General features: G+C 30.5%; 5 protein-coding genes and 1 pseudogene across 11 annotated transcripts; 3 read left to right on the plus strand and 3 right to left on the minus strand.

The window, feature by feature from the left end:
• Positions 1-6,546: 6,546 nt before the first annotated feature.
• LOC114196258 (large ribosomal subunit protein eL33y) lies at positions 6,547-8,224 on the minus strand. The gene is made up of 4 exons (XM_028086845.2): positions 7,986-8,224; positions 7,252-7,287; positions 6,939-7,167; positions 6,547-6,857 (listed from the first exon to the last, which is right to left on the minus strand). Exons 1-4 carry the CDS (start codon positions 8,015-8,017, stop codon positions 6,816-6,818), a joined length of 339 nt encoding a protein of 112 aa, XP_027942646.1. The 5' UTR covers positions 8,018-8,224; the 3' UTR covers positions 6,547-6,815.
• Positions 8,225-12,373: 4,149 nt separating this feature from the next.
• Positions 12,374-16,341, minus strand: YSL3 (YELLOW STRIPE like 3). 2 transcript variants are annotated; one of them, XM_028086843.2, is made up of 8 exons: positions 15,795-16,341; positions 15,040-15,434; positions 14,773-14,945; positions 14,494-14,591; positions 14,276-14,410; positions 13,994-14,183; positions 13,762-13,876; positions 12,374-13,569 (listed from the first exon to the last, which is right to left on the minus strand). In XM_028086843.2, exons 2-8 carry the CDS (start codon positions 15,419-15,421, stop codon positions 12,632-12,634), a joined length of 2,031 nt encoding a protein of 676 aa, XP_027942644.1. In that variant the 5' UTR covers positions 15,422-15,434; positions 15,795-16,341; the 3' UTR covers positions 12,374-12,631. The 2 variants fall into 2 exon arrangements, with proteins under 2 accessions (XP_027942644.1, XP_085522568.1); XM_085666442.1 differs by lacking the exon at positions 15,795-16,341 and having other exon boundaries at positions 15,040-15,726.
• Positions 16,342-36,531: 20,190 nt separating this feature from the next.
• LOC114164067 (P-loop containing nucleoside triphosphate hydrolases superfamily protein) lies at positions 36,532-44,464 on the plus strand. Of its 5 annotated transcripts, none has more exons than XR_014984657.1 (7): positions 36,532-36,908; positions 37,991-38,291; positions 41,562-41,720; positions 41,862-42,157; positions 42,936-43,068; positions 43,491-43,584; positions 43,789-44,464. XR_014984657.1 is itself a non-coding variant. In XM_028048550.2 (6 exons), exons 1-6 carry the CDS (start codon positions 36,711-36,713, stop codon positions 43,791-43,793), a joined length of 1,092 nt encoding a protein of 363 aa, XP_027904351.1. In that variant the 5' UTR covers positions 36,532-36,710; the 3' UTR covers positions 43,794-44,464. The 5 variants fall into 5 exon arrangements, 3 of the variants coding, with proteins under 3 accessions (XP_027904351.1, XP_085523149.1, XP_027904347.1); XR_014984658.1 differs by having other exon boundaries at positions 42,936-43,059; XM_028048550.2 differs by lacking the exon at positions 43,491-43,584.
• Positions 44,465-47,778: 3,314 nt separating this feature from the next.
• On the plus strand, positions 47,779-49,614 carry LOC114195912 (AAA-ATPase At2g46620 pseudogene; annotated as a pseudogene).
• A 14,606-nt stretch (positions 49,615-64,220) lies between these two features.
• On the plus strand, positions 64,221-66,562 carry LOC114164508 (uncharacterized). 2 transcript variants are annotated; one of them, XM_028049206.2, is made up of 5 exons: positions 64,221-64,635; positions 64,723-65,133; positions 65,299-65,370; positions 65,569-65,799; positions 66,232-66,562. In XM_028049206.2, exons 1-4 carry the CDS (start codon positions 64,282-64,284, stop codon positions 65,791-65,793), a joined length of 1,062 nt encoding a protein of 353 aa, XP_027905007.1. In that variant the 5' UTR covers positions 64,221-64,281; the 3' UTR covers positions 65,794-65,799; positions 66,232-66,562. The 2 variants fall into 2 exon arrangements, with proteins under 2 accessions (XP_027905007.1, XP_027905008.1); XM_028049207.2 differs by having other exon boundaries at positions 64,243-64,594.
• LOC114164509 (Rhodanese/Cell cycle control phosphatase superfamily protein) lies at positions 65,968-68,258 on the minus strand. Its single transcript, XM_028049209.2, has 6 exons — positions 67,916-68,258; positions 67,744-67,790; positions 67,324-67,416; positions 67,096-67,234; positions 66,908-67,010; positions 65,968-66,322 (listed from the first exon to the last, which is right to left on the minus strand). Exons 1-6 carry the CDS (start codon positions 68,121-68,123, stop codon positions 66,208-66,210), a joined length of 705 nt encoding a protein of 234 aa, XP_027905010.1. The 5' UTR covers positions 68,124-68,258; the 3' UTR covers positions 65,968-66,207.
• Between the last annotated feature and the right edge of the window lie 815 nt (positions 68,259-69,073).

The following is a 69,073-nucleotide window of genomic DNA, read 5'->3' on the forward strand; positions in this document are numbered from 1 at the left end:
TTTATTTTGGGATAAAACATAAATATGATTTGAATAAAATATTTTTGAATTTTGATAAACTTAAATGCAAAATGCTATAAAGCAATCAACATATTAGATAAATTAAAATAAAATTATTTATGGAAACTTGTTCCACGCATTTATATTTAATATCTTATTGGTCAACTACAACTAGCATATATAATAAAATTGGTGAACGCATTTTTAAATAACCCAAAAAATATTTTACATGTCAGACTGAATGTGACCATCACAGTAATTATTTATACAAATAATATATTATCTAGACCACCCTTTTTCATATCTGATACTTTTATGCATCTACGTTTTATACATATCGTATATGAATGAACGTAGTCTTACTGATTAAAATAAACCCGTCCAAAAAATGTTACATCGGAAAAAACAGCTTTAGATCTTAAAAAAACAAAGTCTGAATTTTTTTTCTAATACTAATATTTTCATTTTAAATTAATTATAAAATTATATTTAAAAAAATCATTTTAAAATAATTTTTTTAAATTAATTATAAGCTTATGATCGAGAATAAAATTAAGTTAAATTATTATTAGTATTTGTTATTTTTATTAGTATTAAAATGATATTTAATGAATTATAACTTTTTTAATAAATTATAATTTTGTTTTGAGAAAATAATGGTTATTTATTTTTATTTTTTATAATCAATTTTAGTATATTTTATTTCTTTTATCTCTTACTTATTTTTATTATCTTTCTTTCTTATATTCAAGAGTTAGAGTTATTTTATGAAGATTTTGAAAGATTTTATTTCTTGAATGTGTATTAATATTTTTATCCTTATTTTTTGCTGGTATTTTTTTTTTCCTTTTTGTGGTGATGATGTTTCTATTTATTTGTTGGATTTGTATTAGAATTATAAATGTGTTTCTTTTTTAGTTTTGCTTTTCGATCTTTTATGATTTATGATTTTCAAGATTTTTTCTGCATATATTTGGATGATAAATCGTTTTTTTTTTTAAATAACTATTAGTTAGGTTAGGGTTTAACATTTGGATGAATGATAGATAAGTTAAAGAATATATAAGAATTAATAAATCAGAAATGTGACACAAAAATAATTTGTTAGATATGAATAAATTTAACTTACTTTCAAAATTAAATATCTTAAGAAAAATTATAGGTTTAGAAAATGATAAACTAATTAACACTTTTAATTATGTAAAATGAAATATTTTTTAAATACATGTATAGTTTATAGAATAATATTAACAATTTCAATATCATCCTATAAAATATATTATTTTCCCATATTGTTTAATTTTAAATAAATTTTTCAAAACTAAAGATAATAAAAACTTATTTAAATCAATAATATCTTAGAGAAAATAAAAGGGTTTGAATTATTATTTATTATCAATATATGTAAAATTAGATTAATTATGATAATTTAATAAATAAGTTTACATAAAAAAACTCATTTTTAAAATTTATTTTAAATTTCCGAAACTCTTTCGCCGGCTCTCTCTTTATATATATATATATATATATATATATATATATATATATATATATATATATATATATATATATATATATATATAAAAGTTTTAAAAAGTAAACATTTTAATTATGTGTTTATATATAATCATATACATCACAAAAAATTAAATCAAAATATATAATACAAAAGTTAAATTCATTTTATGTATTAGTTCATCTATGAAGACTTATAAGATTTTTTTTCGATATAAGAATACGATTCAAACACAAATTGGACCATAAAAGGTAAATTATTAATTCAAAAACGTATATTATACTAAAATAATAAGTCATTACATATTTAAATCTATATATTTTCGTGTAGGGTTTCACAGAATTATTGGCAAAAGTAGAAAATGTGAAATAAATCGAAGATGAAGGAATTTTTTTTCTATCTTGATTGATGTTACCATGAAGAGAAATTAACAAATAAAGCAAAAATTCACCACTTTAAATTGAAAATTCAAAAATAATGACAAAATTCTAACGAGGACACCAAAAGATAATTTTCACTTCATGAAAGTTATTTAAAATCCAAAATGACCATAGAGTCGATCATGGATTGAATTTTTATCCACATTCATTTAATATCCAAATATAAGACTCAATACACAAAAATAGAAAAAAAAACATTTATAAACCAAAGCAAAAAATTACACAGAAATATAAAATTTTTATTATAGCTTCGATACTACTCCACAATCTTTAAGGTGTCATAAATGACGTCATCACGTTTAATGTTCACTTAATATATATACACCAAAAACATCTTCATCCGTGAATCTAATAAATAGTAAAGTCAGAAGAATATATTTACAATAATTCCAAATTCATTACATTTTATCACTATGCAACACATAACATAATATTATCTTCTCATTAAACACTATATCCACATCAAATCGTCAATATCACATTTCAAAATTCATCATTCACAACATTTTCTATTAATTTAAAAAAAAAATATGAGAAAACCAATTCACTTATATTATCTATAATCACACACACACACAAGATACATTCAATTAAAGAAACACATATTTATAACCTTTAGTTATTTTTTATCTTCAGCTAAAATTATCTTTGTTCGAACGAAATATAAATAAAAAACAAGTCTATTTTAGTATTTAATTTTCATTTGAGCCATACATATGTTACTTTAGTAAAAGTTAGACTTTGTTTGAGAGAGAAAATTTTCACTTGAATGGCAACTTCCACACAAATGGCTTATATAGTGCATACCAATCCACTTAATAATTTCAAATATACACTTTCAACATGTTAAATATGCTTAGAAGATAACTTTTCATCTATTCATTTCTATATTTCATGTTATATATATATATATATATATATATATTTCAAACTAATTTGATCAAACAAAGTTTAACCAATAATTCAAAACAAAACCTATGTAAATAAAAAAAGAAAAATTAAAATAGGTTATCAAGATTCAAAATTTTGACTTGTATTAACAACATGCACAACATGTATAACTCTTCAACCAACATTACAATAACATTATTCAACATTTTCTAAACAACTTTCATAATACGAAATTACAATTAAAATGTCAATTTTTTTATAATCATACACTTTTACATTTTGAATGTAAGTTAATTCGTAGTTTTCATCCATCATAATTCATTATAGAAAACTAATCTAAGTTAGGATTTAAGATTCTCAGATCATACAACATAATATGATATTAACTTTGATTCACGAGAGATCTAATGAGTATGCATTATTCAATTTCTCTATTCTTCAACTCCTTTTCTCACTCTATCTTTTAGCCTTTTTTTTCTTCTCACACGTTTTTGATAGGTTATTGCGAAAGAACCTTATGATAAGATACAAATACCTAATCCCCTTTTATAAATCAAAGTCTATCAAATCAATTTTATTTTATTTTATTATAACTTATTGCAATAACCAATAAATCATCATATTTTATTAAATCACATTTGGATCTATCGTAACATTTCAAATGAATCCTATAATATAATTAAGTTGTGATTCTAACATTGAAAACATCATCCAACAATTCAAATAACTAAAAATATCAAACAAAAGTACATTTAATTCTATTAAATATTCAAATCAAAACCAATCCCATTGAATTACTACAACAAACTTGATATAATTTATCAAATTTTCAAATAACTTCTAAATTATCAAAATCACTATTATAATCTCTAAACCTTTCTAACAAATTTGCAAAATGTACAGCATGCCAACATAAAACATCACTATGATAAGGTCGCTTTCACAAGTTTGGATCATCTACACTAAGGTGCTAAACTTTAACTAATTTCACTTAACTAAAAATTACAACCATTCCAACCAAAGCTCTTATAGGTCATCTTTTAACATAATTCATTTTTACCCATCAAACCCCACATGTAAGCATAAAGTTGTATCTTTTATTAACGTTGACCAAACATAATATTCAAAACAATAGAGATCTCATATTCTTTGGATATATAATTGAGATGATAATATATATTCATGTATCCTATATTAGTTTTATAAAGTTAGTTATCCATTTTCTTTCAAACCTACATGCAACTTCTTAAGTTAACACACCTAAATTCATTTAATGAGTTTGATTAATTTAAAATTAGGTTAATGGTCACTAATTTATTTTTGTTGTCCTTATACAAATGTTTTTCATGAAGTTTATTATGCTTCTATCTTCATATTTTCTTTTTTGAGCTTGAGTAGTATTTTATTTAATTGGACTCGTGTAGTTTATTGCAAACAATGATTGGAAAATCAAGTTTTTTTTTTAAAATCTTTAAGCCTTTTTTTTGTGATTGTTATTATTATTTGTAAGTTATAAATTGAATCACTTTATTAACTTTTTTTAGGTATTTTACAAATCATTAACGTTTTTGTTGAGTTGCCAATTTTCTCAACAACTAACTAATTAAGGCCAATTTTTTCCTCTGTCTATATGTATATATTGCAATTCTCCTTTTATTTCACACAAAAATATATGATTCATGCTTTAAGCATTTAATATTCAATGAATAGAAATACATTTCATGGATTAAACATTTAAGATTTACTGAATCCAAGGTTAATTTAACTTAAGGTCATGTAGTGACGCATGCATGTTGAAGTTAAAATGTATAGTTGTGTTGATCACGTATGCATGTGAGAGGAGTTGATTATGACGTTATAAATGCTTATTGTAAATATAATGTTGTGTGAACACAGTTGCAGCAGAATTAAGGTACGAGAAAACGATGAAAGAGAGTGAAGTGATGGATTTAGCTGAATTGATGGACGTAAAAGATATACAAACAAATGTGAAATGTTGTTATGACAACAAGGTACGAAATTGCAACCCAGGAACAAATGACGATAAACATTATAATTCCCTTTGCCAAAAGCATCCATGTGGGAAAGGTGGTCATTGCAAAGCTTTTGGTCGTAAACACCCAAAACAAGTTTGCCATTGTTTGTGCTAAACATATGCAAACCCTAAACCCCAAATGCAAGAAATATGTAAAATATATATTTTTTCATTGTTCTTACCGAGTTTGGCCAAGCAATTTTGGAGGTGGGTTGCATGATTGCTGACTTGTGAATGATGACCAAATCACAAGGAAGAAAAATGGACCCATGAAGACTTTTTGGCACTCAAAGCAGTAAGAACCTTATAAATAATTATAGCGAGTATAAGTGATAATGAGATGGATCCAACTTTATGTTATTTAGACATATAACTATTAGGCCTATGAATATCAAGTGTGTATCAACATATGTAAATTAACATATTATGTTTTAGGTTGAAAATCATATATCATATACATACTATATCTTTCCTATTTTGCGATGGTTGAAATATATTTTTTATCTCTTATTTGGATACTTAGATAATGTGTCTATTTCGGACTGAGTTAACATACAAAATTAATTATAACAATAAGCTGCCTAGGTACATAAGCCCTTAGCGCTTAGAATTTTAATGACTAAATGCAAGTACATCCTATAATGACATGAACGAGTTTATATGTTATGCAAAACTAATTACCAGTTCTTAGTCAGTTTGACAACATATTTAACGAATTTAATGTATATATATATATATATATATATATATATATATATATTAATAGTTTATATTATTTTTAAAATATGTATTAAGAAAAATAATAAATTTTTAAAAAAATAGACCATAAAAAGAGTAAATAATAAATAAAATAAATAAACTAAAGAAAAAAATAATTAGAATTGAAAAAATTAACCTTTAAATAAAATTTAGAACAAAATATATATAGTTATATATTTTTTTGAAACTCAAAATTAAAATATGTAGTTATATTTTTTTAATTTAATTAATATATACTATAAAAATAAATATAAATAAAATTAAAAAAATCTAAAAACATTAAAATTAACATTGATAAAAACGAAAAAAAAATAAAGAAAAATTTATATATATATATATGTATATATATATTTTTCTTAATCGATGGATATAAATCCGGTGATTTTTCATCTGAATTTCGAAATCAAATAACTTTCTGAACATGCTTTTTTGTTTTTTTGAAATCCATTTTAAAGTGCAGATTAGATACAAGTTTAAAAGTTATTTTAGAGTTCATGAAAATTTTGAGATGCAAAGAAATCCTTCAGTGAGGAAAAAGAAGTGCCCCAACTCTATTCGTGAGAAGGTTTATCATTAATATTGGAGAAAAGGTTAAAGCTTTCTTCCTGTATCACGTTTAAGGTACAGATGTCAATCCTACCAAAAGTAATATAATGGAAACATAATCCACTACGAAATAATTATTTTCCTTAACATTATTACGATTATTATACTTTCAAATACAATTTAATTTTGAAAATAATAAATAAAACTACAAGGCCTATAATCTAAGCCAACTAAAATTTAAGAACAATTATTCATAAACGCAATAAAATATTTGCTTTGCTATGAAGAACCACAACTATATAGGTTAGAGTATATAGTTAATCCGTTGTTCTACCTAAATAGTTAAAGGGAAAATAATATTTTCATCAATCAATCATACTTCTCTCCCTTGCACCAATAAAAATTAAACTACACTGCAACGAAATTAAGCTATGCAGCTCAGTCAAAATTAAATTCACTTAACAAACACTTAAAATCTGATAAATCTAATACTCAGTAAAGAACCACATCTGAGATTTAAAGGTGAAGTCCACCCAATTACATAACCATCAATTACAAAACCATGAAAATATAAAAAGAAATGTTTCGAAATATCAAGCAAAAAGACAAAAATGACAACCTAATTACCTCAGATGTTACTTGGATACATGAACACTCTAACCCGTGCTCCCTGCAATGCATCAAAAACTCAAAAACTTCAAATACCAATAAAATAAGCGACTTGATAGTAACAACGTTGTCAAATAATTACCATTGATCTGGGAGGAAGGTTTGACTTGAATTTAGCACGAACAACACCACTGTTACCGTGAGGCCTTGTAACCTTACCCCAAATGCAACGGTAGTGGCTTCCATTCTTCTTCACCTTAGCCTTATAAATATAGGCCATTCTCTTGCCAGCATACCATCCTACTTCTTCTTTGGTGTTCACTCCCTCAATTTGGATCAGGGATGTGTTGGGATACTGGTTTGACTTGGACCTAAAAGATATTAAGTGTGAGGCAACTAATAAGGCAATGGCAAAGCAAAATGAAAATAAAATTAACAGGGCAAGAAGCATTTACCTTTTGTATCCAAGGACTGTACCTCTCACATAGAGCCTAAAACAAAAGGAAAAAAGTAGCGGTGTTAATTTCAACTAAAAGTCATGCAGTGATTGAGGAATGAGGAATGGATGTATATGAAAATAACTATATACGCAGCAAATAACATCTGAATCAATACAAAAGCAAAACATGTATTCAAATCATTTTATCAAATCGTTTTGTTTCTAATGAAAAGGAAAGTGAAACATGCTATCTTTGTCAGGCTTAAGGTAATGCATCGGGGATCCCTTGGTAGTAGGAGCATGGAAAGGGAAGACAGACCACGGACTAAGAGATAGAAATTCAGTGACAGCAGATGTGTGACAAGGGCAATATTTCGCTATTTAAAGAAAAAAAAGGATATCTCTGACAAGGGCAACGGCTGGGAAAGAAAAATCCCTTATCTATCTTTCTCTTATTGTCTCAAAGAAATCCATTCCATAAAACCCGTTAAATCTGTAGCACCAACAACATTCCAATTCTAACAACCATCAATAACCCAAAATCCCTTCAACTTCCAAGAACCCTAGTGGGTAAAATAACAATCAACGATGCAGACAATGAACAAAAACAGGAACATCCGGTTTTAGAACTAGGATAAACGAATTCGAGATTGTGATTGGAGTTTCAAAAGAAAAAGAAAAATTAAGTGTTGAAGATAGAAGGTAAACTTTAGCGATGGGCACAAGCCTGTGTGAATGAAAGAAGCATACCTGACGCGCTCTCCTTGACGTCCCTTCACCATCTTCGCAGCTGCAGCTAACACACGAAACAACAGCAACACTGCGGTGCGGTGCGGCGTAACCCTACTTTCAGAGAATTGGGTTTTTAGGGATTTTATAAGAATCTCTAGAAACCCTCCGAAACCTGCGAATTTGGATTTTATTTAGGCCCAATAACAACTGTTTATTGGCACTGCCGCTGTTAGCCCACATTAACTGATTCATTGTGTTATGGAAAAAAAAAAGTATTTATATATGAAGAATGAAACATACGGAGAAGTTGTGGGTACGTATAAATTAAATATACTTGAATGAAAATATATTTTATTAAAAGTAATGTAAAGGAAATTCTAGGAGCTTAAATGGAAAATCGTTCATGTTCAATATCATCATCGAAAATTAAATATCTTATTTTTTTTATAGTAATGTTGAGATCAAATCTTATTCTTTTTATAATAATGTTGAAATCAAGAATATAGAAAAAGGAAGGAGGAAGAGAAATAATAATAATAATAATAAGACATTTGTTTATAATTTAATAAGAGAGAAAATATTATATTTAATGGGTCACAAAATTTAATTTTTATTAATGAGAAACCTTTTCTCTTTAATTTTACAAAAATATTAGAATTGATAATAAAATCTTATCTTGCTAGGTTTTATTTTTATATGAACTAAAAAGTTTTTTAACAATAGTTGACAGCTTTGTTTCTCTTAATATATTTATCGTCAACATTTAATTTTACCTCTTTTATATATAATTATATTTATTCATTTTTCAGATGTATAAATAATTTAAATTAACATTATATATTTTTTAGCATAAAAAAAGAAAAATTAGTTTAGAAATTAAAAATAAATTAAAATTTCAAAATCAACTTAAAAATTTCTTTTTAATAAAATATATGCTCATTCCTTTAAAATAATAGTTAAAACATCTTTTTAATAAAGCTCTTTTAAGTAATTTTTTTTCAACACTTATCTTATTAACCCTTTGGGCTCTCCTAAAATAATAATAATAATAATAATAATAATAATAATAATAATATTATTATTATTATTATTATTATTATTAATAACTACAATTTTCAAGTTTTAATATCATGTAGAGTAGTTTTATTTATAATTGAATTAAGAATGTAGGAAAACTCAAACTTACATCACCATCGTGAATGTGTTGGCAAAGGAGGAAGATTTAAGTTCAAAAGGTTTTGATAATGACAAGGAATTTCAAGCAAATTGTAGACAAACATTTTTAACTTCACCTTATAATTTATCTACTTCAACCCATAACGTATATTTTGAAGACAAGTTAATTGATTCTTAAAGCTTTCTTGTAATAAGTTAATTATGTTTTGAATAGTTTAAATTAGTTTAGAAACAGCAGTCAGCTCTAAATCTATCTAGGATCCTTTTATTTTTTGTAAAATTCATTGTACTAATTGATTATCACACAGGATAATTGATTATCTTAAGTCGTGTTCAATTTTAGAAAACTCACTAGAATAATCTAAGTTGTGTTCAATTTTAGAAAACTCACTCGAATAATCGATTATCTTTATGGATAATCGATTATCATAAGTGATAATCGATTATCTTTTGGCAGTTTTGAATTTGTCTTTCCAGCTTCTTGACCTAGTTTTCATACCTCTTTAAATATAACTATTTTCCTCTTCTAAAATCACCTTTTTAAGAATTAGAGTTCAAGTGTTGTGACTGCAAAGTGTTTCTTTGAGCATTCTTAAAAATTGCTTTGAAAATCCTAGTGTGGGTAGAGGGATAATTTTTCCTAAGTGGGTTATTGGGAGATTGCGTGTTACTATTGTTACTAGAAAAGTTGATCATCCTTTATGTGATTCAAAAGGAGTGTTTCTTCATCTCTAGTGTTTTCAAGTAAGGGTGAGCAAAATTATTCAATTTGCCCGAAACCGAGAAACCCGAAAGAAAAAATAAGGATTCGAGTGACGATGTTTTTTATTCGAATTAATTGAATAAAATTATACGAGTAGATACGGATATAAATGGGCGTGTACGGGTATCAAATTAAATTTTCGTGGATACCCAACCCAACCCACATTAAAAGAAATTTTTTCTTAACCTTAATTTGTAGTCGCCTCATCTCCTCAATCTTCTACACCTGCCATCTTCCAACATCATAGAACACAAGCGCAACACAAATGTCTCTTTGTTTTTTGTGATTCTTTCTTCAATCCAAACCTTCAAACACCTCCCCAGTTTGAGAAATGATTTTACCTTTGAAGAAGGAGTGTCATAGAAGACAGTGAAATTGCCTACGAAACTTGCGACGTCTCATGCATGTGAACCATCTCCTTTGATTCCTCCAATCTCCTTCGATCTTAAGCGTTCTCCTTCGAATTGTTCTGATTTCCTTTTATCTGTTCATATCTCCTTTCATCTCCTTCTATTTCTTCGGCTTTTTTGTAAAAAGGGGTCACTTTGACCAAGAATTTGTAAAAAAGGGTAGTTTGAATTTTTTTTTGCAAAATAGGATCAAGTCGTCGTGGTGGAGGACGACATTAAAGGTGAAGTCGTTCTCCACCGTACCGGTTTCTTTTTTTTTTTTTTCCAAAAAGCGAAACCGTGCTCTCAGAAGCCGGTTTCTATATATTTTAAAAGTGAAGTCGTCCTTGGGCCTGACGACTTCACTTTTTGGTTTGTTTGTTTTTTTTTTTTTTTTTTTACACATTCAGCTTTATATATATATATATATATTTAATTATATATTATTTAGTTTTTGTTAAATATTTATTTAAGTAAAAATATGAAAAATAGTTTTTAAAAAATTTTAAAATACTTAATCGTTAAACCTTAATACAAAATTAAGAAGATAAAATGATACAAATTAAAAAAATATTAAAAAATCCTTCGATAATTATATTTGAATATTTAATTTGTTAATGTTTATTTTATTTGTGGTTTAGTTAGTCTACTAACTATCAAGTATCATTTAATAAAATACTAAATTTATAAAATCAAACGAAGAAGTAGAGAACGTTTTGACCAAATCAGAAGAAACTGTCGAAAAAATTGCCATTGAGGATGTCACTTTATTTTTCTACTGTAAACAAATATTTAAAAAAAAAATAAATAATATATAATAAAATATATATATATATATATATATATATATATATATATATATATATATATATATATATATATATAAAGCTGAATGTGTAAAAAAAAAAAAAAAAAAAAAAAACCAAAAAGTGAAGTCGTCAGGCCTAAGGACGACTTCACTTTCAAAATATATAGAAACCGGCTTCTGAGAGCACGGTTTCACTTTTTGAAAAAAAAAAAAAAGAAACCGGCACGGTGGAGGACGACTTCACCTTTAATGTCGTCCTCCACTAGTCGTCCTCCACCAAGACGACTTGACCCTATTTTGCAAAAAAATTTCAACGGACTCATTTTTACAAATTCTTGGTCAAAGTGACCCCCTTTTACAAAAAAGCCTATTTCTTCCAATCTGCTCTGATCTCCTTCGATATGCTTCGATACCCAGTCAAAATTAAATACACTTAGCAAACACTTAAAATCCGATACTCAGACTTACTTAAAATCCGATACTCAGACTTACTTTGGAATTAAATAATTACCATTGATCTGGGAGGAAGGTTTGACTTGAATTTAGCACGAACAACACCATTGTTACCGTGAGGCCTTGTAACCTTACCCCAAATGCAACGGTAGTGGCTTCCATTCTTCTTCACCTTAGCCTTGTAAATATAGGACATTCTCTTGCCAACATACCATCATACTTCTTCTTTAGTGTTCACTCCCTCAATTTGGATCAAGGATGTGTTGGGATACTGGTTCTACTTGGACCTAAAAGATATTTTCAAGTGTAAGGCAACTAATAAGGCAATGGCAAAGCAAGATGAAAAAAAGTACATGGACTTGTTTTATGCTTTGCGACATAAATTAAAAAACGATAATTAAATTTAGTGTTTGTTTAAACTCTGATTATTTGACCATGTATTTAAGGTACACGTGTGTGTGTGCCTGTAATAATGTATGAGTTTGAGTTAGTTTTGGATGGAGTACAAGACTTGTAGTTGAGAGGTGAAAATGTATATTCTGGGTAGTTCGTATAGCAAAAAAAGTAGGCCCTTTCTTTGTTAAGCTGAAATAGAAAACAAACTAACAATGGGGGCGAACTCAAACGTTTTAGGAGGTGCAATTAGTAACACTATTTATCCTTTTTCCAATAAAAAAAACTATCATTTTTATCTTATTTTTTATTCATTTTCTATTTTAAGTATTTGCGCAGAAAGAAAAAAAAACCATAATTTCCTATACGAATGCTTAAATATAAAAAAACATATTAGAAATACTATGACAGCAGTTTTCAGACGTTGTTCCAAAAGCCGACAGCTTAAAAGATTCAAAATTTGACATACTTGCGTAGAGTTATATGCTTAAATTTTGAAGATGTTCACTCTTACACATTTGTGCTGAGAGATTGAAGTGTGTCAAAATATTTACATGGCTCAAGATCTAAGAGCTGAATTTTATGAATGTAATTGATAATAATCATGGTAGCAACTACTAAGCTTGATTGCATCTGTTTCATGGTATCTATTCTAGATATATTTGAATGGTATTGTGAAGTTCTAACTGGCACTGGATGCCAGAAAGCTCATGCAGATTGGTGGACGAACTTTTAACAAAGCTAGAATCGATGAAGGAAGAATCCACAATCCATCTCCACAAATCAAACCAGAAGCAACAGCAGGAACCATCAAACTTGCTTCACTTCTGTGTAGTTTGTGCCACAAAAACACAACCAAACTACCCATGCACATGTCAATGGCAAAGTAACCACCAACTAGGAAAGGAACAGCCATGGCCATTGGAAGTGGAATCCAATTCCTAACCCTTTTGGGGCCAAGATCTCTGACCAAGTTGGCTGCTATGGCAAATGCAAAAAATCCATAGCAGAGTTGGAGACAGTGCAGAGGAAGGGCAGAAAAGCCTTCCACACCAAGAATTGCCATGTTTCTATAAATGATTGCATACGGTGCCTTGTAATCCCCATTTGGGTTTCCTACATCAAAAGCCTTGTAGAAAAGGAAGAATGTGAGAGGAGCAACAACACAGCCTATTGCTGTCCCAATTGCTTGGCTTAGAAGCATTGAACGAGGGGAAGTGAAAGTGAGATGGCCAGTCTTGAAATCATGCATCAGATCAGATGAAATGGAGACAATGGATTTTATCAGACCACACCCCACAAGTCCAGCTACTACACCATCACTTTTTCCTGCCAAGGCTGCAAGCACAAAGAGAGCCACTTTCCCATAGTTATAGGCCATGTTCATGTCTGTTAAGCCTGCACCGTACGCATTGCAGAAGCCCAGAGAGGGTGCGAAAAGATACGCAAACACCACGTAATACCACTTCAACTGCGGGAACATCAAAGGGATCACAATGATAGAAACGATGGAGAACAAAATGTACCCAGCACATGCCAACCATATGGGTATGCTCTCTCTTGCAAACACCTCATTCCTTCTAAGATCATCCATAGGTACCGGTTTCTGGTTATCTGAAACTGCAGAGCCAAAGATATTAGATTTTCAAACACAGACACATGCATAGACACAACAGAAAAAGTGTAAATGTTTGTTCATATGCCTTTGATTATGTTACTCTTTTTCTTTTGCTGGTGGTCTGCTGAGACGATGAAAGCAATTGTTTTTATATGGGAAAAAGCTGTGATTAGTAAGACTTGGAGATTACTTACATGTATTAAGGTTTTTCCTTTTCACGGAGGCGTGGATATTGGTGGCAGTGAAATAGAGGACTTTGACAAAATTGTAAAGCCCATCACCAAGAATCAATGCAATGGAAATAAAAACCTGCAGCAACAAAATGAAAAAAAGGTAAAAATAAAAATCAAGGCTTTAAAAGTTGGATGAACTAAAATAAATATAAATAGTACATAGCTTTGATACAAATTCTGGCAAAATTTAGACCTTATAGCCATTGAGACTCTTCATGCTGCTTTCTGGTATACTTGAGGGAAACCATTCTCCTTTTAGTCCCCGGATTAACGGCCACATAATGCCCCATGAAATCACAGCACCCAGAAGCAAGGATAAATTTACAAGATGGGAACAGATCATTCCTGCTCCGACATAGGTCATGCTGAAATCAAAATAGAATCTGCCAAGTTGAAGCGCTTTAATCAGAAACCAGGAGCAATTATTTCAGGGTTCAGAGACTATTCCTACTTGAATAAAGACAAAGGAGCATACGAATTTTTCCATGCTTTCAATCCAAAAGTGGGAAACTGAACAAATCCACAACTATCTCCACCCGTGTAAAACCATTGAAAGAAAGCCCAGAAGAAACTGGCTGAGAAAAATTTCAAGAAACCATGAACCTGCTTTCTGCAAAAGTTGAATTGGTCGAGCTCTAATAAACACTCACTTGTCTAACTTGAAAATAGCAGTAGGACAAAACATGTTCATACTTGGCCATCGCATCTCCTTTAGGAGTATGGAACCCGTTGATAAGAACAGCAGTGGCAGTTCCACTTGGATAAGTTAATTTGTAGTCTATTATCATAATCTGTTAAATTACACAAACTTATCAGCACCTCCACTCAAGTCAAGCAGAACCAAAATCCTTAAAAGTGAGACCGCCACTTCAAAATGACAGGACAAGACAAATCAACTTACAAAAGAACAACATCTGGACAAGTACTTGCATTCAATGACCATGTGAAACATCATATGACTAAATGAAATACCTTTCTAATGGGAACCAACGCCAACAACCCAACAAAGCTGGTGACAAAGAGAAAGGCTGTCATCCATCCAATTCCAGGCTCCTTAGTACTCGCAGGATTGTTCCCTTCTGTATCAAACCCTGCTTGCTCATATGTCTTCCTATTCAAACCCAAGAGGTAAGACCCAAAACCACCTACAGTTACACAAGTTCAGTTCAATACACACACACACACACTATCATTTACACAAACACAAGTTAAAAGTTCAATTGGAAAAGACCGACCCACCTCCTACCGCGATGCTATAGCAAGCGACCGCACAAGTCTGGATTACGGTATTCTCCTGTCTAGTGAATGGCGTTGAAACAATTTTGGCCTTCGCAAGAATCTTAGTCCAAGCTCTTATGAACACAAAACCAAGGAGAGCAGCTGAGACATTGAGATTGGGGACTAACCCAGTTGTGAGGTTCAGCTTCATCACAATCACACTATAAATTGTTCCAATCAGAAAGCTAGCCACCAGTCCCCGAATTGTAATCTGTTTTGGCCATGGTGCTATTCCACTCACGTCATCAGGCACAACCGGAGCCTCTTCAATATCTTCTCTTCCGAGATTCTCAATCTCCTTGAGTTCTTCGTTGCTTGTTGCATTAGTACCCATTGGATTCATTAAATCCTCAAACCTGATTGAATGATCAGTCACCAAAGAAACGAAAACGGGACAAGAGGCACTCAATCAGAGAGAGAGAGAGGATAAAAGCAATATTCAATGATTGCTTGACAAACCAGGTTGCGGACAACATATAAAGAAACAAGATTTATTACAGGTTCGTGATTCCGACAAAACAAATAGAGTAAAATCAGAAAAATAATTTTAAAACAGTTCACAAGAACAAAAATATATAAAGAAAGGTGGAAGCTTTGTATAGAAAATAGCAGAAGAAAGTGAATCGGAATCGGGTTCCACGGTTCAAATATTTGATGCCACGTAAGGAAAAAAAAGCAGTGATGAGTGAAAGATGAAACAGGGTCAAATATGTTACCTCACTACGACTCAGTTGCGTATAGAAATTTCAATGATGGAGAATTCAATCTCTCGGTGGTGACAGGGACCAGTGCTTGAATTGAATTACGAAGCGGCGAGAATAACTAAGCGCGTGCAAAGAAAGCCACAAAAACGACGACGCAGAAGAAGAAAGAGAGGTAGAAAAGAATGGAGGGAGGTAAAGATTGAAAGGGGAAACGCGGAATTTATAATTGTCATTGGAAGCAAAAGCTAGCTAACCTTAGAAGACACTTTGGGTCTGTGTCGCTGCATGTAGTACAACAACGTAGTGGGTATTGTACTGCAAATGATGTTTTTGTGAAGGAATAATGATTTTGTACTAAACTTGTGAAAAGTCTTAAAGAGATTTTTCTACTTTCCAAATAAGCTTGCAAGCTCCACACACAAGAATGAAAATAGTTGTCGTTGACTTAGTTGCAGAGTGGGTGCTGTTGAAAGTGGGTGTCTGGTCTTAGTTTCATCAGTTTCTGGCATGAAAGTAATCAAAAAGCGGTTATGTGTTGTTGGCTCCTGTGTGAACGATGGCGTGTGGCACAAACATGTGGGTGATGAGCGTGGAATAATTTATGAATGTGGTAGTGGCTGTGGAGTGAGGGAGACACACTCCTTCTTTGAAAGGTCAACCAAACGCCAAATGAATAACTACGCTCTCAAATCAAAAAATAACATCTACTTAAAAAAAATGTTACAAAAAAACTATATTAATTTAAAAGTCAAATCTAACATTTAATTATATTGATTTTTTTACATTATTTAAATATGTAATTAATTACTTGTTGGAAATTAAAAGCTGAAAAGTTCAATACTAAATGACATTTAAGATATACGACCTGTAGTTAAACTCAGTTAAATAAATATTAAAATAAGTTGGAATGAAATTAGAAAAATAATTTTTCACATTCCGGTGACCAGAATATTAGGAGAACATACTTCTCGCTTTTTAACAGGAGAATAAAAAGTATACAAAGATGAGAATTCTATTTTGTTTTTAATAAAAGATACCTTATAGTTTTTCTGTAAGCTTCTAACATTGATGAAATTAAAAAGATGATAAATAAATAAATAAAAAACAAAAAGATTCCATAGTGGAGAAATTAGAAAATGAAAGTGGGGCCCACATGCTGCCGAGAGAGATCATTTACCTTGTATTTGATTTTCGGACAAAAGACGTGAAAGTTTTAGTTCTTTCGATGAAGAGAAATATGACGAGATTTGAGGAAAATTGAGAAAAATATTTACGACGCGATAAATATTATAGATTAAATAGATATTTTAAATTAAGACGTGTTGTTTAAAATTAATATAAATTATATAAGAATAATTTTGTCAAAAAAAATTATATATTGATTGAAAATATTTTAAACAAAATTGTCCATTAAAAATGTAGAGATGCATGGCATCCACCTTGAAAAAGATAAAAAGAAAAAAAAACTCAGGCACGTTGCAAAAGTGAAAAGGTGAAAAAACATGTAAGATAGAATGGTAATTGTATTTTAAAAATATTAATCATTTTACATTATATTAATTTTGTATAAATATAATGTAAATTTAAAAATGTTCTAACTCTTTATTTTAAAATTTAAAGGATTGTGGGTTTGTTGTAATGGAAAGTAAAAAATTTCCTTGAAATTAATATGTAACATTGATTTAATTTCTTGAAAAAGGTAAATAAAAATATACATGTAAACACATTATAGAGTTTTTGCACCCAGTACAAATTAAGTATACATTGATTGTTATAAATTATAATAATTCCTTTAAATTATATTATATATATATTTTTTAAGAAAACTTGTATAGTAGTCCTATTCATCATGATTAAAATTGATTGTCTTCTTCGGACAAAGAAAGCGAAAGAAAGAAGTTTTTGCTAAAAACAGAAATGTATATTAATTAGGGAAATATTAATCATTTTAGAATGTTATTTTTGCATATTTGGGGGAATAAGAGAAGATAAGATAAGACAAAGGTAAATATAAAATTTTATTATTTAAATACAGAAAATAAATAATTTTCAAATCTTTGACTAAAATAAGAACTGTATTAAATGTTATTGTACATTTTAAATTTAATACCATTAAAGCTAAATAATTGAGTAGATGGGGACACTTACCCTTTTCATAATTTATCTTGTTCACTCTCATTCTGCTATTTTTCCCTCAATAGAAAAATCATGCAAGTGTAATTATACATGAAATGGAAGTTTATCAGAAAATAAATATACATATTTCTAAATTTAAATAAATAAGTATAAAGATTTTTCTTTTCTTTTAAATAGTATAAAAATATTTTCTCTTTCTTTTTTAGAAAACGTCTGTGACGTTTTAGTGAAGCTACTTATTTTATATGTACACGCTAGCGCGTTAGATATAAAATAAGAAATTGGAAAGCTACTTATTTTATTTAAATTAAACTTATTTTCTTCTATAAAATATCAGCCCAAGAACCAAACTATATAATATAATAAATTTTAATATAAAACTTATTTTTAAGATAACTTTTTCCAGTATAAATCATAATACACAAATATATAGACACACTAAATTAAGGAAAAATAAAAAGGAGAAAAATGTTATAACTGTGTTTTACAGAGTGGTTGCTCTTATTATGGAATATGGCGTATGCCTTCGACAAATTCGGGTTAGGGCACCCAATTCATACTGTCCTTATTTTGTTTTCTATTATATTAATTAATTTTTTAAAATAAAATTACATTATTTTGTAGGTATTTAAATTCTGACGTTAAATGTAAACAAATAATTTTGTTGTATTTAAAGCTTTAAATATTAAAGTGTAACTTAAAATAATAAAATTTAAGTTAAATTAGACAATAAATATTTTATCATAAAAAATTATAAAAGGTTATAACAATATAAAAATATATTCATTTTTTTTATTTATCTAAACCATTTTATTTTATTTTTTAAAATGTAAAACATTTTAATTCTCTTTATGTTTGTGAATATTTGTGAAGTCGTTTACATTTTGAGTAAATTTTTATTTTAACTCTAATAGTTGGTTTAGTATAAAACAATTATATGTTCCTCAACTAAGAAATACAGTATAATTGGTATGGAAGCTAATGCCATAAATTTAATCCCAATGAGATAATTGGTTTAAAAGTTTGATAGAATTTCTCAACTTTTGACAAATCTACAATTATATCTCAAATTAAGATTGATCTATACTTTATTACCTTCTAAATGATGTTTTTTAAGAAAAAAAATTACTTCGACTCAAAAAATTTAAAGGAGTCAAATATTTTTTTAAAAAACTTTAGAGAGATTTTTCCAAATAAAAACTAAATTTATTTGATATTATATATATATATATATATATATATATATATATATATATATATATATATATATTATTCTAGCAGTGAATGAATGTTAATTTAATATAGAAATTTTACTTGTTGTAAATATATGTTAATAGTTTTAATTTCATTTTTTTTTTTTACTTTCATTATTCACTTAGGCCATATTTTTAAATGATTTTAATCAATTTTAAAATAAACAAAGTGTTATATTTGTGAAACGTGATATATGAATATATCAATATGCAAGTTAACATCATGATTACAAATAACAAAAATATTTGTATTTTTAGATATCATAAAAAAAATTGCGACCGCATTCATAGATAATGAATAACTGGTATTTTAATATCTATCGTTAAACGGATATCATACTATGTTATTTGTACACACGTAAAAAATTAAAATTATATTTTATTGAATTTGGTTTAATTAAAATTAAATTTTATATTATATTATATTATATTAAAATTAATTAAATTTATATTTAATTTATGTTATATTTTTTATTTTTTTAACTTTATTTTAAAATCTTATAAAATATTTTTTATAAATATTTATCGGTATCCGGTATACGGTATCCGGTATCCATAAACATCTACAGTTTTATTTAAAACTACATATGTATTTTAAATAGATAGCTGGATAGCTAACATAAAATAGAACAAATGACGAATTAGGTTTTTTATTTAAATCGAGTAGGAAATATATACTACTGTCTCTCGTTTAGATATTAATTTACAAATTAATATTTATTGATAATTAAAATAATTTTAAAAAATTATATATTTAATTTTAAATTAGTAATTAAAATAGTTTTTATTTTATAAATTATTCTCTAGATTATCATTAATATTAACTACTAGATTCTTATTTTCAAAAGGACTGATCTCTAATTTAATTTCTAATTCAAAAATTAATTTCTAAACATATTCTTTTTGTCATAAAATTAGTTATTATTTATAATTTTTCTTTGTAGTAAATTATACTTGAAAATTTATTTAATTCTACTTGAAAATTTATGCTTTTACTAGCGTTTCTTGTTCAACAAACTCTTATTAAATAAAAAAAGTAGGCTATGACAAATTTTTTTGAAACTAGGTTCTTTAGATCAAGGGAGTTAAGAAACCGTCACCAGTTACTCTTTTAAATTAACTTCATTATTTTTATTGCATTGTGATATAAAGCTTAAAATATCTTTCTCTTACAATTTTTGTCAAGTTTTTTCAAATAAGTTCTAATTTTGATTTTATGTTTAAATAGGTCCCAATTTTCATCAATTTTGTTCAATTGGGTCATTTTTTGCTAACACCGTCTAAATCATTAACGGCCATGAACAGTGACTGCAGTGGCGAAACTTGGACAAAAAATATAGGGGTACCAAATTAGATTTGTTATATATAATTTGTTTTTAGTTAGAAAAAAAAATTCTTCATCTTTTCTCTTCATTTTCTCTGCTTAAAACAAGCACACATAATAGTAGAATTTAAAAAATATTACTATCATTCGCTATTATATCATGATACCAAACCATGAATACCATTTTAAATAAGTCCTTCGTACCTCATCAATTTGATTTGGTGGTATTGGCAAATTTGAGGTCGTTTTACCCAAATCGTGTTCTAATAAATTTTTAAATTCATTATATGTAACTCTAAAAACTTTAGAGATTTGTTTTTTATTGTCTTGAATTCTTGGTTTTCATGAAATTTCTCAAGTTCAGTTAATGTAAATGCATTTTTTTCATCTTTATCATAAACTTTCCTCTTTAAAAAAAAGAATCAATTTTTTTACTTTTTATCATAATCTTTCTAATGTAAATTTATCACCTCTCGCCTATCTAGAAAAACTAAAATTTATATTCCCAAATCACAATTATCACAGTGCAAAACATAACAAAACTCATACCACTTAAATTGAATAAGCAACATTGTATAAATTAAAAACTTAAAAAAAAAATTACCATAGGCACCGAAGAACACAAAATCCCTAAACTTCATAATTAAGGGTTATAATAATTTGGGAAGAATTATAATTAGGGTTCATACCAATTTCATACAAGAATCCTTAAAATCATAATTATGGTTTATATTAATTTGACATAAACTTAATTTGAGAGAAACATCTTAAAAAAAATCATAACTTTAATATACATAAATCATAATAAGATATTAATCTTGATCTGTGAGAGATTATGCAAGAATGTATACTTCAATCTCAATCTATGTTTTTCTCAACCTTTATTTCCCAATCTATCTCTTTATATTTATCTATTTTCACACACTTTCATGATAATTTACATGATGGAAAGGTCTTATAGCCCTGAGTGACTGCCACGTGTCACTTTGTGGTTTTTTTTTTATTTTTTTAATTTTTAATTTTTTAATTTTTTGATTTTTTTTTGATTTTTTTAAATGTACACATGTCAACTCAGTAGTATGTCACTTCGTGGTTTTTTTGAATTTTTGTTTTTATTTTTTTTAATTTTTTTTTGAATTTTTTTTAAAGTTTTATAAATGTCCACGTGTCAACTCAGTAGTGTGCCACGTGTCAAAGTCAATATTCTATATTCAATTTGGTCCCAACATTTATTACTTTTGTTCAATTAGGTCCCAATATTTGTTAACATTAACCAATTTGGTCCCTCTCCAAATTAAAACCAAATTTAATTTTTATATTAAAATTCACATTTTTTATTATATATTTTTATATAATATATTAAAATTCACATCATTATAACTTTGATATAAAAATTAAATTTGGTCACATCTTTGATAGGGACAAAATTGGTCAATTTTAAACAAAAATTGGGACTAAATTGAACAAAAATAACAAATATAGGGACTAAATTGAATATAGAACATTGACTTTGACACGTGGCACACTACTGGGTTGACACGTGGACATTTAAAAAAAATTTAATTCAAAAAAAAATTCAAAAAAAAAATAATAAATAAAACCATGAAGTGACACATGATACGCTATTGGGTTGACACATATACATTTAAAAAAAATTCAAAAAATTCAAAAAAAACACAAAGTGACACGTGTCAGTCACTATTTATAGACGTTAATGATTTAAACGGTTAGCAAAAAATGATTCAATTGAACAAAATTAACGAAAATTGAGACCTATTTGAACATAAAACCAAAATTATGACTTATTTGAAAAAACTTCACGAAAATTGGGACAAAAAAGTATTTTAACCTAATATAAATATATTTGTAAGAGAATTGTTTTAGTTATAAATAATTATCCGTGTATAAATAAGAAAAACTAAAACGGAATTAATTGCTAGAAAATAATATCATATAAATTATTAAAATTAAAACACAAAGTATGCGGCAATTTAAATAATCATTTGATAGTTTTAATCCTTTTAGTTTCAACCGTACATAATATATTAGGTGTCATTCTTTGTATGAGCAACCTAAACATTATTTTCAATTATAAAGAAGTTGCCAATAGAATATATAGTAGTGAATCTTTATCTTGCACATTCTTTTATGGAAACAATTAATTCGAATAATATATAGAGATATTTGTGTAAGAGTTTGTACAAATTATTGTATAAACTCAGTGATCACTAAAATTTATTGTTTTTGCTTCGTATTTTTCTAACTTCGGCTTTGTTGTTGTAATAGAATAACGAAGTACACTAATAACATTAAAAAATACCTTATAAATAGAAAATCCTTTAGCCATGCTCTTTTTGTGCAACCATCTTCCACATGCACCATGTTAATTATGTTTGTTAGATTTTTAAGGAGGGGTATCACTGAAGAGATACAAATACCAATAAAATCTGAGTCTAACCATATAAAACATTTTGACACTATTTTTAATTTAAAATTTTAAGATAATAAATTTATGAATCTTTATTTTTACTTGGATTTCTGACAATGTTGACCATTACTGTGTGACCAACGTCAAAACGCCCATGACATATGCTAGAGGTATTTTTTTTCAGTTCACGTGTCCTCAATTAAGAGTTTGATTTATTCTTTGCTTATATTATATAAATAAGCTTTATGTGTGCAACAACCTTACATTCATATATATATATATATATATATATATATATATATATATATATAGTTTTGGATTTCCCCTCATGTTACGTGGCAATGCATGTGCCACAAATTATTACTTTTGAAATTTGGAACCAAACATTTTCTGAATGGTAGTTTAACTATAACTTGTTTTAATAATGTTTTGAGATTTGCGACTATTACAGACATTCAGACGATAAATGTTACTTATGTTTACCATTTTTTTATTTCCTTCTTTTGTTTCTGTGTCTCCATTTGCATTGATTACGAGTGTTCTTTATTAAGGCTCTCTTTGTCATAGAACACATATTTTCTTATTTGGTATCTATCTTTGCAATAAAGTTTGTGTGTGTATCGGTGCAGACGGATTTGTAGTTTTGCGTGTGTTCTTTTTAGTGAATTTTCAGTGATTTGCAAGAGTCGATTTGCGAAATGCAATGTTTATTTCATCCATCCATGTATGAGATGATTTGAGTATATTATGTGTAACATTACCAAATTAACCCTATTATTTTTATCAAACACGTGAACCCATTGCTCCTTTCCTAGGTGGTGAGTAGTGGTGTTATTTCATCAAAAGAACATACCAACACTGATGTGTAGGTGAAGTCAAGCAATAGTGTGGTGGTATTCTTTAATTACATTTTTTATCAATGTGAGTGAATGCACCGATGTTGGTTTGTGGTGTGGGTGTGTGAGTGCAGACACATGAACTGTGAGTGAGGGAAGGAAGATGGTTGGCTAAGGGAAGGGATGCGCATCGATTACATAACCGGTGCGGTGATGTGTGTGTGACATCGGTTACATAATCGTTGTCGGTGCAATTGGAAGAGTGACACCGGTTACGTAAACGATGTCGTGTGTGTGCTGATGTTTTTTTAACTTTTTTTTTACAAATTTTCTTTAAATTTAATTGTATAACTTTTTTCATATTCATAAAAATTTAAATTTTTTTATTTTAAAATTTCATATAATTTTAATATTTTTTTAATTCGTATTAATCATTTGTAATTATTTTTATAACATCAAATTACAAAATCATTCTTTTTTCATCAAGGGTATTTTGGTAACTTTATAATTCTATTTATTTTTACAATCAAATCTCTCACTAACTTTCATAAAACTTATCTTCAAATTCACTTACTTTATTCTCTAAATTCATTAAAAAACACACACATATTCATTCACTCAAATCCACACAAAAGAACACACACTTAGGTCTTTTTTTTCATATATTTTCTGATATGTGTAGGAAAAATATATTGCTGGAAAAAGAAGGTCTTTAGACGTAGGTTTGTCAACAATTATTTGTTATGCTCTGTAAATTCGTGTAAACACTATAGAAGATTAATGATTTATGTCTTCCTTCAAGTCACTTATCGCTAAAATTCAAGAACAGAAAATATGAAAATGTTGATTTCTGTCTACTTGTTATATAAAAGAAGAGTAACTGAATATGGTGAGGGATGAAAAGAATCTTCAATAATGGAGTCTGAATGCTTTTTTCTTAGAAGATGGATTGAGAATTGTAGCAACGTCACCTGTTATGTAACAAAAACATCAAGATATGAGAGAGTAATCGATGTTTTGGGGTCCTTTTCCCCATTAAATTTTGCAAAAAATGTATACTAATATATAATAATGTGACATTTTTGTATTTGGAATGTTGATTTTTCCTTTTGAATATCACGATGAGGTCATGCTGAACAATGTAAGATATGTTATTTATATGTTTAACGAATATAATAAATCAAGTTGTTATCCAAAATGGCCTTTCCAATGATGTTCAACACTTTGTTATCACAAGTGTGGGGTACTGCTTTCCAAATCAGTCCATATCTTCAATAAGCTTGATATTGACCATGGTTAATTCTTATAATTAACTATTAATATGATTTATATCGAAAATTGAGAAAGTAGAAAATCCAAAAATTTAGTGTTTTAAGAAAATCCATGGTTTAATTAAAAGTTTAAACATATTTTTAGTTTATCTAATTTTGGTTTAAAAATTGTGTTTTACAATGGAATTATAATGTTACTACTTTCTTTTCATTGAATTGACACCCCATTTCACATCACTTACATATTCTCTTTGTTTCAATTTTCTGATTTTCATTGGCCCATACTACAGCACAAAAAAAAATCTAGGAAAAAGTTGAGCATCTAGCTAAACCTTTTCACATTGAATGAATGATTGTGAAGATAAATATTGACATTTGGATATATACCATCATCTTCAGATTTCGGTGGCATCAATCAACCTAAAGGGTAAGTAACGAATAAAATAGGATTCCATTAAAGAAAGAAGTGATCCTAGCTACAACTATCATTCACTTTGTTCTATTGCGATAGCCATTTTTTTTAACATTTATTCAACAGTGAAGATTCGGAAATCCAAGTTGTTTCTCACCACACAGCAGAAAATGGTTCTGCTGTTAAAATTGTCCAACGACCCGGACGGTCCGGTCCGATGACTAGATAGGTCAATTTGGCCGTCAGTTCGTCAATCAGACAGGTTAGTCCAACCCAATAATAATATAAGTCGCTCTGATTTAACAATTTAGATGAGCTTGATTTGGGATAACAACTAAGATAATTTTGACCGATAATCAAGATGGATTGGACTTACAATTAAGACAGACCGGGTGTGACTAACAATCTAGACAAACTAGACTGACTTTTTAAATGTGTTAGTTCTGAATCAACGACGAAAAATTTAATGATATATTTCTTTTTAAAATATCCAAAAAAATAATATATATATATATATATATTTATATAATGACGTGCTTTTACATGATTTTGTTCTACTTTTTGGTGAAATCTTTCATTTTTTAATTCAACGATGAAAGGTTCATAAATCAATGATTGCCGCTATATTATTAAAGTTGTTTTACTATTCGAAATGCACCAAAGGGTAAAAAAAAGTGTTAGAATTTTATGCATTTGGATGTATGTTTTTTTTTTCTCAAAAGATTGTGTTTTTTAATTCTAGTTCACAGAAATTCAAGTTTTGATATATTATACCATTTTAATAGTTAATTAATGTATATTAATATGATATTTATGTCAATTTTGAAAGTCTTATATATATATATATATATATATATATATATATATATTAATTTAAATGATGCAATAAATAAAAGTTTTTCTTCACAATACGAATATATTTTATCATGCCTTATCCTTAATTATTTGACAATTGTAGTGCTTTTTGTTTATATTTTTATGTTATACTAGTACAAATAATTGAAGTTAGAATACATTTTTATGCCCTTTTTTAATTTGTTTAATTTTGAGTTCATTTCATGATTGTTATTACGATCTAAGTTATAAAAAACGTCAACCTTTGTCTCTTTGTCTCTCCTGATAAGAGTTTGGTTTTGTTTATATAAGATTTTGAAATTATATTTTATTATTAAAAACATCTCATTTATTGATTGAAATTTTTTTTATATGTACTAAATCTATACTTTCATCTACTAGTTACTTATATATCAATTACTCATATCATAATATCATATTTCAATTAATTGACTCTCATATCGACATAGATTAATGACATGTCTAACTATTAGACTTTTTTACATTTTATGAGATTTTTCATACAATTTTATTATACAATTTTACAATAAATGATTTTTTTTTTAATTTTTTGTAAGAATTTTAATTAACAAATAGTTATTTTGTGAAAAATTATTTCCTACAAAATTATAAAATTTACAAGTATTTCGTATAAAATTTTATACAAAAAATATTTCATGTAAAATATTTTTAAAAAAATTGATAGCAAATTCTTACAAATTATTATTCATAACAAAATTTGTAAGTATTTTTTAAGAAAAAGTTTTCAAAAAAAAATTGGTAGAAAATGTATATTTTTTCAGGTGTGTCTTTCACTCTAATTTGAGTGAGTTAAATTAAGTTAAAATATTTGTACCTATTATACCAATTACACTCAACATAGAGTTGTATTTAAAGGAATTAAGATAAATTGCTTATGACTTATCAAATACACTTCTTATTCACACAACAAACTAGGTCATAGAACCCAATTGATTCACATGATATTTTTATCTATGTGATTCTATAATGTTATCATAGAGTTAAAATGATCTCATTCCTCATACAAGATATCACATAAAACAAATAATTTCATTCTTTTATATATATATATATATATATATATATATATATATATATATATATATATTAAATGTTAAATAATTTATAATAAATCTTCCATTGCAATATAATAATATTCAAATACAATATATTAACCAAATATAGCAAAATAGTGAAAGATAAACAAATTTTAGCATTTAAAAATATTTAAATATTTAATTTTTTTAAGTTCATAATGCTCCCTCGCTTAGTTTAGCACTTGGTTCGCTCAGTGAGAAATTCGCTCAATTAAAACTTTGCTCGCTTAGTTAAAGACATCAGCATAACAAGTAAGTGTTAATTTGACCAACAAAAATTTTGCCTGTTCAGCAAGAAATGACTCGTCCATAATTCTCTCTAAGCTTTTGGATTTCTCACAAAACTAATTTCGCCTAATGAGATAGTGACTCACCCATCTAACCAAAATACTAATAGTCCTATTTAAATATTGTCCAATGAACCATGCTTTATGAGTTATCTGAATTTTAAAATTTTGAATTTCACTAAACAAGAGGATGACTTATCTGACAAGTCTACATAATTCAGAACTCCAAAGAACAATTTTAGTCACCAAATTGGTTCAAATTGAATTTTTCTCTTTAATTCTTATACCAAATATAAAATATTCAATTATATAAGGACATCACTGTAAACCAAGTGGACTCAAAAGAAAATACTCTACCTTTTCACTATTTACGTAAAAAAAAATCATTTTCACCTACAATAAAACAATCTCTCATTTCTTAATATACTCATAGTCTTTATACATTTCTCATTCAAATGAATAATCATTACAATAGACACTACTCACATGACCAAAAATTAAAATAAATTCAACATTAAAAAATCATCAAGTACTCAAACATCAACTATTAAATTTGGTGATTATGTCACTCCCACGTTCAAATCTTCTAAGCTAGAGTAATAATACAAAACAAAACTTGAATATTTTTTTTTTTAATTTATAAACATTACATGTTAATAATAAAGTATTCAAATTCTATATTGGATAAACAATTTTTACTCTTAACTATTACCCTAAAACTTTTGTACTAATTAAAAATGGTTTAATACATTATTAATGTACGTCAAATTTATTTAAATTTGAAGCATATGTTTAAAATTATACGGCTAAAACTTATTTCTTCCTATTCTTATTTATTTTTCTTTAATAATAAAGAGCCTTGTGCTTATATTTTTGCTTTGGTTTTATCTTATTTTTAAGTTTTAGTTTGGTCTTTTGTCTTTTGAAAATTACATTTTCACCCTTTATTTTTATATTTAGATATTTAAAACTAAAAATTAAAATATAATTTATGCAGTATTGCTTATTTATTATAAATATATAATATTGGTTTAATCAGTGGTTTAGTTTTCTAATTCGTTGGTTTGGTTCATTTTGATTTCCTTATTATTTTTTGATTCATTTTAGTCCTCCAATATCGTAGATAGGTTCAACTTGATCCTCAAATTGTTTAAAAAGGTTTTTTTTTTCAATTTAGTCTTCCTATTTAAAACTTTGATTCAATTTAATTCTCTTATCTTTTAAAACGATCCAATTTTATCTTTTTCGATTTTATACCAAATTAGTAACTAAACTTAATTATAACTTATATATCCATGTTAATTATTTTTAGAAATTATACATCAAATCACTCATATCCTATGTAAGAAATTTGAGTATTTAGGTGGTGTGTAAAAAAGAAAAGTTTGAGTATCTAGTTGAAGTAATTTGATATATAAATTATAAAAAAAATATTTTAACAAGAATATATAAGTTGTAATTAAATTTAATTACTAATTTAGTCTTAAATTGGAGAGGACAAAATTTGTTCATAGAGAGACTAAACTTAATCAAAATTTTAAATAGAGGGACTAAAGTGATTTTTTTTATAAAAATTGAACCTTTTAAAACAATTGGGGGACCAAATTTAAATATTTTTAAAGAATTGAATGACTAGATTAAACCTAAAAATAATAAGAGAACCAAAATATACTAAATCATTAATTAAGCTAATAATATTCTAAAGTTTAAGTTGTGTGTCATTTAGATTATTTATGCAAACGTGTGTTTATGCAATCATGTACTTTTTTAATTTTAGAATATATATGTATATATTATGAATTTGTGAGTTCTCGTACAAATCAAATCAATATTCATATTAAATTATAAGACATTTAAATAAATAAAAAAACTTGTATTAAATTTAATCAATATTATATATGACTAAACACTAGGGGTGGTAAAACGGGCTAGCCCCTACCTTTTTTATCCGCCCCACCCTTGCCCACCAAAAATGGGTCTAGCCGGACTGATCCGCTATTGAAAAATGGGCAAAAAACTGTAGCTCGTATTTATTCAAAAATCTAAAGTAAATTCTCATATTGTGAACATCCTGTCATATGGCAAAGGTAACGTGATGTGATTGTGACCACGTGTCAATGTTATGACAAGTGTCATATGAAAAATCTCATTTTATATAGCTTTATAAATTTATATTTCAAATAGTTGTATAATAATATATATCAATATTTTATATACAAATGTTAGAGCTAGTTTAAAAATACAATTTTATAAATTCAAATATCAAATTTTAAAATATTTTTATAACAACTTAAAATAAGTACATTTAATATTTCAAAACAAAATTTAATGTAAAATATAAATTTAAATAAACTTAATATTGTTATAAATATTTAATAAAAATTTCATTACAACGTTTATATAAAAATAAACTTGATCTCAATTTGGAGAAAATGAAATTACTCAATTTAAATAACAAATGTGATCGAATTGAATCAAAATAAAAAATACATGAACAAAATTAAAATTCCAAAAATGACATTTGACGTTGACGGTAACATACAATACTGTCACGTTACAATGTCATTATCACACGATACAATATTAACTTGACATATGACAAAAAAAAAAAATTTATTTAAAAAAAATTAAAATATAAAAATAATGAACCGATATGTGGTAACATTATTAGTATAATACTACCATAAAAACAAAACTACATCATATATTTTAAAAAATAGAAACTCTATTAAGAACAAAATATAAATACATATATTTAAGTGTCAACCGAATATTTTAACTTTATTTTAATTACCAAAATCTATCTTTACTCACATACAATTGTTTACGCTTGGAACTTTATACAGTTTTAATATTTAACAATGAAGATTCGATTTCTGTTGGTGTGCTGGTTTAACAGTGAAGAGTCCAATTGCTGCAGCATATGCTTATATTTCTCAAATGAAGACACTGAGTCACAGCACAACCTATAACTCTATGTACATCGCTAAACTCTTTCACTACTATTTACACCCGTTTTAGTGGATTGCTACTGCGTATTTTATTTATATTTTTTCACAGCCTTCTCATAGGAGCCAAAAGACATTTTTCTTTAATAGTCTATAAATATTATAACTTATGAGGTTTCATTCAATTCAACAAAGTTTAACTAAAATATAGTTTTCAAAATTATATCAACATAAAGAAAGAAAAAGTCTTTCGAACAAAAGGAGATGAGCTACCTATTTAGACCGACATGAGGCTATTTTTTTTCAACCCACAATTATTAATTACACTAGACATTACATTTAAGTTCGTATTAATTTAAGTTTGGATTTCGCATAGATCGCATTTGAAAAGGAAAAATTTTCGGATCAATATTTTGTGATTTTATTTTCAGAAAAAATCATATAAAGTCATTTGACGATTATTATCGATTCATTGATATATGGTTGTCAATTGACTATTTTGTAAAATGTGACAAAGGATAAAAAGTGCACCTTTAGCTTCACTTGATTTCTTTAATTGATGATAAATAAGAAGAATCTTTCAACTCACTCACGTTGACATCAAGATTAATAACACCTTCTAATAAGTTGAAAATATCATTGTGTTGGTTAACTTCAACTTCGTTCAAACCAATTACTTATATGCTATTACATTTTATTATATATAGAGAGAGTATATGAATAAAATAAAATAAAGGTTTCTCTTATAACATATCTCTTATATCTATCATTTTTCACAATCTCTAAAAAATTTTAACTATTACATACTATAATTATATGACCTGTAATATTTCATATTGTAATGTGAATCTTAAAATTTTATAAGTCTGTATCTCAATTAAGTCCGCATCAAACTTTCAATATTAAAATATTGATTTAAGTAAATATTTATTGTACATCCTATAATAATAATAATAATAATAATAATAATAATAATAAATAGAATTAAATTAGTCTTTTATCATTGCATCGCATCATTGTTCTATTTTTATTACAGTAAGCGCTTCTATCATTACTACTCATGCATAGGAAGAGGAAGAAGAAGGAAAGAAGAATGACGAGGAAAAAACAAAACGAAAGAAAAGTTTATTTTAAAAACTTTTCTGAAACATATTTTATGGGAAATATTTCCGAAAACTCATTCTTAAAAGTATTATATATAAAGTTTGTTTTGAAAGTTCTTTTCTAAAAATTTTATTTCAAAAAGTTTGTTCCTTTATATATTTGATGCGTTTAAAAAATTGTTTCAGAAGTTTATTTTTTGAAAAATCTGAAAAGCTTGTTTCATAAAATTTCCTGAACATATATAATCCTGAAGTCCTTTTATGAAGGATAAAATTGTTATTTTCAAATTTTGGTAGGTGCGCTAAGAAAGTTGGGGTGCTGTACCGACATTAATAAGAAGGCCATTTTCCGAACACCCTCTTTTTTCCTTCGTGCACCCCTCACTTTTATAATTCTCCTTATATCCTCACTCAAATAAAAAATACTAACTACTTTATCTCTCCTATATTTCCCATACATCTCCCCAGCCCTCCTCCCACTCCACCATATTCACAATTTCCCTCTAGCAAATAACACGCAACACACTTCAGTTTGCTCAATCTCGAACTAAAGGAGTGCGTATTCTTCAGCTTCTTCATCTTCTCCTAAGTATGAAGTGTTGGTGATGGCTCCGGTCGGGTGCTGAGACAATGGTGGCGACGACCTATGGTGGTTGATGTCATTCGGCGTCATTGTCAGGAATATCACGACTACAAAGGTCAGGGTTATCTTTTGCTCCATCTTTGAAAAATGCAAATCTACATTGTGTTCCACTCGTAGCTTCTAGCTATTGTGCGCGTCGTTGCAACACAATGTAACATCATCAAAGACAATAAGTCGGGCTCGACTGAGAGAGAGGCACGTTATTGTCTTTGGACTTGCAACGAAGGGTGAGATTGATGAGGGAAAAACTCTGAAGTAGATAAAGTTTGGAGGTGAAGAATGAAAACATAAAGAAAGAGTTTGATGAGAAGAAGAAAGTGGGTAAGTTGAAGTTGAAGTTGCATTGCAAAATTGTAGGAGTGAGAAGTGATAGAGATAAGTTGGTTGAGAACAAAACCCATGCAAAAGGAATGCCAAAAAAATAAAATTGCATGAACTCCCGAATTTGTCAATCCGATATACATCACCGAATCTGGGAGTTCATTATGGATTGGGCAATTCAGTAAGCATCTATGAATTTTGGATCATGTAATTTGGAATGGTCTTTAGGATCGGGTAGTACATGTTGGGCACACAGATTAAAACTGTAACAGTGACACACACACACACATAAACACACACTATGTAAAGAGAACAAAAGTCAAAGAGAAAATGAGAGTTATTTTCTCAAGCACACTGAAATTGTAAAACTGCATTACATCAAAATTAAAGTATAGGTAATAAAAATAAATGTAAAAAGATAATTAAAAATAGACAATGAAACAATACATTTAAACTTTAATTTCTTTCAATATTTCCCCTTAATTAAAGAATCTAAACACCTTAAACCCATAAGCTCTCTTAACTTCTCAAATCTTGAAGGGTTGAGTGGTTTGGTAAACACATCAGCCACTTGTTCTTTAGAAGCATAATGCCCTAACTCCAGCCTTCCTTTGTTGACTTGATCTTTCAATAAGTGGAACTTTGTTTCAAATATGTGTACTTTTTCCATGCAAATTTGGATTTTTTTGATAGACTAATGGTTGGCTTATTGTCTACAAACACCTGGACTGACTTTTCATACTCCAACTTTAACTCATCCAACACTGCCTCCAACCATAAGCATTGGCTTGCTGCCTCTGCTGCTGCCACATATTCTACCTCACAAGAGAATAGAGCAACAATGTTATGCTTCTTGGAACACCAAGAAATTGGTGCATTCAAGTATATAAATAGATAGCCATATGTGTTATCCCTTTCTACCTTGTAACCGCACCAATCCAAATAAGAGAAGGCTCAAAAGTAGTTGCATTATCATCAACACCTTTAGGGAACAATAGACCATAATCAGTTGTACCCTTTAAGTATTTAAGAATGTGTTTTGCAACAACCATGTGAGAGGCTTTCGGGTTGTGCATAAACTTGCTTACCAGGCCTACTCTAAAGTTTATATCTGACCTACTGTGGCAAAGAAACCTTAGTGATCCTGCAATCTGCTTAAACAAAGTTACATCTACTAGTTTCTCATCCATTTTTTCAATGAGTTTTAATCTTGCAATTACTGGTGAGAAACAAAATTACAATTCTCCATGATGAACCTCTTCAATATTTCACATACATACCTCCTTTGATGCACAAATATCCCTTCATTGGCCGACAAAGTAGTTTAAAGAGCCAAGGTCAGTCATCTCAAATTCTGATTTCATGCATTTAAACTGCTCAATCTTAGTTTCAACATTTCTAGTCGCAATGAGATCATCCATGTATAGGCAAACCAACAACAAGTTCCCTTGTTAAGTTGTTTACATGTAAACTAGAAATTCAACTGTGTACTTAATAAAACCTTGCTTCGAAAGGAAATTATCAATATGCTTATTCCAAGCTCTAAGAGCTTACTTAAGACCATACAAGGCCTTTTTTTAACCTACACACAAACTGCTATTTTCCTTTTACATCAAAACCTGGTGGTTGTAATATGTAGACTTCTTCCTCCAAAGGTCCATTAAGGAAAGTTGATTTGACATCAAGTCAACATATTTTCCAGGTTTTAAAACTTGTCACTACTATCACCAATCTCATTGTTTGCAATCTTACCACTAGAGCATATACATTAGTATAATTAAATCCATGCTTTTGAAGGAATCCCTTTGCTTTAAGCCTAACTTTATGCTTGGCTATAAAACCGCCTCGTCTAAACTTGGTGTTAAAGATCCATGTCATATCGATAGGATTCTTATCTAGTGGAAGTGTCACTAATTCCCAAGTTCGATTCCTTTCAATTGCCTTAATCTCCTCAACCATAACACGAGAATGGTAAAACCACTACATTGAACAATAACACAAATTTAGATTAATCCAAAATCAGTGAAGGTTGGAGTAAAAGAGATGACATCATGACTCACATATTTAGCTTATCTATTTAGTCAATTATGTTTTTTAATATAGTAGTCTTTATTATTGACATGATTATCTTCTTTTGAAAAATATAGGTTCTTAAACATGTGAAAATAGTAAAGAGGTAATTTAATATGGCGATCTCTTGCGATAAAGTGCATTAACTTCTAAACAATATGATTTTTGCAGAATATTGCATATGAACGACTTCTACTAGTAAATTTCGGAAAAAAAAAATTATGTTCAATTGGATCACTTACATAGCAATCTCATGCTTCTAGGTTAATGATTGTAGTTACATTTATTTAAGCTCAATATTTTAGTCATTAGTTTATACTTAATTATATTTATTAAATTATTTAATTAACAATGAAACATTAATCTACGATGTTTCTTATACAATTATAATTTATACTCAATGTTAAAAATAATCTCGTGCATCGCACAAGTAAAAAAACTAGTTCATCTACAAAGGAAACAATATATTTGTTACCACCAAGAGTTGTGTCAATCAGCCCACACATATCCGAATAGACCATTCCAAGTGGTTGCTTCGATCTATGAGGTGCAGTGGTTTGGAAGACCTTCCTTGGTTGTTCTTCATGGTAGGAACATACAAAACATCATTCATGAAGGTTGTTTATCCATCCTTTCATTTGATTAGATCATTGTCAATGCCTTTAGCCATAATTGTGCTATTATATGCAAATTTCACATCATTCTTTACACGCAAATTGAGATCAACCAACCAGTTCGTATTCCCTATCATGTGGTTATGGTTGCCATCAACAAGACTTGGTATGAATTAGACCCATTTTCCTCTTGCACCAGATTCACCTTTTCAATCTTCCTTCCTTTTTTGTTTCCATTATCTTGTCAACACTCATATGAATAGTGACCCCATTTATCACAATTGTAACGATGAATTTTCCTCTTATCCATTTTTTCTTACCATCTCTTCCTCTCCCTCTATATTAGTGCATTCTTTCCTATCACAACCGATGTTAGATGGGTGTTATTGAGAAATAGAAGTAGTGTTTCTATATGCATTTCTTACTCCTTTGAATCTCCCTTGGCCTCTCCTACTACAACCACCACGCCCTTGCTACTTTGACTAATCTTTGCTTGTAAGGCTTGCTCTACTACTTTTTCACTATTCTTCCTATCAACCACTCTTGGACACAAAAATTGAAACCAAAACATACATACACTCTATGTAGAGAGAACAAAAGTCAGAGAGAAAATGGAAATTATTTTCTCAAACACACTGAAACTGTAAAACTGCATTACATAAAAACTAAAAGTCAAGGTAATAAAAATAACTATAAAAAGATAGCTAAAAACATTTAAACAGATAACGAAATAGTACATTTAAACTTGATTACGTTTATTTGTTTTGAGTGTAACTATGGCTGTGAGGTTTTGTTGTAGAAGATGAAGAAAATGGTGGGGATGGTTGGAATTTGAAGGGGAAGTAATTGCAAGATGATATAATGAGTGGGAGGTGCACACGAGAGATATGATGCATGGGGATATAGTGCTGCGTTGGCAAAGATGAGAAAGGGGAAGATGGGAGGGAAAACAAAATTAGGATTTTTAATGTATGAGGGTAAAAGTGGAATTTTAAGTTAGAGGGGGTGCATAAATAAAAAGAGGAAGTGCAGAAAGAAATGGCCTGATTAGAAAGGTGAGAGTCCAACGTAATATTGGGCGTCGCCGAGAGATGGGCTGAGCCCACCAACCAAACCTCTTTTTTTATTTTATCATCCTTAACATCAACCCCAAGCGTTGGGATTCTTGACTTTTCTTTCTTACTTTGTTTCTGTTCGAATTTGAGTTTGAGAACCCTTGTTCATTGTTCCTCGCCACAATTACAGAGAGTGAAAGAAGAAGGAATTTTGATGATAAACTGATATTATTGTATCATAAATTGGAATTTTGATTTTGATTGTTGAAAGAAGAATGGGAGGTTCATCGGAGACGAAGTTCCTGCAAGACCTGTTGTTGTACGCTGCGAGCGCGGCGTTGAGTTGCTTGGTGTTGTTCGCGGGACTCAGACACCTCGATCCTAATCGCGAAGCTTCCAAGAAGGTTCTTGAGCACAAGAAAGAGATTGCAAAGCGTCTCGGTCGCCCCCTCATTCAGACTAACCCTTATGAGGTTTATTCGTTGTTCTATTCTTTGCATTCCAATTTTTCATATCTCAATTTTTTCAGTGCATAAACCTTAGTGTTGTTCTTTTGGGGGTCATTGGATGGTAATGTGAAATTATATGGCTAGGAAGATGTTCAAGGACTTGACTATGGAGTATCACAATGTTAATGATAGAAATGGTTCATGAGATTTTTAGGGATTCTAACGTCGGTGTTGGGAACATGTTTTGATATTGAACGAGTATATACTTGTTCCAATCCCGTCAGTAAGTTTGTAATTTGTAAAACTGATGTGCTGAATGTCACGGTGTGCATCATTGATGTTCAATGTTGGACGGTATTTCTTTTCCCCAGTGTGATTAGTTTGTAGGATCAGTATCTTGATTTTGTTATTATCATTTTTTAACTGTCTCTTTGTTGTGATTGGTTCCTGTGAAAGAATTTCTAATTATGCCTGTCTTAACTTAGTAATGACTAGTGTACGGTTGGGGAAGAGGAGAATGGTTAATGTGTTTGTATTGGATCGTAGTACCTAGGTGGTCGTATAATTATGAGTGTTTCTGCGTTTGTCTGCTTGTTGATCATTTGCCTTCACGTTGCATCTTAAGTATTTTAGGTTGGGCTTCAGACTAATTTTGATGGGTGGAATAATGTTATATTGGATTTGGATACCTATGCTCTAATTGTGAGCGTAAATATTACCTCTGTTATTGTCATTCTGTTCTCAGAGGGATGAAGCTTGGTTGTTGATGATGTACATCATGAACTAATGTCCTGATATTGTCATGTTACTTCTATATTCTGTAATGGATTTCTAGCGCTAGGAAATTGTACTGCTGAAAGGGATTTTTCAATGACTTAAGGATTAATCTATTATGATTTCCTAATTTTGACCAATTTATTTATTTATTAAGAAATCAGTTTAAACACATAATTTATCCAAATAATCACAAAAGTTAAGGTCTAGATCCATTGATGTCCTCTATGGGGATATATGGCCTTACTTCATGTTGACAGTGAAAAACTTTTGACCACATTTAACTATTATCTTTTATAAGATTTTAATTTCGTCCCTTTATGTGTTTACAGGATGTTATAGCCTGTGATGTTATAAATCCTGACCACATTGATGTGGAGTTCAATTCTATTGGGGGACTGGAAACAATCAAGCAAGCTTTGTTTGAGCTTGTTATTCTGCCTCTAAAAAGACCAGATTTGTTTTCACATGGTAAGCTTCTTGGACCACAAAAGGGGGTTCTGTTGTATGGACCCCCTGGCACTGGAAAAACCATGCTTGCCAAAGCTATTGCTAAGGAGTCGGGAGCAGTTTTTATCAATGTGAGGATATCAAACCTTATGAGCAAGTGGTTTGGAGATGCCCAAAAGCTTGGTAAGTGCAGTATATGGCTAATTTTACAATGTATTGTAAAGCTTTACTCTTCTCTCTAACATAGACTTTAGTGTTGAATTTGTGTGAAAACATAGATTTTACAATTATATTGGTTCAATAAATTAAAATATGTTATACTCTTATATTCTTACTTTTTCAAAAGGTCCAATAATTTGTCAATAATTACTTAGAATCCACGTAGAAGCTTGACACAGTGTTGTTGAAAGATGGCCATGGTGGATTTTTGGCCTGCCACCACGTGGCAGGGGCAAACAGGGTTTTGCATGGTGGCTCGTAATAGCCTTAATAGGTCTCACAGAATGGTGGTTTGAGGCAACCATGAAGGAAATCGGGATCTGTGGGACACACTACGTTAAAAGGAAGAAGAAGCCTTTAATTAGTGCGACCCAGCCCAACCCAACCCAAGGCGTGTAAAATCCCTAATTTCTCTTATCTTTTTGTTTACTATTTCTGGGTTAGAAATCCTTACTTAATCCAGTAGTTTGTTCACTGGGGTTTTTTAAAGGGTCGGGTGACACTACCTGACCCAAACCCGAACAAAGTATTACAAACTTAAACTACGTGGCACCCCACCCGATCTATTCAACTGTGGTTCTTGTGAACCATTTCTGTAATCATATTTTTGAAGTACTCAATCTTTTGTTTCAATGTAAAAGGATCTAGAAATTACTCTTTCATGGAGCAAACCTTATATTGAATATTAGGGCTACATTGGGGAAATTTTTGCTCTCATTTCTTATTTACATTTTGAATTACCAAAATGTCATCTTATTTTCATATTGTTTATCTGTTTCCAAAGATTTATATAGAAAATACTAAAAATACCTCTTTATTTTTTCATGGTTTGTAATATACATATTTCAAAAAGTAAACAAAGTAACGTTTTCTAATTGAAAGTAAAAATAGAAAATTTTCTTAAACCAAATGTTTCATGTTTTATTTCTGAAATAAAATTGGTGATTGTTTCACTCTGACGGAAAAATAAACATAGAGGTCATTTGTGCAATTTAATCAAAATACCTTTTCTATAGTTTCCCTCTCAATTTCGAAAGCCTTGTCTCTTTAATTTATTCCACCTAATAAAATAGATTCCTCAACAATGAATACATTTCATACCATACTTATTTTCTTTGAGTATGTGTTCTTATCAAAATTCAAATGTCTTTGGGTCAACCAATGTAGAAGGCAATGTTTTGACCTCAAGTTTGCTTAAGATAATATCATTATGTTTAATTACCACATCTAATGTATTGTTTGCTTAGGTGCTAGATGGTTTTGTTTTGTTTTTAAAAGGCATCTCAATGTCCTAGAAGAGGAGGGTTGTATCTCTAGTTAGCTTAAAAAATAATATCATTAAGTTTAATCAATACATCAAATGTATAGTTTTCTTTGCTGCTAGATGGTTCCATAACCATTTTTATTTTTAGAAGGCATTTAAGTGGGTTAAAAGAGGAGGGAGTTGTATGTAAACTACCCCGGGCCTTAGTTCCTAAGCAATATCAAACTTTTGAGTGTATAGGAAAAAGGCCCCCAATTGATGTTTAATGGGTAAGAGTAGTTTAGAACTCACCTTTTTGGTCCTATAAAGAATGTCAATCTTCTGATCTCAAGTCCTTTAAGATACCATTGTTAGTCATTGCAGTCGAGGTATTATTTGTTTTGGACTTGATGATTTTGCCCTTATAAGGTACTTCCATGGGTCAACAACAGATGAGGGTGTATATAAACAATCCTTAGTCTCTATTCCAAAGCGATGTGAAACTTTTGAGCTATTGGAACTACACAATTTCTGACATTTTAATTATTATTTTATTTACACTTCAAAATTTCACATGTACTCGTGCAATGTATAGAAAAATCTTTAATGTGATAGACTTTTATTATCATATTTAACATAGTGAGTCTTAACGACTTATTGTTTTTATGCATGAAGGTTTATGAATATCTTCTAAGGTGATATGTTATGCAATCTGATTTGTTTGAATTCAATTGCATGTTCATTGTTAATGTTTGCATATTATCATTAAAGTCATATACATTTTTATAATGTTTGTATCCAACAAAAATTAATGATTTTCATTTTTAATATAATGCTATTGTTTTCAATTTGATACTATTTCCCCAGACTTATGCGTATATCCTAATTTTAGTTCTTTGACCATTATGTGTTGTACCTTGTCTTATAACTGTCAGAATTTGTTTTAATGTTGTATCTTGTGAATGAAATAATTACATTGTTCATCCATGCCATGGAAAGTCAACGAAGTTTTACATTGGCTATTGACTCCTAATATAACTGTGATACCTCATGGGCTTGGGACTAGCTAATGTAACACAAGCAATTGGGCCGAATAATATACTTGATATGGAAGGGTTTAAGAGAGAAAGGCATTGGATGGTTTACAAAGTTCTTTCATGAAATGATGAGGTCTAAAATGATACTGGAGCTGGATTCAGACTAAATAAATGTTATGCTGTATGAGATTCAGTGGAAAACTACTTACCCTTATCTATTAGAAGATGGAAAAGCTGCAAAAATAGGTGCTATTAAGAAGGGTATTTGGGTGGAGATCAAGTCAAGAGACTCAATTTACAGAAAACTAACATCTTTTTTGTTATCTTCTTCGATCAATACTACAGAAATGTATCTTTGTATATAATAATTTTTTATCTTGTCCTTTCTTGTATGGCTAAAATAATTTTCTAAACCATAAGTGTCACTATAGCTTAAAGTAAAATTTTATCATAGTTTAGGACTTGTGCTGGTGTATTAGAATAAATTTTGGGATCTACAGTGCCAACAGAAAACTATTGAGCTAATATTGAGAGCTAGAAGAAGGCATATAAAATCTACAGGTCATTTGGAAAACCCATTAAGAAGGATTTAGATTTAACTGATATTGTGGTATGCATGATTTAAAATAGGACCATATGGTATCGTTTTTATTTTTCTGTGTTGTCTTGTGAAAGAATAATTGAAATATGTGACTGATTAGGAATGTAACTTTCTTTTGAAAGAAGTTAATAAAGTAACTGATTTTTAAAACATAAAGATTAAATCTTACAATCACTTCAAGTTTTGGTTTGAGTAAAATGATCACCCTGGATGTTGTTACTACTGGTTGAGTGAAATGATTACATGATATAAGTTTGCATTTAATTTTGAATGTGCTTAATTATACTGTATTTCTTCTTTTTCTTTATTTAAAGCATTTTTTTAAAAACTGTTAATATTATGCTGCTCTGCAGTGGCTGCTGTATTTAGCCTGGCTTATAAGCTTCAGCCTGCCATCATTTTCATTGATGAAGTAGACAGTTTTTTGGGTCAACGCCGTACAACAGATCATGAGGCTTTGTTAAACATGAAAACTGAGTTCATGGCTCTGTGGGACGGGTTTACTACAGATCGTAAGTTTAAACCAATTATCATGTTATTTATTTTTGCTGCATAAATATTCACAATTTTCTTAGATTTAGTTGGTTAAAATAATCTTCTCAATTATTTTTATTTGAGTAGATTTGTTGACCCACATGATGTGTTGTGTGTAGAGAATGCTCGAGTTATGGTTCTTGCAGCGACAAACCGTCCTTCAGAACTTGATGAAGCAATACTACGGCGTCTTCCTCAAGCCTTTGAAATCGGAATTCCCGACCAAAGGGAGAGGACTGAAATATTGAAGGTTATCTTAAAGGGTGAGAGGGTTGAAGACAACATAGAGTTTGGTCATATAGCGGACTTGTGTGAGGGTTACACTGGTTCAGATCTATTTGATCTTTGCAAGAAAGCTGCCTATTTTCCTATTAGAGAACTACTGGATGAAGAGAAGAAAGGAAAACGATCTCCTGTTAGTATATTTAAGTTATCTCTTTCATTTTCTTCTATGTCTTAATTTTTCATTTTCTGGCCTACCAACTTTGAGTATGTTGATTTTATTTAAGCTTATGATGTTTTGTCTTGCTATTTTAAATGTTCTCAATTTGATTCCACTTTTTTTTAAAGAAAAAAAATGGGTTAATTTAGTCTAATCTGTCAAATTGATAGTAATGATGTTGTCACAATGACAACTTGGCGCTTTGTGGGTGATGATGTGGCACACCCTTCTCTATCTCCCAGACCCTTCTACATTTTCTGCTGTTACACATTCAAGAGCCACCACCACCACTCCTTCAACTTCATTTTCCTAATCTGTGTTATGGTTCCGTGTAGCATTACAATCTTAACTCTCCTTCTTTCATCGAGAGCCCTCTCCCTTTCCTAAATATCATCGACTCTCATTGATGTGATGTCGTTGCCATCAATTTGTCAAAAGAGACTACATTGACTTGTTTTTTAAAATAATAGAACTAAATTGAGAATGTTCAGAATAGTGAAAAAATATCATAATAGTTAGACAAATTAATATATTAAGCCTTTTATTTAAAACTGTTGTATATGCGCAAGGTTATATTTGCATGCCTGGAAGTGACATCTCTGGTCAATGAAAGCAGTTACTTAATGTGCTAGATCAATTTGTGGCTCTGTTGACGTGGTTTCATATTTTCTCTAAAGAAACTGATTAGTTTTCTTGGTGGCTTTTTCATATAATAAGTACTAAACTTTATTGTTTATCTTTCTCATTTCAGGCACCTAGACCTTTGTCCCAGTTAGATTTGGAGAAGGCCCTTGCCACTTCACAGAAGACAAAGGTTGCTGCAAGTGAATACGCTGGATTCAGCCTTCAGTCACCTTCAAGATGGTCGGTGCCTGGTGAGTCAGGTGATTCTCAGATTCAGGCTGCAATCAATGAATTCTCTAAGCTTGTGGTTTCTCACATGATTAACCTCCAACCAGAATCCCAAGATCCTTAAAATATTCACTTTCTCTAGATCATTCTTCTACGGTCATTTAGCCTAGTTCAGATTGTACCAGTGATTACTTAGTTATACTAATTATAGGAACATATATTTGTTATACATCGATTATAAAAGTTCCATGGTTGGCTATTGCATTTTGTTCTGTATTTGATGCGTCAATCATTCATGTAGCACTTCCATTTATGCCAAAACTGATCTCTGATTACTATTTGGGTACATGCAGAGATAATTTTTCAATTTTGTTGTTCCACCCTCCTTTGTGTATTGTATACTATAACATGATGCCGTAAAATGACATAAAACGGTAGCTAATGTCTATTTCAGGTGTCAGATCCGTCAACATTGTATAATAAACCAAACATACAAAAGAAGGGATTAAAAAATTCCCATCTGGCCCGAGCAGTTAGGTGGACTCAAGGTTGAATTTTACGCTTTCTATTCTGTTTAGCATGTGGATAGGGAAAAATGTCATCATTTAAGTCAGCTCTAAATCACTCTTACTTCCAGTCCTATTTACACTACTAGCATGAGCAAAAGTTCATATCTTCTGTTTTATTATCTAATTAATCTGTATGATTAATACAATTGGATCTAACACTTACATGCCCAACAACTTGAACAGACTAAGCTTAAGACTGATCAGGACGGTGCAGTGCGTATCAAGTTGTTGCCAACAGCCATCAATTATTGAGACCTCGGAGAAATAACTGGCATTGGAGTGGGTTCAGCAGGGTTATAATTTTAAGCAGTGGGTCACTTATCATCGTTGTGCTTTTGTTGTCTTTCTGGTCCACCCGCATATGCTGATGATTAATTCAAACCCTTGAAAGTTGCGAGTTCTTCCCATCACATTCATTCATTGTGTAGTCAGGACCACAAATTTGTACTTTTTTTTTTCCCTCTCAAACATGGTTTCTACAGTGTAGACAGGACCACTACGTGGGGGGCGTATCTCCCTCACTTTGTTCCGGCTGATGCCTGCCTCGTGCTTCCATCATTACACAACCACTTTTTATGTTTGAGGGGAAAAGCTAAAGCCAAACATCCAATAAATGTAATGTAACAGAGTAATAAAATATAGTACACAATTCATCGCCATCCCACAAGGAACAACATCTCTTTCTTTTCAGACATTAGGATTTTGGAGTTGCAAGTGACCATTCTGTTCGAAATATCCCCGTCCCTGTCAAAATACCTGCTAGTCTTGTGTAGAAAACACCCTTGCAGATTATAGGACACAGACTGAAAGGGCCATGACAGCTCTCTCTATTTCTTCAATGTTATGACACTTTAGTTTATGGGGATTTTCGATTTTTAATGGCCACAATCATTTTTTGGGTTTTTATTTTTAATAAATTAATTTAGCCTGTGTGACGCATTGAGTCGTTACTGGTCTAAACAACGAACGGTCCCTATTGTTAACGCCATATCCTCGTCTTACGATACAACAATAAAACGCGTCTACCACAAAAATGAACTAAATGGTTTTCAAGGGTTCATATTTTTTTCTTATTGATTTTGGTTTTAAAATGACGTGGAACCATTATAACCACAGCGTAGTAAAATATTTTAGTATTTTTTTTACTAGAAATTTCTTTAGTATTCTACATCATCCAGTGAAGAACCAATTGCGACATAGTAGGAGGGGATGTGATACTTTAACTGGCTGCAACAAGGGTAGTGGTTAACAGTAATATTTTAAAACTGAAGTTGTTTAAAGTATAGCAGTTTCGGTACTAGAATGAGAGAAAAAAATAATTGTCTATGCAACTTCCTCAGCAGAGTAGTTGTGTATGCTTTTGTCATGGAACAAAAGTTAATGATGCATAAGGTTATTTATCTATCATAATAATTGAACAAAGATGCTACTTGAATTAACTGTGTCGGTTATTGAGAAAGGAAAGTGAGATATTAATAAGTTAACGATCAATTAGTTATGTGTCATCCGTATAAGTGTAGAATCAAAGGTAATGTGAGGAGAATAGTTGAGGAATAAGATTGCATTCAAAGGTACGTTTAATTGTCTCCTCTGATCTCGAAGGTTGGCTGGTCATCAAAACATTTGTTTCAACGTTCAACCGCCAACAACTGTAATTGATTATTATTCCAGTTGACACATTGGTCACTGTTAAATAAAAATCAACAATTATACTTATACGCAGTCATAGCCGTAAAATTAGTTAATATCAAGAAATATACATTAATGTGAATTTTCCATACCATATTAAAGTTACGTAAAATCTTGTTTTTCTGTTCCATATTATAAACACTAGATTAATTATTCGTGACGTGTACGCAAATGTTGAATCCCACTCATGGTTAAAAAATATTACTGTAAATGTGACTTTTTCTTACGTAAAATTTCAGCTTCCGGTAATATGAATAATTAACAAGCTATTCACAAACATTACATGAATTGTATACATTTTGTGAAAAATTAAACAACTAATTTCTTTTTTTTAAATTTAATTAGCTTGTGTAGTTTGTGTAGAAATGTTCGCACTGTCAATTAGTCAGTAAATATTATAGATATACATTTTGAAAAGATTTTGTAGGAGTCAATTTACTCATCATACGTGTTGGTTTCTTATTAAGTGGCAGTGTCAAGCAAAGTAGGCTTTTTTGTAAAAAGGGGTCATTTTGACTAAGAATTTGTAAAAATGGGTCCGTTGAAATTTTTTTTGCAAAATAGGGTCAAGTCGTGGTGGTGGAGGACGACATTAAAGGTGAAGTCGTCCTCCACCGTGCCGGTTTCATTTTTTTTTTTTCAAAAAGCAAAACTGTGCTCTCAGAAGCCGGTTTCATTTTTTTTTTTCAAAAAGCAAAACCGTGCTCTCAGAAGCCGGTTTCTATATATTTTGAAAGTGAAGTCGTCCTTGGACCTGACGACTTCACTTTTTGGTTTTTTTTTTTTTTTTTTTTTTTTTTTTACAGATTCAGCTTTATATATATATATATATATATATATATATATATATATATATATATAATTATATATTATTTAGTTTTTTTTTAAATATTTGTTTACAGTAAAAAAATAAAGTGACATCCTCAATGGCCATTTTTTCGCCAGTTTCTTCTGATTTGGTCAAAATGTTCTCTACTTCTTCGTTTGATTTTATAAATTTAGTATTTTATTAAATGATACTTGATAGTTATAGTAGACTGACTAAACCACAAATAAAATAAAAATTAACAAATTAAATATTCAAATATAATTATCGAAGGATTTTTTAATATTTTTTAATTTGTATCATTTTATCTTCTTAATTTTGTATTAAGGTTTAACGATTAAGTATTTTAGAATTTTTTTAAAACTATTTTTCATATTTTTACTTAAATAAATATTTAACAAAAACTAAATAATATATAATTAAAAATATATATATATATATATATATATATATATATATAAAGCTGAAAATGTAAAAAAAAAAAAAAAAAAAAAAACAAAAAGTGAAGTCGTCAGGCCCAAGGACGACTTCACTTTTAAAATATATAGAAACCGGCTTCTGAGAGCACGATTTCACTTTTTGGAAAAAAAGAAAAGAAACCGGTACGGTGGAGGACGACTTTACCTTTAATGTCGTCCTCCACCACGACGACTTGACCCTATTTTGCAAAAAAAAATTCAAACGACCCTTTTTTACAAATTTTTAGTCAAAGTGACCCCTTTTTACAAAAAAGCCAGCAAAGTAAGTTGTCAGCACACAAATATTTCGTGATAATTTATCGCGTGAATATAATTGGATCAAAGTATATAAAGTAATATACACAAATATTTATAGATTTGAAAATATTTACCCAGTTCATAGTTTTAAATGTTAGTATCTGATCATTGAATGTTATAATGTAATTAATTAAGGTTAAATTTTTTAATAATAAAAATGTTAATATGTGGTATTCAATCTTTTTTTTCCAATAGAATTATAGGTTGGGAAAAAAAGATATATAATTGGTGAGTTGGAATAGAAAGCTGTTAATAATAAATTCAAAATTACATTCTTATAAAATTTAAACCACTTGACTTCAAACCCAAAATTACACCCTCGAGAATTTAAATGACTTTTACGTTAAGCAACACATGTTAAGATTTATTTGGAGACTAATTCTTTCTTCTTCCAAACAAATAGTTGGCACAATTCACCAAACAAATAGTTGACACAACCACATATATTTAGATAAATCGAAACCCAAGGATGATTTAAAACAACTTATAGCTAGCTGCAACTGTGTCATTTTCTGTAAAGTGCCAATTTGTGAATCATGTCACCAACCTATCATTTGAAGAAATCCTATACATAAGTAATATCATGTAAATTTTTATTATAAGTAATTATTTAAATTTAAAAAGGTAGTTACTAATATGATAAATAAGTGAATAATTTTTTTATAATGAGTAATAATTTAAATTGAAAAAAATAATTATTAAAATAATAAAACTAAAAAATAATCTTTTATAATAATTAAAAAAATAAATTGAAAGAAAAAAAAACACTTAGTTATAAAAGTTATAGATATATTCGAAGAATATTTAAAAAAATGAAGTTAGTTATTGTGGAAGAAAAAAAAAACTTATAAAAATCCATATAAGAGGATAATTGAGAAGTGTGTGCGCAGTGTTTGGCAGCAAGAGTCAAAAACCTTGAAAATCAAACACACCAAAGAAGAACACATGCTCTTACTTATATAGGAATTGAAAATAATAAAATTGCCGGCACCTGACCTTTTCAAAGCTCCTTCTCTTACAAAGTTCATTCATTCATTCATTCATTCCTTCTCTCTGTTCCAAGTCCAAGCGCATGCATCATCTGCCAAATTAACATGCTTTCCATTTTCTTCTTTCTCTCTTCCTTTTCTTTAATCCTTTTCTTCTTCCGCAAAACCTCTGCACTTCACATCCTCAACCAATGGTTCATCTCCTTTGAAAATCGCCTTCACATTCACCAATCTTTCAAAATTCCTCGCCACAACCTTCATGCCCAGGAGAATCAACTCTACCGCAAAATTCTCATCTACCTCGATTCTCTCCCCTCCGTTCAAGACTCCGATTACACCAACCTCTTCTCCGGTCCCAATCCCTCCGACATCTTCCTCCACCTCGACCCTAACCACACCGTCCACGATACCTTCCTCGGCGCAAAGCTCTCCTGGACAAACGACGCCGCCGCCTCCGGCGGCGGCGCGCTCGTCCTACGAATTAAGAAGAAAGACAAGCGCCGAGTCTTCCGGCAGTACTTCCAGCACATTCTCTCCGTGGCGGACGAGGTCGAACAGCGCCGGAAAAAGGACATAAAGCTATACGTGAACTCCGGCGCCGGCGAGTGGCGCTCGGCGCCGTTCACTCATCCGGCTAGCTTCGACACGGTGGCGATGGAAGCGGAGCTGAAGAACAAGGTGAAGTCCGATCTGGACCAGTTCATGAAGTCGAAGCAGTACTACCACCGGCTAGGCCGTGTTTGGAAGCGGAGCTACCTCCTCTACGGCGCGCCTGGCACAGGAAAATCGAGCTTCGTTGCCGCCATGGCGAAGTTCCTCTGCTACGACGTCTACGACGTGGACGTGTCGAAGTTCAGCGACGGCGGCGATTGGAAGTTGATGCTGATGCAAACGACGGCGAAGTCTCTGATCGTGATCGAGGACCTCGATCGCTTGCTCGCACAAAAGTCAAACACAAACACAGCGAGTTTGTCGAGCGTGTTGAACTTCATGGACGGAATCGTATCGTGCTGCGGAGAAGAGCGCGTGATGGTGTTCACGATGAACGAAACTAAAGAGGATGTTGATCAAGCGGTTCTGAGGCCTGGGAGGGTTGACGTTCACATACACTTCCCCTTATGTGATTTCTCCACCTTTAAGATTCTCGCCAGTAGTTACTTAGGGTTGAAGGAGCACAAGCTTTTCCCTCAGGTCGAAGAGGTTTTTCAGACCGGGGCCCGGCTCAGTCCGGCCGAGGTTGGCGAGATTATGATATCCAACCGGAATTCCCCCACGCGGGCCTTGAAAACCGTTATCTCGGCCCTCCAGGTCCACTCCAACGCCCCCAGGGAGGGACAGAGGTTGAGCCACAGCGGGTCGGGTCGGAACAGCGACGATAGCGACCCGGGTGCGGTTGTATGCAAGGAGAGCCTCCACACCGTGAGGGAGTTCCGCAAACTGTATGGGCTTTTGCGCTTGGGAAGTAGGAGGAAGGACGAGTCCTATTCGGGGCCCATGGACAAAGAGCCTCCACGTATCGATGGTCGGGTCGGATAAAATGGGTCTTTTTTTTTTTTTATAAATGTAAAGTTTTTCCTTAATTTCCCAATGATTTTTTCTATTATATTTTTTTCAGTTAGCAATTATATTGTAACTACACACACCAGTAATAGTCACAAGAATCTGCAATTCGCATTCTTGTTTAGTCCCTTCAGAAGAACACAAATACATGCTTCACTTATTCTTTAAATTCCTTTCTTCGGTCAATGTTTTTTTCTTTTTTCTATTTTTACGCTGGTCAACATCTTTATATGTGGTTGATTTTTCTACCTGTAAACAAATTTATTTTTTTATATGTAACTACGAATTTTGAGTCATTGACTAATATCGGTAACTGTTGGATTGGAGACCATGGAATTTGAAAATGCGCGTTCTACTTTATTAACTTGTTGTGACCTATGATGATGAAAAACAAAGATGATTTCCTTTGACAAAGAAAATCCAGATAAACGACAACTCCGTCCATGCATCAGTTTCTGTTTAAACCATAAATTAGCCTAGAGTATCATAGTTTAACAAAGTTTCTTTTTTTTATAAACTTTGACAGATTATTTATATAGTCAAAAAAAAGTATTACTTTATTATTTTATTTTGGTTAAAAATAAAAAAATTAATCTATTTTAATTTTGTTCTGGTCTTGTATTTTAAGGAGACAAAGAACAAATTTTTATCTCTCCTCTTCCTATCGACTTTATCACCAAATCCTCTCCGAGAACAAGGAAAGGAAGAAGAGGAAAAAAAAATTGATCCCTCCCTTAACTTCGTACCTCCCTCTTTATAGAGGATGTTAATTGCGCTCTATCGACCTTCCCATTACCTACTCTACATTTGAGTTGTATGATGATTTTTATCTATCTTAGAACGACTCAATTGTCACATCTTTTGTGGGGTCCTCGTAATCCTAACGTTAGGATTATCCACATAGTACGTGACCTAACCAAGCTTAAGGTGGGCCGACCTGAACTAGTTTGACGTGGTTTCAGATGATTCAAGGTCAGATTTCGACACGATGTCGTGGGCAGTACAAATTTTATTTATGAAAATTTTGACAATTTTGTCAAAAACAAAATTTGTCATAAGAAAAATTCCATTTAGATATGAATGAATTTGAGCAAGTTTTTCAAATCAAAAATAAAATAATTAGGGTAGCATTTGGCTTAAAGGAAAAGTGTGCTTTAAGGTGGTTGACCTAATTCCAGCAATGTCCAATCATGTTACTCAGAACTAGGGTTGCACAATGATTTATGGTTGTATAAGGGTTGGGTTGAGTTCGAATTCAATTTGACCAATCAAGCATAATTTATATTTAAAATTTTAAAATTCATTATGACCATTTAATTTGTCATGTTATTATTCAGATACAAATAATTTTGAATATAATTAAATATGGCTAGATTATTCAAATTTAATTCTCGGATAACATAATTTAGACAAAGATTGTGATACGAAAAATCCCTTCCAAAAAAAAAAATTGTAAACTATTATGAATTAATGATTGTCCATTGATTTGATACATTTACTCATATGATTGATACTCGTATGATTCAATACTCTTTATGTAAATATTTGTATTAACTAAGTTGATTTGTTTCCTTTATGGATTACATGTTGTATCTATAAATAGGACTCTTCCTATCAATAATAATACATAGATGAGTTGCTCCCTATACTCTCATTCTCTATTCTATATTGTTTCTTCTCTTCTGTATTATCTATTATTTTCTCTGTTATTCGCTTTATTTCATAACACGTTATCAGCACGATGCTCCAACCAATTGAGGACTAATTGAATCTTTTTCTCTATAATGACAGTGCTCTGCGTGTCTCAATCCAGGCTCTTTCTAATCTTTTCTCAAATTATAATTTTACCTTATATTCTTCCTCTTGTGATAAGAATTGTTTAACTTTATTAATTTTCATCTCCGTCTTATTATTTTTATTTTTATTATGACGGTGATTATTATTATTACTAATATTATTATTTTATGTGCTAGTTCTAAACACACGAAATGTTTGCAAAATTTGGATTTGTGACCCTTGATATTACAAGGAAGAATTCCTTATATTGTATTTTAAATGTTAAAATATATTTAGATGCAATGGATATTGGGATACCATTAAATAAAGAAATAAAGCATCTAAGCAACATAACAAAAATATTATGAAAAGAGATTTCACAAATATTGTGAATTTATTTCATGCCTATGTATGTATGGCTGGCTAGACAAAGCAATAAAGCTTTTGATGAAAAATCATGAGATCCGCCTAATCTGCTCCATTCCGAGAAGTGAATATGCAGCAATAAATATTATGAATTTATTTCATGCCTTTGTATAGCTGAACAAAGCGATGAGCTTTTGATAGAAAATCAAGAAATTGGTCCAAATTGGTTCTGCTCCATTTCCAGAAGTGAATGCCGCAACATTTGATTTATATTTTCATGATCGTGATCGTGATATTGATTATGAACATGATTATAAAGAAAATTTCAAAGCCACATTTTGTCACCAGAAATGGCATAATAATGTGAAAAAGGAAAAGGAAGATGTGAAAATATTGACAAAAGGATGAAAGTATATATTATCATTATGGTGGTAAAGGCCATTTGAGTTGTACTCAGTGTACACCAAAGCATCTTATAAATGCGGAGAAGAACATAGAAACACACTTTGCTTATGAAGATGGTGATTCTGATTATGGCCATATGGATGCTACTCATCTTGATATTATTATTTTCTTTGCTAAAGCAAATGGAAGCATTGATCACCTCATTGATTATGAGAGTGTTAAAAAAATAAATCTCATATTGATATTTACGTTTATATGAAAAACGAATGTTTGCACTAGTACCAAAAGATATGTGTCTTATTGATAGTGCAACAACTTATACAATTCTCAAGAGTAATAAATTTTTCTCTTGTTTGATAATGTGAGACATCAATGTTAGTATTATTTATAGTACTACAAATATATTTGAAGACTCTAGGAGAGCTATTATAATTATACCAAGAAGTTGAATAGAAACTTATTAAGTTTCAATGATATTTGTCTAAATGGATATTATATTGAGACAAACAATGAAAAAACTATGAAATATCTTTATATCTCTATGATTGAGTTGAAAAAGAAAGTGTGTTGGAGAAATTATCAACATTCTCTTATAATTTGTACTCCAAGTTTATTAGTACAATTAAAATGCATGTCATGGTAAATCAGAAGTTTACAAATCAAAATGATTGCCTTGTTTGACATGATCAGTTATTATGATGCGAAAAAAAAGGGTTGAAAAACTCATGTGGACACGTTTGAAGCGTGATAGACGTATTGGTTCCAAATATAAAAACTCTTGAATGAGAAAGGGAGCTAAAATGCAAAATGACCTAATCGAAAAGGTTGAAATCCCAAAAGATTCATTTGACATAATTAATGGTTCGGTTTTAGAAGAACCTCAGGTACCTGAAATTGTTGAAAATGATGAGATCTCAATAAATTATGTTATGAATCATATAATATGGAACCAAAATAAAGTTAACATTGACGAAACTTTTACTTATAACATAGCGATGAAGGCTATGAATGACAATGAGGATCAATAAGCAATGATCATTGAAGATGGTCGGCAAAGAAAAGATTGGCCAAAATGAAAATATGCAAAGAAGCATAATTATATTTGTTTGCTAAACGAAAGGTTTTTAAACATATAGTTCGCACACCTCAAGTTATGAAACCCGTTGGGTACATGTGGATTTTTGCGCAAAAATCAATTAAAAATGATGAAATTGTTAGATACAAAGCATAATTGGTTGCTCAAGTTGTTCACAAAACCTTGTATTGATTAGTGAAAAAACATGTTCACTAGTATTGGATGCAACAATATTGCAATATTCGATTATCCTAGTTGCACAACAAGGTTTGCATTTACATCTAATGGATGATGTTACAACCTATTCGTACGGTTCTTTTGAGAATCATATTGATATGAAAATCCCTGAAGGATTTTATTTGCCCAACAAGACAAATTCTAAAGAGGGTTATTCAATAAAAGTGAACATGCTCTTTTATTGATTAAAGAAATCAAGACGTGTGTGGCATAATCATGTTATTGAGTACTTATTAAAAGAAGGATATAAAAATGATCCTATTTGTTCTTGTATTTATATGAAAAGATCCAAATAATGAATTTGCCGTAATTATTGTTTATGTAGATAACATAAATATCGTTGAAATTCCTAATGAGCTCACAAAGGAAATTGATTACTCAAAGAAATAATTTGAGATGAATGATCTTTGAAGGGCAAAGTCTTATTTGAAATTAGAAATTGAGTATTTAAATAAAGGTGTTTTTATACGTCAAGAAGCTTATATAATTAAGGTGCTTAAAATGTTCTAAATGGACAAGTCATGTCCATTATGCACTCCAATAGTTGTGAGATCGTTAGATGTTGATAAAGACTCTTCTTAGATCTCAAGAAAATGATGAAGATCTTCTTGGTCTAGAAGCACCATATCTTAGTGTCATAGAAACACTAATGTATCTTACTAATTATACTCAATCTAATATTGCATTTGCTGTAAATTTGTTAAGCAAGATATAGTTCTTCAACTACAAGAAAAAAATGGTTTGGAGTAAAACATATACTTCGTTACTTTAAGGGTACTACGAATATGAGCTTATTCCATCCAAATGATTCAAATTCAGACCAATGCGTTATGAATATGCATGTTATTTTACATATTCTTACAATGTCACAATGGTTGATCACAAACAAGATGTTTGTTCACGTGTGGTAGCACAATGGTTTCATGAAGGTATATGAAACAAACCATAGTAGCAACATCGTCTAATCATACAAAATTACGAGGAAAGTTGTGAATATGTTGGTTAAGATCTATAATTCAACATGTGCAAGAAATTTGTGACTATCCCCGACAAAGATGGAATCAACAACCATATATGAAGACAATAGTGGATTGTTCAATTGGTTCAATTGAAAGGATGACATAGATATCCAAAAATTCATTCATCTGAAAATATAACAGGTATATTTGTAAAGTTTTTGCCAAGAAGAACTTTTGAGCAAATGACTCACAAGTTCGGACTCTGTCACCTTAATGATGTAAGTTTATATGAGGGGGAGAAATAGAATATGTGATGAACAATATTGTATTAAAGAATACAAAATGTTGTACTCTTTTTCCTTCACTAGGTTTTTTATCCCAAAGGGTTTTTCCTAGTAAGGTTTTAACGAGGTACATTCTTTTATCAATGGACACTCAAGGGGGAGTGTTATGAATTAATGATTGTCCATTGATTTGATACATTTACTCATATGATTGATACTCGTATGATTCATTACTCTTTATGTAAATATTTGTATTAACTAAGTTGATTTGTTTTCTTTATGGATTACATGTTGTATCTATAAACAAGACTCTTCCTATCAATAATAATACATAGATGAGTTGCTCCCTATACTCTCATTCTCTATTCTATATTGTTTCTTCTCTTCTCTATTATCTATTATTCTCTCTGTTATTCGCTTTATTTCATAACATAAACAACATTTTTGAAATGAAAAAAGAAAAGAAAGAAAAAACTCACTGTCATCCATTTGTTTGCTGTTTCGCTGCAAGTTTGTTGTTTCTACCACATTTAATAGTCTCATATAGCTTAGAAATCGAGGTTCGAGGCAGTTTAAATATTTTTTCCTTTTCCATTTTTCGAAGTGTCTTTTAAGGACAAAATCGTAACGGAGGTAACACTCTAACTGAGAACTTATATGTTCCTATTACACCCAATAATTTCATATTGCTTATACTTATAAATCAAGACATGAGATGATTAAATATCTTAATTTTGGACATGTGTTTTTTTTTTCTTTTTCTCAAGCCTACTCAGAACTTGTATTGTGTTAATTTTAACTTACATATACACTCCTACATATTCGATACAACACAGAAACTTCAATACGTATGACCTCTAAGACATACATATATACACACACATTTATATATATATATATATATATATATATATATATATATAAATGTTAATATTTATATAACGTACTGTCACTTAGTAAAAAAATAAATCTAATTATCTATCTAATATAAAACGTAAAAAATGATAAATAAATAAGATTTATTCTTTATTTTTATAATTACAATATAAACTTTTACAATAAATCTATAAATTTATGAGTTTTTGGAAAATGAATGTATTTGTCTAATACATGTGAGACATAATAAAGACACCATTTAAGAGGTGTGTCTAAGCTTGATGTATTGGAACCATTAAAAAAAAATAGTGGCCCACAAGTATAGGCATAACTGTGGTGGGAACAAAACAAGTTTCTTAATTTGCTAACCGCTATACTTCATTAATTCCATTAGCTGGCTTTAGGTTGGACTATCCAAAACCCAAAACAACCAACTACACATTACCATTTGACCAAAACATTCAAACAAAACATAAATGCAAACCCCTCGTGTTATTGGTATTACAGTATTTCAATGCTTAACCAAAAACCTCGTGTTAGGGTATCAGTGTAAGTGGTCAAAGCAACAACTACATTTGTCAAACCTTTCATCATTGTTTTAGAAAAAAACCATACAAAAATAATAATCCTTTTCTGCCTGTAAAGTGTAATATTGATCTAGTCATAGATAAAAACACAAATTCTTCTTCATTATTTATATGATTGGACTATTTTATTACTTTGAACAAGTATCATGCTAGTAGTGTTTACTTTAATTACTTGGAGAAATTGCGCTTCACTCCACTTTTTTATAATGACTTTGTGTAATTAAGATTATTACATGCGTCTACTCTTTTATATCATCATGTACTTTTTTATTTTATTTTTTCAAACATTTTGACTTCACCGATAAGAATTCAAAATATATTGATGAATCAATATATTATTCTACTTAATCATGTCAAATTGACTAAGTTAACCGTTACAAATCATCTAGAGTAAGGTTGTGTCTTTTGGGAGAAATTATTTGAAGGAGAGGACAAAATAAGATTAGAAAGATTAGAGAGGAAAGTTGTTATTATTTTTTTAAAAGATTTGGAGATGATTTTCAAGTGGATAGAAAGTGAAATTTGTGAAGATTTTTGACTGAATTGACTGATATGACATATTAAAAAAAATTTAATAAATAAAAAAGTTATATTACTAAAATGTCTATATTGTTAAAAGAAATATAAAATGATATATAAATTATTTAGAATTATTTTTATAAATTTTATTGAATGATTGAAGTTATAAACAAATTATTTATCAAAAAAAAAATAATACAATATATTGGGTATGAAAATAAATTTAATAAGTAAGGTGGAAAATAATTTATTTATATGAAGATTTTATTTTATTTTTAATAGTAATTTTAGAAGTAATAAATTTTGATTAATATCCATAATAAATTTTTATTTGTGTTATTAATTTTTATTATGTTATTTTCATAATAAGGAGAAATGAATAAATGGCATGTAAGGAAACAAAAATATGAGGGTAATTTTGTAAATTTGAGTGTGTTACCCTTTAATTTCGTCATGCATATCAGGATTGCATTTAGAATGAATCTCTCTAATCATCATTCAACATCACCATCTATCACTTCCAAAGGAAAAACGTAATCACCTGCTAATCCTATCTTCTCATTCCACATGAATAGTAAATCCTCCCAAAAGAACATAGTGTAAATGTCATTTTAAGTCAGACTGGATCAAGAGTTGATTTGAGCTAGCTCCACTTGAAGGGTCTAGCTCAATCAACTCACATAGAGAACAAAGTCAAGTCAACATGATCCAATCTTATCTCTCACATAAATTAGTTTATGAGTTAATATGATATATGAGAATTTTAAGTTTATTTTGGCTCTGAAGATTTTTCTTTATGTAATAGACCTTTTGTTCATGTAAATATATTTTACCTTAACACTACAAAAAATTGAAGTAAATATGGCGGTTATAAAAAACTGCCATAATTTGCTTCATAATACGATAGTTCTATAACTGTCACATTTTGTATGCAAAATATGGCATTTGAAAATGCTATTATACTCCCATTACACATTACGCCGTTTTTCCAATGGCGCCATCTTTCCCTCCATAATACTTTTTTTTATTTACTTCTCATTTAATTCTATCTTTTTATTACACAGTAAATTGAATTTTAACGAGACAAATGCACAGACAAGACACAAAACTGGCTCATGTGAAGACAAACCCTACAAAATCCTCTCAGTCAACCCCAACCTTTGATGGTTTCGTTTCCACACTCCCCGCACCTTGCAGTTTCCCATTCCTCACTGTTTCCACCCTCCTCGTTGCAAGAGATCACCACGTTGTCGTTCCATAAAACTTCGTTGCGACTTCGCACTCGGATTGCGACCCAGCAACACTTCAGTACTCCACCTTTCCAACACCACCACACCGTTCTTGCTATCGATTTCGTCGTAGGAGATCTCGTAACTCGTCGCTGCAAGTGGAGATTACCAAGTCGTCGAAGATTGTGACTTCCTTCGCCACATTGATTGGGAACCCGTAAAGCGTCGAACATCTCTAGCAACTCTGACGATAGTGTCAAACAAGGTTTCATCGCGATCCATTTCTCCACTGCCCAAACCCTCAACCAATCGGGCACACTAGCAGTCGCCACGAGCATTCGCTCTACATTTCCTCATTTTCGGCACGGACAAGGTCCTTCCACTTCTTTCCCTTTGTTACGATTTCCTTTTTGGTTGGTTTGCACTTTGATTAGTGACTAATGTGTGACTCCTATTGTTTGCTATGATTATTGGGTTAATTATGGATAAATGATGAACTCGGCCAAGTACTAATTGTTGGTTTGCTTATTTGAGTCTGGACACTTTTCTCTTCACCAAGTACTTCAACTTATATGATCACTTTCAATTTGCTTATTTGTGTCTGAACTAATTATTGGTGTACTGGTTTATCATTTTAAGTCATCATAATTTGTTTGTTTGGCGGTCTTTTTCACTTTTAATTTAATGCAGGAAAAAATATATGAGCTAATGTTGAATAACCCAGAGATTGCATCAGATATATCTCCAAATGATCCGATTGGTCTCATATTTGGTAAGGAGCATCTAGGTCAGGTAAGAAGATTATCACATGGAGCTTGTCCCACTCTTGCATTTAAGCAATCCGCTACAAGGTTAAATGATATGAATTTTGCTTCATGTAGTGCAACATTAACAAATACGGATGAGAAGTTTCTAAAGATGAAAAATGAGCTCACAACTCTCAAAAAACAAATGCAAACATTGGTTGCCTACATTGCTTCTAGAGATGACGTTCCTGACCATTTTGCTGTTATGGCTGCTGGTTTGGTACATACTTTGGTTAATGAGGTAAAATTTAATAGTTTATTTAACAAATTACATAAGCTTATTATAATACACATTTGAATTTGAATAAGTTATAAGTTTTTCTTTTTTATTTCAGGTACCCAATGTTGGAAGTGGTGCTCCATCACCTATTGGTATTAGAAGATCAAGCAGGACAGAAAAGACAAGTTAGAAACATAGCTATAGGAACATAGGTATATAAATTTAGCAAAATGTATTATAATAATGTTTTAGATTTTTTTTTTGGCTTTTGTTTTTAATGTGAAAACTTTTGGATGGTGTTTCATAATATCAACTTTTTAAATATGAAATATGAATTATGAATGAAAGTATTAATGATCAAGATATTGTATGTGATTTTTTTAATTTTATGGAAAACATGTTCAATAATAATGGAAAGCATGTTACATAAAAATAATATAAAAAAAATCACATTCAAATTATGGTAGTTGAAACGTCGTATAACACATCCGTACAGTGCAAATAATGACATTTCTAGGTGTTGTATTTCGCATGACAATTATTTAAAAATAAACAAATTAAGACAATTTTCACTGTCATTATTTGCACACAAAATACGGTGGTTTGAAGTGCCATTATTTGAACAATGCATTTAATGGCGGGTGTTGTAGCGTTTCGTCCAAGACCGCCATATTATGCATTGTGACGGCAAGATATATGACGGTGCGCCTACCCACCATATGCACAAAATATGGTAGTCAAAACCGCCATTTTATACCCCAAATAACCGTCATATTTAACAATTTTTTTTTAGCTTAACTTAAGTATTAGAAGACCAAATCGTGTAAACTTTGCCTAATTGACACATCATAGTTATTTCATAGGACATTTAGATAATTTACAAGTTAAATGCCTTGTGTATTTGACTAGAAGTAATATATATATATATATATATATATATATATATATATATATATATATATATATATATATATATATATATATATATATATATAAGTTTTTAATATATAGGTTAGAATTTTTTTAAATGGATTAAAAATAATTTAGTTTTTTTTACAACTTTTTAAAATGTGATTTTTTCTCCTTTTATACAATACTTTTGAACTTTATTAATGTAAGTATACCATTTGGAATTTTTTTCCCAAACTATGCCCTATTACTGTTCAAGTACAATTTGGTTTTCGGAAATGATATTTAGACATATATTTTGAACTTACTTTTGACATAGTGACGTGTCAATCATTTTTCTTATTTAAAAAATTGTTTTTTTTATTCTTTTAAAACTGAAACACGTGTGTGAGAAGATGGGGAAGAGGTTCAGCAAAGAGAACCCATGGTTTTCTCATTTGGAAGAGAGCACTGCAACTTGAGAGAAGAGAGAAGCAATGCCTCGCGACGTCATCGAACATAGAAGTAGGGTCTGAGGTTTGGGTTCTCAACGGCGATGGGTGGTGGTTCGTTTTGACTTTGTTCTTTGTTTCACTCTCATAATCGCCAATGATTCATTTTCGTTCAAATACCATACGTGATTGAAATGTTTGTGGTTGGTTTTGTGGGTGAGTTGTAGGGATTCTCCATTCTATCATTGTTGTTGGTGTAGATATCATTTAGGATTTAGGTTTTTTCTGAGTTGAAGATGACAACACTAGAACCACTCTTAACGAAAAAAAATATGACAGCAGGAGTCACACAATGTGGGAATTTATGTGCAAATAGGCGGGGAGTTGCGTTGAAGTTTTTGTACAAATACTGGACAGTTCTGCAAGTATGAGACATCATGTTCAATGTACCTAATATGAACCATAAAATGATATTGAAGTCCTCATGAAGAACTAAAAAGTCTGTTAGACCCAATCTTAATGAAAAAAATATGACAGCGGGAGTCACTGACATGTGGGGAGCCATGTGGAAATAATTAGGGAGGTGCATTGAGGTTTTTGTACAAATACTAGACAATCATGTAAATATGAGACAACAACTTCAATATACCTAATGTTAACAACAAAAATCACATTGCAATCCTCATGAAGAACAGAAAGCTTCATTGGACCCAATCTTAACGAAAAAAAAAATATAACAACAGAAGTAACACAAATGTGGGGAACTATGTGCAAATAAGTGGGGAGTTAGGTTGAGTTTTTTGTACAAATACTGGACAATTATGTATTTATGAAACAACATGTTCAATGTTCCTAATATGGACCACAAAAATGACATTGCAGTCTACATGAAAAACAAAAAAGTTTGTTGGACCCAATCTTAACGAAAAAAATATGACAGAGGGAATCATAAATATGTGGGGAACCATGTGCAAAGAAGTGGAGAGTTGCGTTGGGATTTTAATACAAATACTAGACAATTATGTAAGTATGAGACGACATGTTCAATGTATATAATATGAATCAAAAAAAGTGACATTGCAGTCTTCATGAAGAAAAAAAAAGAGTTTGTTGAATTCAATCTTAATGGAAAAAAAATATGACAGCATGAGTCACAAATGTAGGGAGCCATGTGCAAAAAAGTGGGGAGTTGCATTGAAGATTTTGTACAAATACTAGACAATTATGTAATTATGAGACAATATGTTCAATGTAGTTAATATGAATGACAAAAATGACATTGTAGTTCTCATGAAGAACAAAAAAATCTGTTGGACCCAATCTTAACAAAATAAAAAGACAGCAGAAGTCACACACATGTGGAGAACCATATGCAAATAAGTGGGGAGTTATGTTAAGATTTTTGTACAAATACTGGACAATTCTGTATTTATGAGACAACATGTTCAATGTGTCTAAGGTTGGTTATAAAAATCACATTTTAATCCTTATGAAAAACAAAATAGTTTGTTCGACTTAGTCTTAACAGTCATGTTGTACGTACAAGTTAAAAATTTATACATGTTATGTTCTATACAATTAAGATAACTGTCTAGTATTTGTATTAAAATCTCAACGCAACTCTCCACTTCTTTGCCACATGTTAATGATTCCTTCTGTCATATTTTTTTTATTAAGACTATATCCAATAAACTTTTTTGTTCATCATGAAGACTACAATGTCATTTTTGTGGCCCATATTAGGTACATTGAACATGTCTCGTAAATATAGAATTGTCCAGTATTTGTACAAAAAATTTAACATAACTCCCCACTTATTTGCACATGGTTCCCTACATGTGTGTGACTCTTGCTGTCTTTTTATTTTGTTAAGATTAGGTCCAACAAATTTTTTTGTTCTTCATGAGGACTACAATGTCATTTTTGTCATCCATATTAACTACATTGAACATATTGTCTCACAATTACATAATTGTCCAGTATTTGTAAAAAATCTTCAATGCAACTCCCCACTTTTTTGCACATGGCTCCCCACATTTGTGACTCCTGCTGTCATATTTTTTTTCCATTAAGATTGAATTCAACAAACTTTTTTTTTTCTTTATGAAGACTGCAATGACACTTTTTTGGTTCATATTATATACATTGAACATGTCGTCTCATACTTACATAATTGTCTAGTATTTGTATTAAAATCCCAACGCAACTCTCCACTTCTTTGCACATGGTTCCCCACATATTTATGATTCCATCTGTCATATTTTTTTCGTTAAGACTGGGTCCAACAAACTTTTTTGTTTTTCATGTAGACTGCAATGTCATTTTTGTGGTCCATATTAGGAACATTGAACATGTTGTTTCATAAATACATAATTGTCCAGTATTTGTACAAAAAGCTCAACGTAACTCCCCACTTATTTGCACATAGTTCCTCACATTTGTGTGACTTCTGCTGTTATATTTTTTTCCGTTAAGATTGGGTCCAATGAAGCTTTCTGTTCTTCATGAGGATTGCAATGTGATTTTTGATGTTGACATTAGGTATATTGAAGTTGTTGTCTCATATTTACATGATTATCTAGTATTTGTACAAAAACCTCAATGCACCTCCCTACTTATTCGTACATGGCTCCCCACATGTCAATGACTCCCACTGTCATTTTTTTCATTAAGATTGGGTCTAACAGACTTTTTAGTTCTTCATGAGGACTTCAATGTCATTTTATGGTTCATATTAGGTACATTGAACATGATGTCTCATACTTGCAGAACTGTCCAGTATTTGTACAAAAACTCCAACGCAACTCCCCACCTATTTGCACATAGATCCCCACATTGTGACTCCTGCTGTCATATTTTTTTTTCGTTAAGAGTGGTTCTAGTGTTGTCATCTTCAACTCAGAAAAAACCTAAATCCTAAATGATATCTACACCAACAACAATGATGGAGAAACCCTACAACTCACCCACAAAACAACCAACCACAAACATTTCAATCACGTATGGTATTTGAACGAAAATGAATCATTGGCGATTGTGAGAGTGAAACAAAGAACAAAGTCAAAACGAACCACCACCCATCGCCGTTGAGAACCCAAACCTCAGACCCTACTTCTCTGTTCGATGACGTCGCGAGGCATTGCTTCTCTTTTCTCTCAAGTTGCAGTTCTCTCAGCCAAATGAGAAAACTATGGGTTCTCTTTGCTGAACCTCTTCCCTATCTTCTCCCACACGTGTTTCAGTTTTAAAAAAATAAAATAAAACAAATTTTTAAATAAGAAAAATGAGTGATACGTCACTATGTCAAAAGTAAGTTCAAAATATATGTCTAAATATCATTTCCGTTTTGTTTTATTAGATAATCATGTTTTTTCTAATTTTATAAGTTGTTTGCTATTGAAATTATGTATTTTGAACAACGAATTCTTAGCAACATTTTTTGTATAACTTTATAGGTTTGGATATTTATTTATAATAAATTATTTTATTAAAAAATATAATTTTTTAAACTCATGTGAATATAAATTTAAAATATATATTTGATTTAATATTTTTAAATTAATTGAAAATAAAAAACTTGAAAAATGTTTATAATAAATAAGATAAATTAAATATATTTTAATAAAAGGTTTCTTCAAATCCTTCCATTTTTAAAACCCAGCAATGTGAAATACAATTAAGAGTAAAATTATTAACAAATGAATATTTGTTTCAATTCACACATAGTGTAGTTAATATCTAATGTAAAATAGAGGATACATTGTTTCACTTTAAAATTAAAAAAGTTGATTGAAATTCCTTTTTATTAATAGAGAGATAAAGTTTTAAAAAATAAATAAATAATAAAAAGAAGTTGAAGTCTTTAATCATTTAGTTTTTCACATTTAATTATTATAATTTTAAGGTTATTAAAAGTATTTTCTTACGTTAAACTTCATCTGACAATTAATCAAAATACAATGTAAAAAAAAGTAACACATAGGGTAAAAGTATTGAAATAAAAAATGACTTAGTATTTATTTTGGAATTTTTTTATTTTAGTTAAATATTTTGTATATATATATTTATTAATTTACACAAATAAAAACCTTTTCTCCACAAAAACTAGCTTGTGTGAATGTTCTTGAGGCAGGGACACAGTAGAGGCAGTCCCAAAAATGGTTAAACTCAGTGTCTCAGGATTAGTTTGGCACAAGACCTTCGCATTCCACAAACCACGTTTCCTATTAGCGTCGTGCTTCTTCTCAACGCGCGTTGGCACACACAACGGAACCTTCCACTGCGATGAAGCACTCGCGTGCTTCATGCTTCGCCTCTCCAAACGCTTCTCCGGCGCTCAAATTGTTCGAACCAGAGACCCCAACCTTCTGGAAACACTCGACGCAGTCGTCGACGTCGGAGGCGTTTATGAACCGCGACGACACCGTTTCGATCATCACCAAAACGGCTTCGACCAAGTATTCGGCCAAGGTTTCCACACTAAACTCAGTAGCGCTGGCCTTGTCTACAAGGTGTTTGTACTATGTTCATCACTCTTTTTTCTTTCGCTGTTAATGTCGTAACTCAACCTAACTCGTCACTCTTTCCTGTTCCTCTAGCATATTGGTTTGGAGATAATTGCAAATGTGCTGAAGCTTCACGAGGACCATCCTCATCTGCACCGCTTATATCCTGCTATATACAGAAACTTTGTGGAGGCAATTGATGCTGTGGATAACGGAGTGAGTGAATATGACCTAAACGAATCTCCGAAATACGTGGTTAATACGTGTCTCTCCTCTAGAATTAAACGCTTGAATTTGAACTGGATGGATTCTGATCAGTCTTCTGATCGAGAAAATGAGTTGTTTCTTCAAGCAATGGCACTGGCTGGTGCTGAATTTTTGGACAATGTCAATTATTATGCAAAATCATGGTTACCGGCGCGGTCGATTGTGATGGAGAGTCTTGTGGCCAGGGAAAGTGTTGATTCGAGTGGAGAAATCATTAAGCTTAGCCGACCTTGTCCTGTAAGACACAACCCACAGTGCATTAAATTAATCTTACTAGATTTTAGTGGCTATTGTTAGAGTCTGCTCTTCGTGCCAGTAGGAAGATTAAATTGCAATCTTTGCAGGTTTTGGATATCATTGTGATTATTATCTAACTCAAACCTTTTGTCACTTGCTACACAGTGGAAACTTCACATACATGAGCTTGAGGAGGAAATGAAAATCAGTCCTTCTATCAAATATGTTGTTTACCCGGTATGTATGTTTAAGCGAATTAGTCAAATGAATCTTCAAGATTGAGCCTAAGCATAAATCATTGTTGCCCCGAAAATCTGTACTTTTTTTTTTGCTGATCATCATCTTCAGGTTACATGTAAATTTTAGGTTTCATTCTATGTTTTCCCATTTGATCGATAACTTGTGTAATAAATTATAAATGATTATTATTTGTAGGATGATAGAGGTGAGAAGTGGCGACTGCAGGCAGTGGCAATTTCACCTGCCAGATTTGAGAGCAGAAAACCGTTACCGTGTTTATGGAGGGGTTTCGAAAATGACAAGCTGTCTGAGGTTGCTGGTATCCCAGGTTGTACTTTTGTACACATGAGTGGTTTTATTGGAGGAAATCAAAGTTACGATGGAGCTGTAGCCATGGCGAGAGCTTCTTTAAAGGCTTAGGCAACGGTAGGTTTAATCTAAATACCTTTTCCCCAAACGTTATTTTTTTTCCTCGGGCAATAGTTGATCATCTTTAGGAAGCGAAAGCAACTGAACCAGAAAATGCTTTAATGCGAATTTTGGTTTATTCATTGAAGCAGTATGCATCAGTTGTTCAGAATCATGGTTTATGCATGGAGCTAAATCACACACTGCTGATAAATTATTGAACCCTTAACAGTTTAAGCCAGGGATGCACTTTACAGAAATGAAACCTGATATTTTTGTTGTGAATTCTTGCATACTAATTTTCCGCTCTACTTCAATAATGACATTTCAATTCGTTGGTTCTACTCTTTATATGCATTTATCAGTATTTTCATCATGGTCAAAACTAGGTCTAGGCTTCACTAATACACATTCTTGGCACTACATTTACTCCTCTGAAACACTTGGCAGATCCTCTTTAAACCACGAGTAAAGACCACCTTCAAGATGGAAGACATTGGTATATCCATTAAGGACCAGCAAGTAAGCTGCTATGAGAGACCTGTGAAAGTATCAAGACGTGACAATCAGAGCAATATATCAATCATTTGAAGAGTCAATATTATTTCTTTTCATAATCACACAACTAAAGATGCAACCAGAGTATAGCCGTTAGAGGATTACACATTGCATTGCAGACAATATAACTTTCTCGTTCATACATCCATGCAATCCAAGTTAATTAGCTGTACTTTTCCTTTTTTGTTTTAGCCAATGAAAGAAATCATTTGGTGAGAGCTAATTGGTAATTGTGGTTGGATTTGACTTAATTCTTGTCAACCGTTCGTACTGTTATTATTCCTTTAATTAATAGCTTGGTAGGATGGTTTACAATGACATTTAAATCTATTACCCTGTTTACTTTTAATGTTGCTGAATCCGTGGTTGGATGCAAAGTCAAGACTCATCTAAAATGATCGCTTCAGAATTGCATTGCAAAATGGATGCATTTCACAAAATGTCTACAACCACTTTGGACTATTTTTTATTCTTAAATAGCATGTATGAATTTCTACTTGCAAAGTTAAAAATCCAAAAGGAGAAGAAAATAGACAATCGGCCACAAGAAATTGGAAATAGTTAATACCTTGATTGTTGACCTTCGGGCAGATTTTGTGATGGTTTCAGTGTACCTCCAGCTGAGCAAGCTACTATTATCTTTGCATTTTTATCCAACTTGGCTTCAACAGCTGCCAGCATAAACCAAATATTTCATTTCAGAAAACAAGAAATGCAGAATTCAAGCATTGACATGTTGAGGTAAATTAATCGTACACTGGATGAACTCAGGGTTCTCTTCAGTCCCGGAAAAAATACCAAAAAAAGCAAATGCAGCACGTCTTGCAATGTCCCATGCTGTCCACTCCTTTATAAGCCTGTATATTTGCACATTGATAGCATCTGGAGGATGAGCCTGCACCAGTTGCCAAACTCGTCAGTTTTATCCTTCGCACATGTGTACGTTGGATTTGAATACAAAGCTTATAAAATTTGTCCACTAACCTCTTTGAACTCTGCTTCCGGCCTTACGTCGAGAATCACAAAATTATTTTCTTTCTGAAGCCGCAGAGCTTCCTTTGCATCCACGCTTCTTACCTGCGATGACAAACAAATATTACACCTTTAAATGTTTACTCTGCATATAACACAAACAAGATATCGCATTTCCTTAATTCAACTTTTTGAGGTACGATTTATGATTAATTATTCTATGATCTCCGATGCTTTCCCATACCCTCATGAGATTCCTCTTGTTTGTGTACTCAAGATATATATTGTGATACAAAAGCATTACAATATTACGTTTACCTTGATGTTCTGCACAGTATGCATTTATTTCCTTATTCTTTGTTCTCGCTTCATCATGATATGCTATGAATGCAAATGAAAATATACTTGTTTATGACAGAGGTGGAGCTTTACCCTTTTCTGCACCAGATATTCTCTCTTAACCTTCCAGTCTTCCTCAGCTAATAACTCCAAAAAAAGGTTTACACAAACAAAAAAAAAAAGAGCTATTAGGGTTCTGTGATATCTTCCAAGTGCCATGTGAATTTATCTCAGCAAGAGTGTAAGAGTAATTTAGAACAAGTACCTGGCGACTTCGCTGGTTTTGTAGCTGCACTCTGAATTGTGAAACCCCTTGTGACATTCTGTTGAAGTGATCTTTTTCCTGCGGATTTGTATGATCTGACTTTCCCCCACCATGAACTATGATCACGTGTGGCTTCTAAAGAAGGAAGCAAAGAATGCAAAGATGATGTGGATGAGTACTGTAGAGCAATTGGTGTAAAAGCTGCCATGCTTGGTGGCTCAGTTTGAAGTGAAGAATAAAATATATGAGACTTCAAATGTTGTAGTTAATAAAGGGTAATATATGAATGATTGAATTAGGGTGAAAGGATCAGGGGTGGTGCTTGTGTTATACAGAGTGCTGTAGGTAGTTAGTGTGAGAAGAGTATCTGCTTACTCAGGATATTTAGGGCTCAGAATCTGAGATTGTGGTTGAGGTTTTACGAGTGCTTTAACATTTGGATATCTTTGCCATCTCATCATTATCTCTCTCTTTTCTCTTCTGTCTGTCTCTCAGCCTGCAGTGTTTGTTTTTTTACCAAATTTTATAACCTATTTAATGTTCTCAGAAAAAATACATTTGGTTTTATATAGCGTTTATTTTCCTATTAAGACCCTCCTATATATCGTGCTACTTTTTATAATATGCTTATTCTTGATTAAAAAAATGTAGTTATCGTGCGATATAGTAATTGACGTATAAATAGATACAAACGTTTTTAAACGTTTACTATAAACGTACAAACAAAAAAGGTGAGCTGCAAAAATAGTATTATTAAAAGCCGTTTTTTGCACACACTTTTATGCTGTTTTGTATAATTCATACTTGATAAATATGGGATGGAAACACTTTGAAGTACTTCAATTTTAATTTTAATGTAGTCACAATAAATATGAAGTAAATTATCTATGTACCATATTGAAAATTTAAATTGTAGAAACATTAATTTATCCAATTCTATAATACATAGAAACATTAAATTATCTATGTATCATATTGAAGTATATTGAAAATTTGAGGGTTCATCTCACAACCCGTTTTCTTGTCTATTTTTATGTTTTGTAAAGGGTTAAATATGTTTTTAGTCCCCGAACTTTGACTCAAAATTGGAATTCGTTCCTGTTTGAAACTTCGATACATTTTGGTCTCTAAACTTTATAAATGAATGAATATAGTCCT

Source organism: Vigna unguiculata, chromosome 9 (assembly GCF_037176805.1).
Source record: "Vigna unguiculata cultivar grain cowpea cultivar isolate G323 ecotype 2 chromosome 9, ASM3717680v1, whole genome shotgun sequence".
Taxonomy (NCBI): Eukaryota; Viridiplantae; Streptophyta; class Magnoliopsida; order Fabales; family Fabaceae; genus Vigna; species Vigna unguiculata.

What these genes read in the sequence shown, in the direction of transcription:
- LOC114196258 (XM_028086845.2), bottom strand. Translation starts at nt 8,017, where the DNA reads ATGGTGAAGGGACGTCAAGGAGAGCGCGTCAG. An exon ending in CGTCAAGGAGAGCGCGTCAG is followed by an intron (nt 7,288 to 7,985) that starts GTATGCTTCTTT and finishes CTTTTGTTTTAG; the next exon opens with GCTCTATGTGAGAGGTACAG. An exon ending in ACAGTCCTTGGATACAAAAG is followed by an intron (nt 7,168 to 7,251) that starts GTAAATGCTTCT and finishes AATATCTTTTAG; the next exon opens with GTCCAAGTCAAACCAGTATC.
- YSL3 (XM_028086843.2), bottom strand. Translation starts at nt 15,421, where the DNA reads ATGAATCCAATGGGTACTAATGCAACAAGCAACGAAGAACTCAAGGAG. An exon ending in CGTTGGTTCCCATTAGAAAG is followed by an intron (nt 14,592 to 14,772) that starts GTATTTCATTTA and finishes GTAATTTAACAG; the next exon opens with ATTATGATAATAGACTACAA. An exon ending in TTGAAAGCATGGAAAAATTC is followed by an intron (nt 14,184 to 14,275) that starts GTATGCTCCTTT and finishes TCAACTTGGCAG; the next exon opens with ATTCTATTTTGATTTCAGCA.
- LOC114164067 (XM_028048546.2), top strand. Translation starts at nt 36,711, where the DNA reads ATGGGAGGTTCATCGGAGACGAAGTTCCTGCAAGACCTGTTGTTGTAC. An exon ending in TTCAGACTAACCCTTATGAG is followed by an intron (nt 36,909 to 37,990) that starts GTTTATTCGTTG and finishes ATGTGTTTACAG; the next exon opens with GATGTTATAGCCTGTGATGT. An exon ending in GGACGGGTTTACTACAGATC is followed by an intron (nt 41,721 to 41,861) that starts GTAAGTTTAAAC and finishes TGTTGTGTGTAG; the next exon opens with AGAATGCTCGAGTTATGGTT.
- LOC114164508 (XM_028049206.2), top strand. Translation starts at nt 64,282, where the DNA reads ATGGTTAAACTCAGTGTCTCAGGATTAGTTTGGCACAAGACCTTCGCA. An exon ending in GCGCTGGCCTTGTCTACAAG is followed by an intron (nt 64,636 to 64,722) that starts GTGTTTGTACTA and finishes CTGTTCCTCTAG; the next exon opens with CATATTGGTTTGGAGATAAT. An exon ending in AGCTTAGCCGACCTTGTCCT is followed by an intron (nt 65,134 to 65,298) that starts GTAAGACACAAC and finishes CTTGCTACACAG; the next exon opens with TGGAAACTTCACATACATGA.
- LOC114164509 (XM_028049209.2), bottom strand. Translation starts at nt 68,123, where the DNA reads ATGGCAGCTTTTACACCAATTGCTCTACAGTACTCATCCACATCATCT. An exon ending in AAAACCAGCGAAGTCGCCAG is followed by an intron (nt 67,791 to 67,915) that starts GTACTTGTTCTA and finishes TGGAGTTATTAG; the next exon opens with CTGAGGAAGACTGGAAGGTT. An exon ending in CCCGAAGGTCAACAATCAAG is followed by an intron (nt 66,323 to 66,907) that starts GTATTAACTATT and finishes ATACTTTCACAG; the next exon opens with GTCTCTCATAGCAGCTTACT.